General features: G+C 42.6%; 2 protein-coding genes across 2 annotated transcripts; one reads left to right on the top strand and one right to left on the bottom strand.

Moving 5' to 3' along the window:
* The first annotated feature begins 12,117 nt into the window (after positions 1 to 12,117).
* LOC109900502 (cholesterol 24-hydroxylase-like) lies at positions 12,118 to 34,680 on the top strand. Its single transcript, XM_031836840.1, has 15 exons — positions 12,118 to 12,359; positions 12,613 to 12,690; positions 12,804 to 12,885; positions 13,099 to 13,172; positions 13,394 to 13,480; positions 13,575 to 13,713; positions 13,992 to 14,105; positions 14,434 to 14,596; positions 25,450 to 25,515; positions 25,640 to 25,712; positions 26,343 to 26,427; positions 28,827 to 28,937; positions 33,100 to 33,188; positions 33,816 to 33,882; positions 34,060 to 34,680. The coding sequence occupies exons 1-15, from the start codon at positions 12,211 to 12,213 to the stop codon at positions 34,213 to 34,215; spliced, it is 1,533 nt and encodes a 510-aa protein (XP_031692700.1). The 5' UTR covers positions 12,118 to 12,210; the 3' UTR covers positions 34,216 to 34,680.
* A 14,575-nt stretch (positions 34,681 to 49,255) lies between these two features.
* Positions 49,256 to 57,808, bottom strand: LOC109901317 (cholesterol 24-hydroxylase-like). The gene is made up of 15 exons (XM_031836841.1): positions 57,645 to 57,808; positions 57,398 to 57,475; positions 57,222 to 57,303; positions 56,936 to 57,009; positions 56,628 to 56,714; positions 56,403 to 56,541; positions 56,030 to 56,143; positions 55,323 to 55,485; positions 55,021 to 55,086; positions 54,655 to 54,727; positions 54,475 to 54,559; positions 53,391 to 53,501; positions 51,612 to 51,700; positions 49,988 to 50,054; positions 49,256 to 49,811 (listed from the first exon to the last, which is right to left on the bottom strand). Exons 1-15 carry the CDS (start codon positions 57,791 to 57,793, stop codon positions 49,656 to 49,658), a joined length of 1,533 nt encoding a protein of 510 aa, XP_031692701.1. The 5' UTR covers positions 57,794 to 57,808; the 3' UTR covers positions 49,256 to 49,655.
* Between the last annotated feature and the right edge of the window lie 14,281 nt (positions 57,809 to 72,089).

Here is a 72,089-nt window from a genome sequence, read left to right as displayed (position 1 = left end):
ACATAAAGACTTAAAACTCAGGATTCTGTAAAGGCATACCCCAATCAGGATATGAGTTTACTTCCTGTGCCAACCGGAAGTGCCTTAAATGGCATCATAGTGGCTGTTTCAAAAGGTTAAAAAGTTCAGATCTTTTCAAAACTTCCTATGTGTGATTAGGCAACCCTCTTGAACTCTTGAACACACACACACACACACACAGCAAGGATGGAGTGACAAAGTGCGGTGCTTAAAGACACTCAGAGCCTGCAATGGCATTACCATAATCTCTAGGCTGTGCTGAGTTCAACGAGATGCCCCGCTTGACCATAGCTCGCTCTGTCTGAGCGCAGCGACCATGAGAAAAAGTAGGCCCATAATGAAGCCTGGCCCAAAATTGTATTTGCTTTTGGGTGACAGTGTGAGAACCTTTAGGGTGAGAAGCACAATTTGACCTCAGGAACGTTCCTGAGGTCCTCCCGATCTGTGCAAAGCTTGACCATGTGGCATTAACCCTTAACAGTTAAAAGAAGGTGTTTACATCAAACAGTTTTCAATGACTCCTCTCCCCATAGGAATTCATTGCCTGCACCCCTAAATTCAACCTGAAGCCTATGTGGGTTACAAATGTCTTATGAACCTGTCTTTGATGATAATCTATCAGGCCACTATGAGGTCTACCTGTGTTGATTCTAAGCTTCCTGGAGCAACTGGAAGTGGTTACAATCACCCTAAAAGTGTTTTTCCATACCCAACCAGCAGTTTGTGATAAATAGTGCATTCAACCCTGTGTAAACCGGTCAGTTCTAAACGTAAACACTTAAAACTCAGGATTCTGTAAAGGCATACCCCAATCAGGATATGAGTTTATATAGCTTCCTGTGCCAACCGGAAGTGCCTTAAACTTACCCAATACATCATTTGGTTTCAAGTTGTGTGTCTCTGTATTAGCATATGCTAACAGCTTCAGCTGAAATGCACCCAAAATGACTTCTGGTCCCGCACTCTTGCGCATTCAAAACTTCAAAATTACATATTATATGTCGACTAAACTGGTCAAACTAAGTGCAGAATCGAGCTTCAGGATGTTTTAATCATGTAAAACAAAGATCAGCACGAACAGACAAACCGACATCAATTGGTGTTTCATGGAAAAAGAGGGAGCGCCAATTCAGAGCGCGCAATAGAGTGCATGTATTTTCGCGTGACCCGAACGTTTTAGCCCGCAAAAGGACGAGGGCGCGCGAGATTCTCACAATGAACGCATCATTTGAAAGCAGACATCACGCTGAACACATAGAAACTGTTCCTGGATCCGTAGCTGGTTGGGAAGGGTGGGGGCGATGACGTCAAAGTTGTCCCAACTTTTCTGTTGCCAAGAGGGTGTTTGGGAGAAAGGCTGCCCTGAGAGTTCTGCTTTACATACAGACATAATTTAAACGGTTTTAGAAACTTTAGAGTGTTTTCTATTCAATAATTATTATTATATGCATATATTAGAAATTTTTGACAAAAAAAAAATATGTTTACTATGGGCACGCACTTCCTCCAAAGGGGGCAGTATTCAGCCCGATCTCCAAAAGGTTAAATGGCGTCATAGTGGCTGTTTCGAAGGGTTAAAAAGTGCAGATGTTTTCAAAACGTCATATGTGTGATTAGGCAACCCCCATGAACTGTAAATCAGTCATTTCTCCCATAAAATTTCCAAGAAAAAAATCACACACACACACACACACAGCTAGGACAGAGGGACACAGTGTGGTGCGTAGAGACAGACAGTACATTTGCAATAACTTTAATTCATTTTTGCATCACGAAAATGCCGACATTAAGAAATGTCCCAAAGTCGCAAGACTAGGTGCATTGCGACCGCCTCGGCCCATATAGACGGACTCCAATGTTTCTGTCCGATAGCTCATTCAAGGACCCCGTAGCAAGTCATGGAAAAAAGTGGATTTTCAGCACCAATTAAGGTCTTGCTCGGGCAACAAATGACCTATCGAGACGAAACTTGGGATTCGGGGTCGCCTCAGGTAGTCCTACACATAATGTCAGCACTGGACCCGCATCTAGAACGTAACTACGTGTTTTACATTTTTATTATGGTTTGAACAGAAGATGTTGTGCCAGCTCTGAAGTATGTGATAGTTGGCTTGTAAAACGAGTTGGAAAAAGTGGGTGTGGTGTCAGTTTGTATCAGTTTGGTGTCAGAATGATATCTAATTGACTGATGGATGGTGACTTGCTGGTGACTTTTGTCCATTTGCAATATGTTTAAACAGTGAGGTACCATCACCAAAGTGACATTCTGAAATCAACCACAACGAGCGATGGAGAGGAACCAGAATCACTGCCCAGCCATCCCGAGTTTGTCCTCTGACAAATCAACTGTAAATTTCGGTGTTCCTCAAGGTTCCGTTTTAGGACCACTATTGTTTTCACTATATATTTTACCTCTTGGGGATGTTATTCGAAAACATAATGTAAACTTTCACTGCTATGCGGATGACACACAGCTGTACATTTCAATGAAACATGGTGAAGCCCCAAAATTGCCCTCGCTAGAAGCATGTGTTTCAGACATAAGGAAGTGGATGGCTGCAAACTTTCTACTATTAAACTCGGACAAAACAGAGATGCTTGTTCTAGGTCCCAAGAAACAAAGAGATCTTCTGTTGAATCTGACAATTAATCTTAATGGTTGTACAGTCGTCTCAAATAAAACTGTGAAGGACCTCGGCGTTACTCTGGACCCTGATCTCTCTTTTGAAGAACATATCAAGACCATTTCGAGGACAGCTTTTTTCCATCTACGTAACATTGCAAAAATCAGAAACTTTCTGTCCAAAAATGATGCAGAAAAATTAATCCATGCTTTTGTCACTTCTAGGTTAGACTACTGCAATGCTCTATTTTCCGGCTACCCGGATAAAGCACTAAATAAACTTCAGTTAGTGCTAAATACGGCTGCTAGAATCCTGACTAGAACCAAAAAAATTGATCATATTACTCCAGTGCTAGCCTCTCTACACTGGCTTCCTGTCAAAGCAAGGGCTGATTTCAAGGTTTTACTGCTAACCTACAAAGCATTACATGGGCTTGCTCCTACCTATCTCTCTGATTTGGTCCTGCCGTACATACCTACACGTACGCTACGGTCACAAGACGCAGGCCTCCTAATTGTCCCTAGAATTTCTAAGCAAACAGCTGGAGGCAGGGCTTTCTCCTATAGAGCTCCATTTTTATGGAACGGTCTGCCTACCCATGTCAGAGACGTAAACTCGGTCTCAACCTTTAAGTCTTTACTGAAGACTCATCTCTTCAGTGGGTCATATGATTGAGTGTAGTCTGGCCCAGGAGTGGGAAGGTGAACGGAAAGGCTCTGGAGCAACGAACTGCCCTTGCTGTCTCTGCCTGGCCGGTTCCCCTCTTTCCACTGGGATTCTCTGCCTCTAACCCTATTACAGGGGCTGAGTCACTGGCTTGCTGGGGCTCTCTCATGCCGTCCCTGGAGGGGGTGCGTCACCTGAGTGGGTTGATTCACTGTTGTGGTCATCCTGTCTGGGTTGGCGCCCCCCCCCCTTGGGTTGTGCCGTGGCGGAGATCTTTGTGGGCTATACTCAGCCTTGTCTCAGGATGGTAAGTTGGTGGTTGAAGATATCCCTCTAGTGGTGTGGGGGCTGTGCTTTGGCAAAGTGGGTGGGGTTATATCCTTCCTGTTTGGCCCTGTCCGGGGGTGTCCTCGGATGGGGCCACAGTGTCTCCTGACCCCTCCTGTCTCAGCCTCCAGTATTTATGCTGCAGTAGTTTATGTGTCAGGGGCTGGGGTCAGTTTGTTATATCTGGAGTACTTCTCCTGTCCTATTCGGTGTCCTGTGTGAATCTAAGTGTGCGTTCTCTAATTCTCTCCTTCTCTCTTTCTTTCTCTCTCTCGGAGGACCTGAGCCCTAGGACCATGCCCCAGGACTACCTGACATGATGACTCCTTGCTGTCCCCAGTCCACCTGGCCATGCTGTTGTTCCAGTTTCAACTGACCTGAGCCCTAGGACCATGCCCCAGGACTACCTGACATGATGAACTCCTTGCTGTCCCCAGTCCACCTGGCCATGCTGCTGCTCCAGTTTCAACTTCCACCTGACTGTGCTGCTGCTCCAGTTTCAACTGTTCTGCCTTATTATTATTCGACCATGCTGGTCATTTATGAACATTTGAACATCTTGGCCATGTTCTGTTATAATCTCCACCCGGCACAGCCAGAAGAGGACTGGCCACCCCACATAGCCTGGTTCCTCTCTAGGTTTCTTCCTAGGTATTGGCCTTTCTAGGGAGTTTTTCCTAGCCACCGTGCTTCTACACCTGCATTGCTCGCTGTTTGGGGTTTTAGGCTGGGTTTCTGTACAGCACTTTGAGATATCAGCTGATGTACGAAGGGCTATATAAATACATTTGATTTGATTTGATTTGATCGGGCCAGTCAATTTTGCATTTCTGCAGGATTTTTGAGCATGTCAAATTCGTGATGGTACATGGCAAATTGACATAAAATCCTCATTTGGCATTTTCAAATCTTTCAAATTGCATTTGGACATTTCTTATGGCATTTGGCCCAGAAAAAGTGACTTTTGACTTCCTATGAAATCATATTGCAAATGGACAAAACATATGCCTTATGCACAAGTTTTAAAAAAAACATACAAAATAATTATAATAAAATTGGACAAAAGTATACTCATACAGTTCTTACAGGTGTAATTGACAACAACAAAAAACTAAAGAATTTCGAAAAACGGTCCAGAAAGCACTTTTTTAAGGGGGTGACAAGTTTTTGAAAAAATTTTCAGTTTTTCAAAATGTTACTTTTGGATGTTGACTTGTGTTACATTTGCAAAATGAAAAACCACAGTGGAGCGCACTCGCCATCTGTTGGATTTGTGTGTGACAAGTGTGACACTTGGCATTTGCCATATGGCATTTGCAATCAACTTTGAATGAAACGATGCCGAATTGAGTGGTATTGAACACGTGTATATGGTTTGTCTTGTGCCAATGACTTCCCATTCATTTTTGTACATTTCAGGGGGGTGTTCCCTTACAGGTATTAACTTCCCCTACATATTTCCCATAAGTACTGTACCGGGCCAAACAGTAATAGTCTCCTCCTGCCACTGTAAAGGGAGGAAGCCTCGATTTAAGGGGAGCCTGTGGATATAAATTGTGTAGATCAATGCAACTGTCATTATCTGGCATTCCTGCTTTCATGAACAGCTTTACCATACAGGCCATTCCCCTAGGTGAATTATCTCCATTAAGTGGAAAAGGGATGGTTGTCAACTGAGGTTTAGCTGTGGCACAGGCATAACATTCTTCTTTAGCTACTGATCTGGCCAACCCTTACTATACTCCATCTGTTCCTAAATTGGGTGTATGGGTTTACATAGCCATCACTTTCTGTGTGAGCTATGACCTGATTCCATGAATTACACGGTGATTTACACAAATACCTTCCATAGGGACCCATGGTTCTAGACTGCCAAGGAGTGAATGACCCCAGTTGGTCTACATAAAACTCCACTGAGACATCCTTCCCAATCTCACTCTCCCTTCCTTACTATTCAGTTCCAGTGACCTGCTAAGATGATATGGTAATATCAAATTCCCCTCGTCTAGCACATGAGTCAAGTTACCCTCTTTGGCCTTCTCGGGATTCATGGTGTATCAGGAATATGGCTCCCACGATCAGACAGCTCAGGACGGCCAGCACACATGTAAAGCCCCGCCCTTTCCCGGAAAACACATCAACAGCCAGAGGCCAGACACACTTCCACTTCTATGAACAAACACAGGGATGAAATGACGGGGTTAGGGAGTTTTCATTAGAGAGATGACCCCAGATCCTGTTGATTTCAGTTCTCCTCTCTAACACTGTGATTGTTCGACAGTGTCAGTGTGCCCTACCCCTTTGCAGTGCGACATGAGTCCAGGTAGCTCTTTCAGCTATTCTCATCGCGAAGGCAGTCACCAGGAGTCCTTGGTTTGGCCCCTTCCAATGGGCTGCTTCCCGTCTATTCTCCTCAGGGACTGGATTGAGTGAATCACCTTCTCCTGTAATTCACCTGTAATGCATAAAATCTTGGACATACAGGTTTGGTTAACAAACAGTTTCTCATTTGTTTTATCTGATTATATCTTTAACTTCTATGCCTATTTGTTAGATAGAATATTTTTATATTTTATATTAGTTTATTATCCAATAGGCCCCACCCTGGGCTCTGCCCAGGTAACAACGTTGTCTACTCTAAAACAATGACTTAGGTAAGATTAGTAAATTATCCTTATGTTCTGACATTTAAACAGTAACCCTAGTCAATGCTACTCTTTCGGTGTACTCCTATCTTGCTCATTTCCTGACCCCCTTCTCCTCTCTGCTCTCAAACCTTCAAGGTCTCAGCAGTGCGGGAGGGCTCCTCTGTCTGCCTTTCCCCTATCTGTCTGTAGCTCTTTTTCTCATAACAATCAGGTAACAACTATGTGTTTTTTCCAAATTTAACTAAGCGTCTCACTGTTTGGCTTTATCTAAATCATGGATTTTAGAAAAAACATGTCTATGGTGGCAATCTCTAAAGTCCTTACATAACCTTAATCAACCTATTCCGATCCTATCAATAATCCTAATCACCACAGATGTCATATATCCCTGTCAACTTTAATACTATTTAAATAAAAATCTTCTAATGGTTAAATAAAGCCAAAACGAATGCTAACCATATCATATCTCTTTTCTGTGCTAATGAAATCTCTCCTTCGGGAATCCACTGTATTTTATCAAACAATAACATGGGTTAAAAACCAGTCACATCAATAATTTAATATATGTTGCATAGTTTGGGATACCTTATCTACGGTAATTTACCATCCCTAAGAACTGCAACTTATTTATTTTCATAAATAATTTTAATGCTTATAAAATAACTTTTCCTATCATGTATTTTCCTGCCCTATGTCCTGTCCAAACCTCAAAGGACCATATCCTCCCCCATTTATTATCGATGGTAAATATGACTTCTGTTCCTGTTGTAATACTAAATCAATAGTAGCCAATTTGAAACCTTCACAGCCAATGTTTAAAACAGAATCCTGAACCTCTTCCTCACTAGAGTTTATTCCCCCGATCCCCATAATTTGTCCTTCCTCAATTCCACTTTCTCCTCTGTGGTTCAAACGATAATTATGTCCAAGAGCTATAAACTCCATTATAATTAATTTACCTTAAAAACCAGTATCACCCATGACCACAAATTCATTACCAAATGGCACCCCCTGTGGCTGATCAGACCACAAGGGAAAGCCATGAAAACAGGTCAAAAGGTTATACCACCCTTTTACATTCGTGTTCCTGTCACGCCCTGGCCTTAGTTATCTTTGATTTGTTTATTATTTTGGTTTATTTTTTTATTTTTTTTATTTCACCTTTATAACCAGGTAGGCTAGTTGAGAACAAGTTCTCATTTGCAACTGCGACCTGGCCAAGATAAAGCATAGCAGTGTGAACAGACAACACAGAGTTACACATGGAGTAAACAATTAACAAGTCAATAACACAGTAGAAAAAAAGGGGAGTCTATATACATTGTGTGCAAAAGGCATGAGGAGGTAGGCGAATAATTACAATTTTGCAGATTAATAACACTGGAGTGATAAATGATCAGATGGTCATGTACAGGTAGAGATATTGGTGTGCAAAAGAGCAGAAAAGTAAATAAATAAAAACAGTATGGGGATGAGGTAGGTAAAAATGGGTGGGCTGTTTACCGATAGACTATGTACAGCTGCAGCGATCGGTTAACTGCTCAGACAGCAGATGTTTGAAGTTGGTGAGGGAGATAAAAGTCTCCAACTTCAGCGATTTTTGCAATTCGTTCCAGTCACAGGCAGCAGAGAACTGGAACGAAAGGCGGCCAAATGAGGTGTTGGCTTTAGGGATGATCAGTGAGATACACCTGCTCGAGCGCGTGCTAGGGATGGGTGTTGCCATCGTGACCAGTGAACTGAGATAAGGCGGAGCTTTACCTAGCATGGACTTGTAGATGACCTGGAGCATGTGGGTCTGGCGACGAATATGTAGCGAGGGCCAGCCGACTAGGGCATACAAGTCGCAGTGGTGGGTGGTATAAGGTGCTTTAGTGACAAAACGGATGGCACGTCAGGGTGTGACATGGGGGATTTATGTGTTTGTCTGGTCTAGGGGTTTTGTATGTTTATGGGGTGTTCCCTAGTCTAGGTGATTATGTAAGTCTATGGTTGCCTAGATTGGTTCTCAATTAGAGGCAGGTGTTTATCGTTGTCTCTGATTGGGAACCATATTTAGGCAGCCATGTTCTCAGGGTATTTTGTGGGTGGTTGTCTTCTGTCTTTGTGTTTATGCACCAGATAGTTTCAGTTTTTTCACATTTGTTGTTTTGTATTTTGTAGTGTTGACGTTTATTGTCCTTAATAAGGGGGTGGTAAGTTTTTGAAAAAAAGTTAACATTTTCGACTTTGGACGTCTATGAAATCATATTGCAAATGGACAAGTAAAAAAAATTATAGTAAAATATGAATAAAGTATGTTGATACAGTTCTTATACATGTGTAATTGACACAAAATTCGAAAGAATTTCGAAAAATGTTCCAGAAAGCACTTTTTTAACGGTGTGATAAGTTCTCAACATTTTTGCTATTTTTGACTTTTGACTTCCTATGAAATCATATTGCAAATGGAGAAAACATATGCCTTATGCACAAGTAAAAAAAAAATAATGATAATAAAATATGACTAAAGTATGTTAATACAGTTCTTATACAAATGTAATTGACATAAAATTCGAAAGAATTTCGAAAAACGTTCCAGAAAGCACTTTTTTAAGGGTGTGATAAGATTTTTCCAAATTTTTGCTATTTTTGACTTTTGTCCTCCTATGAAATCATATTGCAAATGGACAAAACATATGCCTTATGCACAAGTAAAAAAATATATATAAATAATAATGATAATAAAATTGGACAAAAGTCTATTAATACAGTTCTTACACAAAAAAATCGAAAGAATTTTGAAAAACGGTCCAGAAAGCACTTTTTTACAGTTTTTGAAAAAATGTTCAGTTTTTCCAAATTTTACTTTTGGATGTTGACTTGTGTTACATTTGCAATATGAAAAACCACAGTGGAGCGCATTCGCCATCTGTTGGATTTTTAAAGTTTTACACTTGGCATTTGCCATATGGCCTTTGCAATCAACTTTGAATGAAACGACGCCGAATTGAGTGGTATTGGACACCGTTTTTATGATTTGTCCAGTGCCAATGACTTCCCATTCATTTTTGTACATTTCAGGGGGGTGTTCCCTTACAGGTACTAACTTCCCCTATATATTTCCCATAAGTACTGTACCGGGCCAAACAGTAATAGTCTCCTCCTGCCACTGTAAAGGGAGGAAGCCTCAATTTAATGCAACCGCTGTGTCAGATTTTTAAAAACTTTATGGAAAAAGAAATGCATGCAATAATCTGAAACGGAGCTCAATTTAAAAACACCACAGCTGCAAAGAGAGCGTCAACATAAACAAGAAATTACATGATTACATAATAAATATAGCACTCCCGGAATCCCAGGTCCACAATAAATGTTTGTTTTGTTTGAAAATGTCCTTCTTTTGTTAGAGCGTTTGGTATACATATCTAATTCTCGTCAGGGTTATATCGGACAAAACCTTAAAGTGATATTACCAGTCGAACAAACATTCCAAACTAAGTACAGAATCAATCATTAGGATGTTTTTAACATATAGCGTCAATAAAGTTCCGACCGGAGTATTCTTTCTTCTCTTCGTGAGCAATGGAACGCAAGTGACTACCATGAGGAAAAAGTGGGATCACAAAATGGCTGCTTGATGGACAGCTGATATATTCTGCTCTCATTCACTCCCACAACATCATAGAAGCCGCATTATAATTTCTATTGATGGTTGACATCTAGTGGAACCTCTAGGCAGTGCAACATCATTCATATCTCAAGGGGATTTCATTGGGGTCTCTGGTGAATACATACAAGCTCAGATTTCAGACTTCCTGTTTTGATTTCAACTCAGGATTTTGCCTGCCAATATGAGTTCTGTTATACTCACAGACATCATTCAAACAGTTTTAGAAACTTCAGAGTGTTTTCTATCCAATACTAATAATAATATGCAAATGTTAGCAACTATGACTGAGGAGCAGGCCGTTTGATATGGGCACCTTTTCATCCAAGCTACTCAATACTGCCCCTGCAGCCATAAAAAGTTAAATACTAAAAATGACGTCATAGGTTTTATTCTGTCCTTCCTCCACTCTGATACAATGACAGTATAGTTCACAAGCCTTCCCACATTGTCCACCACCTGTTAAATAATCTACTACTAGTAGAAGGTCTCTCCTCTCCCTGTGTAGAGACAGGATGTCCTGTAAGGAACACATTATTCCAGCCAGTCTGACGATAGCTCCATTAGTTTCTAACAAGGAACAGACAGTCCTTCTAATTCTGTATGAAAACTACACACATTACATTCAGTATTGTGATTACAATACGATTCATACATCCATACAGTAACATAGTAGTATTCTGTTTAGTCATAGTTCTGATTGAAATGTATACATAATTTAGTCATTATTCATAACAATCCCTTCACAAGAACACTTTGTACAAACCCTAAAGCAAGGACTCTGTGCCGCAAAATGAGACGAAGGGACTTTGCAAACAAAACTGGCCAAGTTCCTGGCCTCCTACCGAAACACCCCACATGCCACGACAAATGAAAGCCCAGACATACTGATTTTCGGGAGGCCTTGCCGCACACAGCTGGATATCATGAAACCAAACAGGCGTAATGAAATGCTGAACAATCAAGCCAAGACGCTCTCCGGTGGCCGGGAGCGCCATCTCCAAACAGGACATGGAGTGATGGTGTGAGACTCCAGAAGAGGAGGGAAATGGACAAGAGGGACCGTACATACACAAACGGGACCCAGAACTTACCAGGTTCAAGTGAGCCCAGACATAATGTGGCGGCATCACATTAAACAAATGCATTTCACGGAAAACAGCACAACAATCAAGAGAGAACAGGCACAGAGAGGTCCTGAGAGTGACACACAGGGAACTGTAGAGGATGGTGAGGCAGTAAAGAGAACCCAGGCTAAAAGAAGGGAACGTGTTGATGAAGGTGCTGCTATAGCAGAAGCTATAATGGAACAAGCACACACTGAGGATGTTCAGGAGCCTCCAGACAATCCTAGGTGCTACCCAGAACGAAGGCACCGTTCACCAGACACACACTGAGGATGTTCAGGAGCCTCCAGACAATCCTAGGTGCTACCCAGAACGAAGGCACCGTCCACCAGACAGACTGGACTTATAAACAAACAAACAAAAACAAACTGTTCAAGTTCATATTAAAAGATGCAAAATAACTACAACAAGTTCTGGGAAATGTTTCAGTTGTGGTTTGGTAAAAGTTACTCTGATTGTATAAGAGAAGGAATGTTATGTTCTGTTACTTACTGATGTCCCCTTTAAGAATGGAGCACCCTTGGTCATGTGCAGTGTTGTTCTATGTTATTCTGGTAATAACTCATTTACTAAATGTGAAACTCCAGTTCAATTTCTTGTATTTAGAGTCTTTCGTATTATATAAATAAGTAATAAGAGCTAAGACACTACATTTACGTTCAAACGGCTCTCCTGTTAAGTAGTGACCTGCGACATATGCCTAGTTTCCTGAAACGGGTCACAAATGTGTAAAAAGGGAAGGGGTCTGAATACTTTCCTGAATGATCTGTATTTAAAAGATCTATAATCGAGTGAAGGGAGTTGTAAAGTAATAATTGAACGTGTAAATGTTCATTCATAGTCGGAACATAGGGTTTGTACGTTTACAGATCTATTTTAAAGTTTACATTTCATGGTTCACGGATGGCTTTTCTTACAATCCTAACAATTTACATACAAGTGGGGTTCCAGAAAATTCAGAACCGCAGCCAAAAATAATTAATAATTAACGATCTGCTTGACGTGGACATATTTTATGCAGAGTAAACCCTCTCGCTTCACATATGCCTCTCTACTACTAGTACGACTGGTGACCAAATTCCGTCCCAAAAACAACGACCACATAACTGGTTTGCAGGGTCACCACAAGCTATCTAGCCTTCGGAAATATGGCCCTTTTCTCCTTCTTTGCAGGTTGGATCAGTTATTTGCTTATTTGCCTGCTTGGATTGATTTTCATCACATTTCTCTGTTTTTGTCTTTACATAAAATATATTCATCTGAAATATGATCACATACCGGGACCACCAAGGGATAGGTGAGTCAGTATGATGTAACTTGAATATTTATTTTAAAATGCTTTAGCTAAATGTTAGATTCAACTATATTGAGCGGCGACATAACGCATCGGATTAGTTGATAAGGAATTACAGTAGGTGAAAGTTAACCTCAACAGCCGTCAGGGTCTCTGTTTGACCTGCCTTTTTCATTTTCACTTGGTGATGGTATCACTCATGTCATAAGTTTCTTATTTTACATTTTTGGATGAATTCGTCTTGTGTTCTCCCCAGTTTTGTATTTGGACATTTAACAACCATTCAGAGGGAGATGAGCAATGATCGAATTGTCCACGACAAATTCCTGGAATGGTGAGTTGAATGCTATTGAGCAGCAGTAGACATACACACACGCACGCACACACATACACATTATCCGTTGTTGTTTTTCCTGGGACAATAAAGATCTATTCCATCTTTGACAGGGCTGAGACTTATGGACCGGTCTACCGTATCAACTGTATGCATGTTGTGATGTTGTTTGTGACCTGTCCTGATACCACCAAGGTAAACCTGTGAAATTACTGTAATTATAATCTCTGATGAACTGACAACGTAAACACCTGACCAAATTAAGCAAGATTTTAGTTCTGGGTTAACCAAGATTAGTGTAATCATACATTTTACCATGTTCATTTCTGAAATGAAAGTGCTGTAAAAAAAAAACATTACCCCATTTCCCCCTTCAAACCAAACGGACACTTTTCTTTGTCTCCACAGGAAGTCCTGATGTCACCGAAGTACCCCAAAGCCCCACTGGTCTACAAGCGTCTCTTCAACCTGTTTGGACAGAGGTGAGTCCTCTGTATAATTCATGTTATCTAAATATACTTCCTACTACTATTTATTGTGTCAATGTTTTGGTTGGTACAAACTCTTTCAACACAATCCCTCCTAATGCTGGTTATTGCATGCGTAGCCTACAGAGCATATAGATATTCAAACAGGACAATTTGGCCACTGGTCAGTTTATTCAGTCTTAGGGTAAATACTATGTTGTCCATATTCTTCATAGGTTTTTGGGAAGTGGCCTGGTCACAGCACAGAATCATGATGAGTGGTACAAACAGCGAAGAATAATGGACCCTGCCTTCAGCAGTCTGTAAGTCACTATAATTGATCAATCGACTCATTGATCACTCCATTGATCAATCCATCCACCTGTTCATCCATCCATCATTGCTGTGTATTGTTAGGTATCTGCGGGGTCAGATGGGTGCGTTCAACGAGAGGGCAGAGAAGCTGATGGATAAACTGGCGGACATGGCTGACACCAACACAGCTGCCAACATGCAACACATGTTCGACTGTGTGACACTGGATGTCATCACTAAGGTAACGGTCACTTCCTGTTACCCTCAGATCCCCACACTGCACTTACACTTTATTCTTCATTTTATAAAGCTACATTTGTTTGAATATCTGACAGTAAAATTGTCATAACAGGCAGTTTTTTGCTTATGACAACTGATAACACACTCATTACCTAAGCAATATACAATTTAATCTCACCAAGCCAATGTGCTAGCTATAATTAGCATAAATAGAACCAGGAGTTTTACCTTATCATGTTGTAAGATGTTGTCAATCCTCTGTTTTTATCTCATCTGAAGGTGGCGTTTGGAGTGGAGCTGGATCTGCTGAAGGAGAGTGACTCTCCGTTCCCCAACGCTATAGTGATGTGTCTGAAGGGAGTGATCCACTATCTCAGAGACTTCACCTTCCAGGTAAATAATTCACATTCCCTAGATGGGATTTAAATAAATGGTCGGATGTCATATCTCTAAAGATGTAGCTGTTTATTTTGAGCCTGTTTGCTACAGCAGGAAAATAATCCTGCAGCAACAGAAATGTGAATTATTATGTCGATTATAATTAATAGACATTTTTTGTAGGGTTTGATACATTTTACATCAAGTCTGACATTTTTAAGTGGAAATTACAAACTTTACAAGCCTCTTTAAACATTCAATACACACATTTGCATTTCCTATATTCATATTCATATTCATATAATTGAAAAAGAGTAATCAAATTAAGATCCTACACATGTAGCTCTACCCAAAGAACAAGAAGTTCATCAACGAGGTGAAGAAGTCTTGTCAGCTGCTGCGTTCGACAGGCAGACAGTGGATCAACGAGAGGAAAATGGCCGTCCAAAACGGAGAGGACGTTCCAAAAGACATCCTCACACAGATCCTCAAGACGGCTGGCAAAGGCATGTTGTAGTATTCTGATCCTAGATCTGTTCGTGCCGTCTTGCCAACTCCTGCAACTGTTCAAGAGAAGACGGCACAAACTGATCTGGGAACAGACTAACATTGGAGACCTTTTACCTGTCACTCTGCATGTGACTTGCTAAAACAGTGATGTTATTGATGAGGTTCAGTAGCACCAGGGCCAGGTTAATGCAGGGACTTACTGGGGCTTAAGCACCTGGGCTCAGGCCCATGGGGGGCCCAAGAGGCAGCATAATGTTTTTTATAAATTATATTTTCAACAAAACAAGGGAAATATATACAGTATATATTATTCAGACCTCTTGACTTTTTCCACATTTTGTTACATTACAGCCTTATTCTAAAATTGATTAAATCGTTTTCCCCCCTCATCATTCTACACATAATACCCCATAATGACATCACAATACCCCATAATGATGAAGCAAAAACAGATTTTTAGAAATGTTTGCTAATTAAAAAACTTGAAATATCACATTTACATAATTATTAAGACCCCTTACTCAGTACTTTGTTGAAGCACCTTTGGCAGGAATTACAGCATCAAGTCTTCTTGGGTATGACGCTACAAGCTTGGCACACCTGTATTTGGGGAGTTTCTCCCATTCTTCTCATCATATCCTCTCAATCTCTGTCAGTTTGGATGGGGAGCGTCGGTGCACAGCTATTTTCAGGTCTCTCCAGAGATGTTTGATCGGGTACACGTCTGGACTCTGGCTGGGCAACTTACGGACATTCAGAGACTTGTCCCGAAGCCACTCCTGCGTTGTCTTGGCTGCGTGCTTAGGGTCGTTGTCCTGTTGGCAGGTGAACTTTCACCCCAGTCTGATGTACTGAGCGCTCTGTATCAGGTTTTCATCAAGGATCTCTCTGTACTTTGCTCCGTTCATCTTTGCCTCGATCCTGACTAGTCTCCCAGTCCCTGCCGCTTAAAAACATGCTGCCACCACCATGCTTCACCATAGGGATGGTGCCAGGTTTCCTCCAAACGTGATGCTTGGCATTTATGCCAAATAGTCCAGTCTTGGTTTCATCAGACCAGGAAATCTTGTTTCTCATGGTCTGAGAGTCTTTAGGTGGCTTTTGGAAAACTCCAAGTGGGCTGTCATGTGCCTTTTACTGAGGAGTGGCTTCTGTCTGGCCACTCTGCCTTAAAGGCCTTATTAGTGGAGTGCTGCAGATATGACTGTCCTTCAGGAAGGTTCTCCCATCTCCACAGATTAAAAAATAAATAAATCTATATTTCACCTTTATTTAACCAGGTAGGCCAGTTGAGAACAAGTTCTTATTTACAACTGCGACCTGGCCAAGATAAAGCAAAGCAGTGCGACAAAAAAACAACATAGAGTTACATATGGGATAAACAAACACACAGTCAATAACAAGAGAACAATCTATATACAGTGTGTGCAAATGGAGTAAGGAGGTAAGGCAATACATATGCCACAGTAGCAAAGTAATTACAATTGAGCAAATTAATAATGGAGTGATAGATGTGCAGATGATGATGTGCAAGTAGAAATACTGGTGCGCAAAAGAGAAAAAAAAAGTAAATCAAAACAATATGGGGATGAGGTAAGTAGATGGATGGGCTATTTACAGATGGGCTGTTTACAGCTGCAGCGATCGGTGAGCTGCTCAGATAGTTGTTGCTTAAAATTAGCGAGGGAGAGATAAGTCTCCAACTTCAGTGATTTTTGCAAATCGCTCCAGTCATTGGCAGCAGAGAACTGGAAGGAAAGGCGGCCGAAGGGGGTGTTGGCTTTGGGGTTGACCAGTGAAATATACCTGCTGGAGCGAGTGCTACGGGTGGGTGTTGTTATGGTGACCAGTGAGCTGAGATAAGGCGGAGCTTTAACTAGCAAAGACTTCTAGATGACCTGGAGCCAGTCGGTCGGGCGACAAATATGTAGCGAGGGCCAGCCAACGAGAGCATACAGGTCGTAGTGGTGGGTGGAACATGGGGCTTTGGTGACAAAATGGATGGGACTGTGATAGACTGCATCCAATTTGCTGAGTAGAGTGTTGAAGGCTATTTTGTAAATGACATCGCCAAAGTCGAGGATCGGTAGGATAGTCAGTTTTACGAGGGTATGTTTGGCAACATGAGTGAAGGCGTCTTTGTTGCAAAATAGGAAACCGATTCTAGATTTAATTTTGGATTGGAGATGGTTAATATGAGACTGGAAGGAGAGTTTATAGTCTAGCCAGACACCTCGGTATTTGTCGTTGTCCACATATTCTAAGTCAGAACCGTCCAGAGTAGTGATGCTAGTCGGGCAGGAGGGTGCGGGCAGCGATCGGTTGAAGAGCATGCATCTAGTTTTACTAGTATTTAAGAGCAGTTGGAGGCCATGGAAGGAGTGTTGTATGTCATTGAAGCTTGTTTGGAGGTTTGTTAACACAGTGTCCAAAAGAAGGGCCAGATGGATGCAGAATGGCGTCGTCTGCGTAGAGGTGGATCAAAGAATCAGAGAAGAGGTTAAACAGACTAGTAATAGGGGTTGCAACAATGGAGGCAGGTCATTTTAGAAAGAGAGGGACCAGATTATCTAGCCCATCTGATTTTTACAGGTCCAGGTTTTGCAGCTCTTTCAGATCATCTGCAATCTGGATTTGGGTGGAGGAGAAGCTGGGGAGGCTTGGGCAAGTAGCTGCGGGGGGTGCTGGGCTGTTGGCCGGGGTTGGGGTAGCCAGGAGGAAAGTATGTCCAGCCGTAGAGAAATGCTTATTGAAATTCTCAATTATTGTGGATTTTCGGTGGTGACAGTGTTCCCTACCTTCAGTGCACTGGGCAGCTGGGAGGAGGTGCTCTTATTCTCCATGGACTTTACAGTGTCCCAGAACTTTTGGGAGTTAGAGCTGCAGGATGCAAATTTCTGTTTGAAAAAGCTAGCCTTTTGCTTTCCTAACTGACTGTGTGTATTGGTTCCTGACTTCCCTGAAATGTTGCATATCACTGGGACTATTCGATGGTAATGAAGTACGCCACAGGATGTTTTTGTGCTGGTCGAGGGCAGTCAGGTCTGGAGTGAACCAAGGGCTATATCTGTTCTTAGTTCTACAATTTTTGAAAGGGGCATGCTTATTTAAGATGGTGAGAAAATGTATTTTAAAGAACAACCAGGCATCCTCTACCAACGCGATGAGGTCATTATCCTTCCAGGATACCCGGGTCAGGTCGATTAGAAAGGCTTGTTTGCAGAAGTGTTTTAGGGAGCGTTTGACAGTGATGAGGGGTGGTCATTTGACCGCAGACCCATAATGGATGCAGGCAATGAGGCAGGGAGGTGTATTTGGAGGGCAAGTTGGTCAGGATAATATCTATGAGGGTGTCCATGTTTACGGATTTAGGTTTGTACCTGGTGGGTTCCTTGATAATTTGTGTGAGATTGAGGGCATCTAGCTTAGATTGTAGGACGTCCGGGGTGTTAAGCATATCCCAATTTAGGTCACCTAGCAGAACGAACTCTGAAGATACATGGGAGGCAATCAATTCACATATGGTGTCCAGGGCACAGCTGGGAGCTGAGGGGGGTCTATAACAGGCGGCAGTGTGAGACTTATTTCTGGAGAGATACATTTTTAAAATTAGACGCTCGAACTGTTTGGGCATAGACCTGGAAAGTATGACAGAACTTTGCAGGCTATCTCTGCAGTAGATTGCAACCCCCCCCCCCCCCTTAGAACTGCCAATCTCAATGGAAAATGTCTGTAGTCGACAAATGAGAGGGCCCGGGGACACACAGGGCCTGGGTTAACCTCTACATCACCCGAGGAACAGAGGAGGAGTAGGATGAGGGTACGGCTAAAGGCTTTCAAAACTGGTCGTCTAGTGCGTTGGTGACAGAGAGTAAAAGGAGCAGATTGATGGGCGTGGTAGAATACATTCAGGGCATAATGTACAGACATGGGTATGGTGCGAGTACAGTGGAGGTAAACCCAGGCATTGAGTGACGATGAGAGAAGATGCATCTCTGGAGGCACTAGTTATGCTAGGTGACATCACCGCATGTGTGGGAGGTGGGGCAAAGGAGGAATCTGAGGCATGTAGAGTGGGACTAGGGGCGCCGCAGTAAACCAAAAACAATGATAACTACCCTAAACAACACTATACAAGGCATATTGACATTTGAGAGAGACCTAAAGTGAGGCATAAAGCAATCACAGGTGTTGATTGGGAGAGCTAGCTAAGACAACAACGGGTAAGACAACAAAAGCTAATCAGTTAAGACAACAACAACAGGTGAAATGGTGATGAATTGGCATAGAGGGTCAGTTAACTACACACAGGGCCTGAATTCGAGGCTGGGGCCGACAGATAAACAAAATAAACAAAACGGAGTGCCATGATTAATAAACAGCCCAATGTACATCAGCTATGTAGCCAGGTGTTCATAGGGTCCAGTGGACAGCAATAGATGAAACAGGGAAGCCGTTAGGTAGTCGTTACTGCGCTAGCAAGCGGGAGACGAGGCGAACATACAGATATCAAATCTCAAGTTTATTTGTCACGTGCGCCGAATACAACAGTTGTAGACCTTACAGTGAAATGCTTACTTACAGGCTCTAACCAATAGTGCAAAAAAGGTATAAGGTGAACAATAGGTAAGTAAAGAAATAAAACAACAGTAAGAAGACAGGCTATATACAGTAGCGAGGCTTTAAAAGTAGTGAGGCTACATACAGACACCGGATAGTCAGGCTGATTGAGGTAGTATGTACATGGAGATATGGTTTTAAGTGACTATGCATATATGCATATATTCACGATGCATAACAGAGAGTAGCAGTAGCGTAAAAGATGGGTTGGAGGGTGGTGGATGGGACACAATGCAGATAGCCCGGTAAGCCAATGTGCGGGAGGTTGGTAGGCTCAATTGAGGTAGTATGTACATGAATGTATAGTTAAAGTGACTATGCAGATATGATAAACAGAGAGTAGCAGCAGCGTAAAAAGAGGGGTTGGGGGGGAGGAGCACAATGCAAATAGTCCGGGTAGCCATTTGATTACCTGTTCAGGAGTCTTATGGCTTGGGGGTAAAATTGTTGAGAAGCCTTTTTGTCCTAGACTTGGTACTCTGGTACCGCTTGCCATGCGGTTGTAGAGAGACTGGTCTATGACTGGGGTGGCTGGGGTCGATGACAATTTTCCTGGGTGGGTCCTGGGTGGCAGGCAGCTTAGCCCCAGTGATGTACTGGGCCGTACGCACTACCCTCTGTAGTGACTTGCAGTCAGAGGCTGAGCAATTTCCGTACCAGGCAGTGATGCACCGGATGCAGGCCGGTGCTAGCAGAAGCGTCTTCAACGACGTCCGGCAGAGGCCGGTTGAAGGCACAATGTATGGGATTACGTCGGCAGACCAGTCGTGATTTATCGTCTGGGCTCCGTGTCAACAAAGGCCAGCTCTAAAAACAATCTTGGTGGTTCTAAACTTCTTCCATTTAAAAATGATGGAGGCCACTGTGTTTTTGGGGACCTTCAATGCTGCTGAAATGTTTTGGAACCCTTCCCCAGATCTGTGCCACAACACAATCCTGTCTCAGAGCTCTATGGGCAATTCCTTTGACCTCATGGCTTGTTTTTTACTCTGACATGCACTGTCAACTGTGGGACCTTTATATAGACAGTTGTGTGCCTTTCCAAATTATGTCCAATCAATTGAATTTAACACAAGCGAACTCCAATGAAGTTATAGAAACATATCAAGGATGATCAATGGAAACAGGATGCATCTGAGCTCAATTCCCGAGTCTAATAGCAAAGGGTCTGAATACTTATGTAAATAAGCTATTTCTGTTTTTTATTTTTAATACATTTACAAAATATTCAAAAAATCTGATTTTGCTCTTTTCTTCTTTTTTTAAAACAATTTTCTACATTGTAGAATAATAGTGAAGACATCAGAACTATGTAATCATGTGTCACCACCCTTTGCCTTGATGACAGCTTTGCAAGCTCTTGGCATTCTCTCAACCAGCTTCATTAAGTAGTGTCGTGGTGCTACGTAACACCAGAAGATTGTGGAAAAGGATAGATGCCCACGAAGAACATTGGGAAACAGTTGTTGTGTCTGGACTATCAAGAAATGGTAATACTGTATATTATAAAATCAGTTCTCTAGCTTTAATTATTATGTGATTAAACTAATCATGTAAACATTAATTAACTAGGAAGTCGGGGCACCACAGAAAACTGTTGAGATATACAGAGTTTTCCGAATATAACTCTTCATATATATATTTTCTTTGTTGTATATATATATATATATATATAAAACAAATTTTTTCACCTTTATTTAACCAGGTAGGCTAGTTGAGAACAAGTTCTCATTTGCAACTGTGACCTGGCCAAGATAAAGCGAAGCAATTCGACACATACAACAACACAGTTACACATGGAATAAACAAAACATAGTCAATAATACAGTAGATCAAAAGAAAACAAAATGTCTACATACAGTGAGTGCAAATGAGGTAAGTTAAGGAAATAAATAGGCCATGGTGGTGAAGTATTTACAATATAGCAATTAAACACTGGAATGGTAGATCGACAGAAGATGAATGTGCAGGTAGAGATACTGGGGTGCAAAGGAGCAAAATAAATAAATAAATACCAGTATGGGGATGAGGTAGGTAGATAGATGGGCTGTTTACAGATAGGCTAAGTACAGGTGCAGTGATCTGTAAACTGCTCTGACAGCTGGTGCTTACAGCTAGTGAGGGAGATGTGAGTCTCCAGCTTCAGAGATTTTTAAAATTCGTTCCAGTCATGGGCAGCAGAGAACTGGAAGGAAAGACGACCAAAGGAGGAATTGGCTTTGGGGGTGACCAGTGAGATATACCTGCTGGAGCGTGTGCTAGGAGTGGGTGCTGCTATGGTGACCAGTGAGCTGAGATAAGGCGGGGCTTTACCTAGCAGAGACTTGTAGATAACCTGTAGCCAGTGGGTTTGTCGATGAGTATGAAGCGAGGGCCAGCCAACGAGAGCGTACAGGTCGCAATGGTAGTGTATGGGGCTTTGGTGACAAAACGGATGGCACTGTGATAGACTGCATCCAGTTTGTTGAGTAGAGTGTTGGAGGCTATTTTATAGATGACATCACCGAAGTTCAGGATCGGTAGGATGGTCAGATTTACGAGGGTATGTTTGGCAGCATGAGTGAAGGATGCTTTGTTGTGATATAGGAAGCCGATTCTAGATTGAATTTTGGATTGGAGATGCTTAATGTGAGTCTGGAAGGAGAGTTTACAGTCTAACCAGACACCCAGGTATTTGTGGTTGTCCACATATTCTAAGTCAGAGCCGTCCAGAGTAGTGATGCTGGATGGGCGAGTAGGTGCAGGCAGCGATCGATTGAAAAGCATGCATTTAGTTTTACTTGCGTTTAAGAGCAGTTGGAGGCCACGGAAGGAGAGTTGTATGGTATTGAAGCTCGTCTGGAGGTTAGTTAACACAGTGTCCAAGGAGGGGCCAGAAGTATATAGAATGGTGTCGTCTGCGTAGAGGTGGATCAGAGAATCACCAGCAGCAAGAGCAACATCATTGATGTATACAGAAAAGAGAGTCGGCCCGAGAATTGAACCCTGTGGCACACCTATAGAGACTTTCAGAGGTCCAGACAACAGGCCCTCTGATTTGACACACTGAACTCTATCAGAGAAGTAGTTGGTAAACCAGGCGAGGCAATCATTTGAGAAACCAGGCTATCGAGTCTGCCAATAAGAATGTGGTGATTGACAGAGTCGAAAGCCTTGGCCAGGTCGATGAATACGGCTGCAACAGTAATGTCTCTTATCGATGGCGGCTTTGATGTCGTTTAGAACCTTAAGCGTGGCTGAGGTGCACCCATGACCAGCTCTGAAACCAGATTGCATAGCGGAGAAGGTATGGTGGGATTCGAAATGGTCAGTAATCTGTTTGTTAACTTGGCTTTCGAAGACCTTAGAAAGACAGGGTAGGATAGATATAGGTCTAGTGTGTCACCCCCTTTGAAGAGGGGGATGACCGCGGCAGCTTTCCAATCTTTGGGAATCTCAGACGATACGAAAGAGAGGTTGAACAGGCTAGTAATAGTAATATTTGATTGATTATTCATTCTCATTCTTATATTATTATTACCTCATCAGTTCTCATTACTGAACATCGAAAACCCTTGGATATTTGCACAAACCCTAGCCTAAATAACCGATATACAAATTGGCTTAATTATCTACTAACTAATTAAGTAACTACATAATCACATAGAATGAAATAAACAAAGAGTAGATATTGGTTACTAACTAACGAAGTGTGCTGAGAGTCGGGAAGCAAGTTCAGGGAGTGAGTGTTTAAATAAATAAACACAACATCATACAAAATAAGAAACACGAACAACGCACACACATGACACAGGAACAGAAACAATGAGGCCTGGGGAAGGAACCAAAGGGAGTGACATATATAGGGCAGGTAATCAAGGAGGTGATGGAGTCCAGGTGAGTGTCATAATGCGCTGATGCGCGTGACGAGGGTGACATGTGTGTGCCATAATGTGCAGCCTAGCGGCCGGAGAGAGAGCACAAGTGACACTAACAATTATAGAAAAGTCCCTAGTGGACTAAGCCGATATGACGGCTTGGTATGCAGAGGAAAGAGGTGGGTCAGATAAAGAGCGGGAAAGACAAGATGGATTACACACACAGTTGATAATTATAATAATTGAAATGCTAATCCTTTGCACATGAACAGCCGCTCATTTGAGAATAATTGCAATGTACATATTTACGTTCGTAAATCATTGTTGTCTTTGTTGGAATCCGGTCCCTCTGCTGGAGAGTCAATCGACAGAAAGTCTCTGCTTGTGTTCATAATGGATACGTCAGGCATACCCATGGTTGTCGCATAGAATAGATGTTTTGGCGGTTGTCGGTATTCTCATTTAACCATTTCCAGCCGTGTAGCCAAACTACAGGTGTGGTTCTAATGGTCTATAGAATTGTAGCCATTCCAACGTGGGGACTCTGTCCCGGCGTTCTTTGACTTAATGTATATTTTGTAGGAAGTGGGTTTTATACTCTGTGGAAAAAGAGGTGGTTCTATGACACGTGATGTAATGTCTGGGCTCACGGGGGTGTGGCCACTGGCTCTCTTTCAGAAGGCCAACTTGACATTACATCTTCTGACAAATAGTTTCATATTCAATCATATATTTGACACAACATTCAGGTAGAAAATGAATAACTGAGAAATGTACACTTCCAAAGCTACCGTTATTCTGTGCCACCATCCTTCCTAATGTTACAAAATTAAACAACTTTGACAGGATTGTTCTTTAAATACCCACGGACCATTCCCACATTCTCAAAAATATAAATATTGTTTAATCCTCCAATTTTGGGGAATAGGAGTTGAACAAAGAGATGCTCTTTGTTCCTTAGGTTTATTTCCCATTTCTTTCTGCATGACCAGGAATTTATGACCTGTTGTAAAGTCATAAAGCTTGTGGTGTGAGAGAGGGGAGAGCCTCGATATACACCCCAAAGGGCCATGTCGTGACAGTAGTCACCTGGAATGCATTTCTATGAACAGGTTTGATTTGTTAATTTGTGTTGTGACAAGGTAGGGATGGTATACAGAAGATATCCATGTTTGGTAAAAGACCAGGTCCATATTATGGCAAGAACAGCGGTAATAAGCATAGAGAAATGACAGTTCATCATTACTTTAAGACATGAAGGTCAGTGGACTGGTGGAAATATGGTGGAAATATGTCCTTTGGTCTCATGAGTCCAAATTTGAGATTTTTTGGTTCCAACTGCCATGACTTGTGAAATTCAGATTAAGAAAACAGATCATCTTTGCATGTGTGGTTCCCATCGTGAAGCATGGAGGAGGAGGTGTGATGGTGTGGGGGGGCTTTGCTGATGACACTGTCTGTGATTTATTTAGAATTCAAGGCACACTTAACCAGCATGGCAACCACAGAATTCTGCAGCGATACCCCATCCCATCTGTTTTGCGCTTAGTGGTACTATCATTTGTTTTTCAATAGGACAATGACCCAAAACACACTTCCTGGCTCTGTAAGGGCTAGTTGACCAAGAAGGAGAGTAATGGAGTAATGGTGCTGCATCAGATGATCTGGCCTACAACATCCCCCAACCTCAATCCTGAGATAGATTGGGATGAGTTGGACCGCAGAGTGAAGGAAAAGCAGCCAACAAGTGCTCAGCATATGTGGGAACTCCTTCAAGACTGTTGGATGAGCATTCCTCATGAAGCTGGTTGAGAGAATGCCAAGAGTGTGCAAAGCTTCATAAAGGCAAAGGGAGGCTATTTTGAAGAACCTAAAATATTAAATATATTTTGATATGTTTAACACATTTTTGGTTACTACATGATTCCATATGTGTTATTTCATACTTTCGATGTCTTCACTATTATTACACATTGTAGAAAATAGTAAAAATAAAGAAAAACCCTTGAATGAGTAGTTGTGTCCAATCGTTTGCCTTAAACCCATACATAAGGCAAATAAAAAAACAAAAAAAAGAACGTTGTTTTTTAAATATATTTTAAATAAATGTTTTGATCCAACCACAGGACGCCGCTTTCATTGTTCAAAATGCACCAGAGAGCATAATTTAGATGGAGAGGATCAATATTTTAAACACAATTGATTTGTGTTAAATTTGTATCACAAGCACATACAAGAAATTGCCAAAATAAAGGAAACACCAAAGTAGTGTCTTAAAAGTGTGTTTGGCACGGGGCCTATGAGTTCTTAATCGGGCCCTGAGTAGCACTATTGTTTCAATGCTGTAAACTGATATATTTCCATAATTTCAGAGGAAAACATAGCAAACGATGATGAGGAGCTTATGCTGGACAACTTTGTGACGTTCTTCATTGCGGGTACGTCTCCCTGAAACAAGCGCTAGTCTTTCTTTTATTCCATCTTAGTAATATAGTTTCTCCCACACAATTGAAGTTTGAAGAAACAAAAGTGACAGTGCTTTTGCTGTTTTAATCTTGACAGGGCAAGAGTCAACAGCCAATCAACTAGCTTTTGCCGTCATGGAACTGGGAAGGCTGCCAGACATACTGACGAAGTAGGTGTCACGCCCTGATCTATTTCACCTGTCCTTGTGATCGTCTCCACCCCCTCCAGGTGTCGCTTATTTTCCCCAGTGTATTTATCCCTGTGTTAGTTTGTACTATCAAGGCACAAGGTGAGACCAAAATGCAGACACAGGAGGCAGATGGTTGCAGTCTTACAATGTTAATTAATCCAAAGGGGTAGGCAGAGAGAATGGTTGTGGACAGGCAAAAAGGTCAAAACCAGATCAGAGTCCTGGAGGTACAGAGTGGCAGACAGGCTCGTGGTCAAGGCAGGCAGAATGGTCAGGCAGGCGGGTACAAAGTCCAAAACCAGGCAAGGGTCAAAACCGGGATGACTAGAAAAAGGAGAAATGCAAAAAGCAGGAGAAAGGAAAAAACGCTGGTTGACTTGGAAACATAGAAGAAGAACTGGCACAGATAGACAGGTAACACAGGGATAAATACACTGGGGAAAATAAGCAACACCTGGAGGGGGTGGAGACAATCACAATCACAAGGACAGGTGAAACAGATCAGGGTTTGACAGTAGGACTTGTTTTCATAATTTATATTTTGGTTATTGATCATTTCTGTAATAAAAACAGGTTGGTTGAGTTTGTGAGTGTCTCTGACCTCTCCAGGGTGAGGCAGGAAGTGGATGACGTCATCGGGATGAAACAGGAAATCAGCTTTGACGACCTGGGGAAAATGACCTACCTGTCTCAGGTAAATGATCTACCTGTATCGTGTCCATTTTGTGTTGTCTTGTCATTACTAATTACTAGCACTATTTTATACTATACAAAAACAATACTTGAAAGTTGCTTAGTAGCTAGAAGTAGAGCTGCCATTTCTGTCGGTGCCATCTCAACTATACTTGTACTATATTAACTGCAGTTAACTGTGTGACCAACTGGATGTAAACCCGGTTCGTCTGAATGCTACAAGACTGTTTTAGCCGGCTGAGCTAAAGCCTATTACATCCCACTGGGCAACAACTGGTTCAGCCGACATTGTTTCCACGTCATTTCAACTAAAAAACATCTATGCGGGCCTCCCGGGGGGCACAGTGGTCTAAGGATGTGCCACCAGAGACTCTGGGTTCGAGCCCAGGCTCTGTCGCAGCCGGCTGTGACCGGGAGGTCCATTGGGTGACGTACAATTGGTCTAGCGTCGTCCGGGTTAGGGAGGGTTTGGCCGGTAGGGATATCCTTGTCTCATCGCGCACCAGCGACTCCTGTGGCGGGCCGTGCGCATTGACCAGGTTGCTAGGTGTACGGTGTTTCCTCCAACACATTGGTAAGGCTGGCTTCCGGGTTGGATGTGCACTGTGTTAAAGCTAGGCAGAATAGTGCCCCCTTTGGAGGAATTGCGTGCCCATAGTAAACAGAAAAAAAATCTGTCCAAAATTGCTAATATATGCATATAATAGAAAACACTCTAAAGCTTCTAAAACCGTTCAAATTATGTCTATGTAAAGCAGAACTCACAGGGCAGCCATTCTTCCGAACTCTCTCTGTCAGCAGTAAAGTTGGGCCAACTTTGACGTCATCGCCCCCACCCTTCCCAACCAGCTACGGATCTGGGAACAGTTTCTATCTCTTCAGCGCGATGTCTCCTTTCAATGGGGCGTTTCATTGTGAAAATCACGCGCTCCCTCACCATTTGGCGGGCTAAAACCTCCGGGTCGCGCGAAAATACACGTACTCTCATGCGCGCGTCGCGTCTGGAGCTCTCTTTGTTCCAAGATTCACCAAACGATGTCGGTTTGTCTGTTCGAGCTGAGAATTGTTTTGCACGTTTAGAATATCCTAAAGCTTGATTCTGCACTTAGTGTGACCAGTTTAGTCGACATATAATATGTAATTTTGAAGTTTTGATGCGCAACCCCTAGAATTTTGGCTGCATTTCAGCCGGAATTTGTCGCGTTTGATAACCCAAAGACACAGACTTGAAAGCCAAATGCAGTTTTCGGTAAGTATGACTTCTTCCACGACTTCTGATCGAAGAACATCAAAGGTAAGGGAATATTTATGTGGTAATTTTGTTTCTGTGGACTCCAACATAGCGGAGACATATTGCTAATCTATGAGCGCCGTCTCATATTGCCTAGTGAACGAATTCTGTAACGTTAAAAATAAATGTAACACAGCGGTTGCATTAAGAAGCAGTGTATCTTTCTAACTATATGTAGAACATGTATATTTAGTCAAAGTTTATGATGTGTATTGCTTATCTGACGTTATCTGGTTTATGGAGATTTATGGATATAAATTGCATATTATTGAAAAAAACAAATGTACTGTGTAACATGTCCTATTACTGTCATCTGATGAAGATTTTCAAAAGGTTAGTGAATTATTTTTCTTTTAATCCTGCATTTGTTGATTGCATCTTTTGTTCAAAATGGCTATTCAAATGAGCTGTGTCTTTGGTGGTGGTTTGACATAAATATGTGCTATGTTTTCGCCGTAAATGTTTTTAGAAATCTGACTTGCTGGCTAGATGAACAAGGTGTTTATCTTTCATTTGAGCTATTGGACTTCTTAATGTGTGGAGGTTAAATATTTCTAAGAATATTTTTGCATTCTGTGCGCCACTGTTTCAGTTGAGGGGGGGGGGGGGGGTGTACCCCTGGGGGGACGTGTACCCGTAACACGTTAAGAAGCAGATGTACTGTGTAACATGTCCTATTACTGTCATCTGATGAAGATGACAGGGTTGGGTTGTGTTTCGGAGGACGCATGGCTCTAGACCTTCGTCTCTCCCGAGCCCGTTTGGGAGTTGTAGCAATGAGAAGACCTTAACTACTAACAATTGGATATCACGAAAAAGGGGGTAAAAAAACAAACACCGATTGGATTTGCAAAAAGACTGAAGGCCATTTCATCTTTTTGCACCCAACTTTTAACCTAAATCCAATGACATGGTGAAATGTTTTGTTAATTTCACGTTTAATTAATGTTGACAACTAAATCAAAATTAGACGTTGAATTGACGTCTGTGCCCAGTGGGATGTACCTCAGGGAGCTAACGCAAGTGTTCAAGTCTCGGGTCAGGTAACTATTCACATCGTCAATTAATCAGCATGGTGTGTTTGCTTCATATCATCTCCCCCCCGTCAGGTTTTGAAGGAGACTCTAAGGTTGTACCCTACAGCACCAGGCACTTCTCGTTTCATCCCCAACAACATCGTCATCAACGGCATCCCCATCCCAGCTGGAGTCTCATTCGTCGTGAGTAGTCACCTCAAAAACAATGTGGATGAGTGATGACTGTTGTATGATAATAACTCTAGGTTTAGTTGTGGTGTTAACATGTGATACGCTGTGGTACCTCAATGTGGTAAAGGAATGAAGTAGCCCTGTCTAAGCCAGTATGGCTCATACCTCAATGTAGTAAAGGAATGAAGTATCCTTGTCCAAGCCAGTATGGCTCATACTGGGGTGGCAGGGTAGCCTAGTGGTTAGAGCATTGGACTAGTAACTGTAAGGTTGCAAGTTCAAATCCCCGAGTTGAAAAGGTACAAATCTGTCATTCTGCCCCTAGGGTCCCCTAACCCACTGTTCCTAGGCCGTCATAGAAAATAAGAATTTGTTCTTAACTGACTTGTCTAGTGAAATCAATAGAAAATACAAATACACCGAGTGTTTTAAAACAGAATTGTAGGAACTCCAAAGTGGTTTTTCAACTTGAATATTGGTGTGAAACACTTTCTGAGGTTTCATGTGAAAGGCTCAAAACTCAAACGGTGCTTCTCATAAAATCAATGGTTTAGAAATACAAATGCTTTATCGCCTAAATATTGATTGATGATAAGGGCCTATGGAAAAAATATATATATTTGTGGAATTCAGTAACATGGCACATTTTGCGCTCCAGAGTGGAGTGCTTGAGGCGTCACTACAGACCCGGGTTTGATCCCGGGCTGTGTCACAGCAGGCCGTGACCGGGAGACCCATGAGGCGGCACATAATTGGCCCAGCATCGCCAGGGGAGGGTTTGGCCGGTTGGAATGTTCTTGTCCCATTGCGCTCTAGCGACTACTGTGGGTGGCCGGGCACATGCACGCTGACAAGGTCGCCAGTTGTATGGTGTCTCCTCCGACACATTGGTGCGGTTGGCTTCAGGGTTAAGCAAGCATTGTGTCAAGATGCAGTGCGGCTTGGCAGAGTCATGTTTCGGAGGACTGATGGGTCTCGACCTAAGCCTCTCCCGAGTCCGTACAGGAGTTGCAGCGATGGGACTGTAACTACCTACTGGGGAGAAAACGGGGTAAAAAGTTCATCATAAATAAAAATACGTGATACATTTAGTTGATATTTGACCCACTCACCAACACTGTAAAAATAATTCTGGGCTGAATTGAAATTGAATCTAAAAAACTACCAACATATATTTAATAAAAATTAATGCAAGTTGTGCAGAGCCTGTGGTCTAGAGGAAACACACCTGGTTTAGACAGGTCACCCCTTGCCCACTGTAGACCGGGGTACAATTCCCCAACCCTTCAATCTGTTTCTCCCACCTGTCTGTATCCCCTCTGTCATTTCAGAAATGTCTCAATAGAGGAAAAATACCCCAAACTTGCATACATTTTATTTCAATGATTTGTTCATTTCATTTTACCAAAGTAACGTAAATCTAATTTAATGAACAATTAATCCACCTGGACTATTTACATTGATCCCCCCCTTTGTTTTTACGTGGCTCCTTGCTGTTTACTATCTGTGCATAGTCACTTAGAAATGACCTTAACTAACCTGTACCCCTGCACATTGACTCAGTAGCCCTACCTTACCCCCTGCATATAGCCTCCACATTGACTCAGTAGCCCTACCTTACCCCCTGCATATAGCCTCCACATTGACTCAGTAGCCCTACCTTACCCCCTGCATATAGCCTCCACATTGACTCAGTAGCCCTACCTTACCCCCTGCATATAGCCTCCACCTTGACTCAGTAGCCCTACCTTACCCCCTGCATATAGCCTCCACCTTGACTCAGTAGCCCTACCTTACCCCCTGCATATAGCCTCCACATTGACTCTGTAGCCCTACCTTACCCCCTGCATATAGCCTCCACATTGACTCTGTAGCCCTACCTTACCCCCTGCATATAGCCTCCACATTGACTCAGTAGCCCTACCTTACCCCCTGCATATAGCCTCCACATTGACTCAGTAGCCCTACCTTACCCCCTGCATATAGCCTCCACATTGACTCTGTAGCCCTACCTAACCCCCTGCATATAGCCTCCACATTGACTCAGTAGCCCTACCTTACCCCCTGCATATAGCCTCCACATTGACTCAGTAGCCCTACCTTACCCCCTGCATATAGCCTCCACATTGACTCTGTAGCCTTACCTTACCCCCTGCATATAGCCTCCACATTGACTCTGTAGCCCTACCTAACCCCCTGCATATAGCCTCCACATTGACTCAGTAGCCCTACCTTACCCCCTGCATATAGCCTCCACATTGACTCTGTAGCCCTACCTTACCCCCTGCATATAGCCTCCACATTGACTCAGTAGCCCTACCTTACCCCCTGCATATAGCCTCCACATTGACTCAGTAGCCCTACCTTACCCCCTGCATATAGCCTCCACATTGACTCTGTAGCCCTACCTAACCCCCTGCATATAGCCTCCACATTGACTCAGTAGCCCTACCTTACCCCCTGCATATAGCCTCCACATTGACTCAGTAGCCCTACCTTACCCCCTGCATATAGCCTCCACATTGACTCTGTAGCCTTACCTTACCCCCTGCATATAGCCTCCACATTGACTCTGTAGCCCTACCTAACCCCCTGCATATAGCCTCCACATTGACTCAGTAGCCCTACCTTACCCCCTGCATATAGCCTCCACATTGACTCAGTAGCCCTACCTTACCCCCTGCATATAGCCTCCACATTGACTCTGTAGCCTTACCTTACCCCCTGCATATAGCCTCCACATTGACTCTGTAGCCCTACCTTACCCCCTGCATATAGCCACCACCTTGACTCAGTAGCCCTACCTTACCCCCTGCATATAGCCACCACCTTGACTCTGTAGCCCTACCTTACCCCCTGCATATAGCCTCCACCTTGACTCTGTAGCCCTACCTTACCCCCTGCATATAGCCTCCACATTGACTCAGTAGCCCTACCTTACCCCCTGCATATAGCCTCCACATTGACTCTGTAGCCCTACCTTACCCCCTGCATATAGCCTCCACATTGACTCAGTAGCCCTACCTTACCCCCTGCATATAGCCTCCACATTGACTCTGTAGCCCTACCTTACCCCCTGCATATAGCCTCCACATTGACTCTGTAGCCCTACCTTACCCCCTGCATATAGCCTCCACATTGACTCTGTAGCCCTACCTTACCCCCTGCATATAGCCTCCACATTGACTCTGTATAGCCTCGTTATTGTTATGTATTATTTATTGTGTTAATGTTCGATTGCTTTGATTAATTTTACTTTAGTTTATTTAGTAAATAACACTTTCTTAAAACTGCATTGTTGGTTATTAAGGGCCTGTAAGTAAGCATTTCACGGTAAGGACTACACCTGTTATATTCGGCGCATGTGATACATTTGATTTGATTTAACATGTTACTCAAAATTGAATAATCTTTTATGAGGATAACCAACGTGAGAAACAATATATTGATTGAACCCATTGGAAGTCTTTGGTTTTAATCACCATTCATTTATCTTGAAGCGGGACTCTTTTTTTAGAGGATTGTGGGTAATTCAACATTTTTAGACTAATTCTTTCACACAATGTTGTGTACATGTTTGAAGAAGGAAGTCTGTATTTCTATATTGGTATTAAGCAGTTTGTTGTGTAATGGATCATGATGAACGGATATCAAAACTGTCAGGCATTTTGACGTTCAATGAGGACAGCACCCATTCCCACATTCATGAGTTTCAGTGGAAGAGGCAACTGCAGAGTCCTCAGTTCTTGCAGTTCAACCTCCAGTTACTGCTGGTGGTTTGAACACTGCGCTTGACAATGCCTGTGAAAATGGTATACAGTATCATGGTAAATGATCAAATACATAACACAATGTTAAACATTAAGACACCAGATAAAGGGATCTGATTCTGCACTAGACAGAACTCGAAACACCACAATAGTGTTAGTGCTCCCAGTCCCTGGCAAGGTGTTGCACAATATTTGATTTAGTGCTGTTACAACACACCATGAAATGTTTCAAAACATCTCAGAATTATGTGTTTTGTCTCCTTCAAGTTGGTGGCAGCTCAGTTGCCACTAGTTTAGGTGTTACAATTCCCTTCATTTTAACAGTGTAGTCAACACCTCTGCACTCATTTTATTTCCTAAAGTGTCTTAAATCTTTTGGTTGCCCCTATCTTGTCTGTCTACAGTTCAATTCGTATGTCTGTGGAAGGTTGGATAAGTTCTTTGAGGACCCGCTGAAGTTTGACCCAGAGAGGTTCCATCCAGACGCTGCCAAGTAAGTCACACAATACGTTTTATTGTTTATTGTTTCTTTACAACATTTGAATTGATTAAAGCAGAACTGAACTCGAGAATCAACTTCTCTCGTTGAAAACGGCATATGCTACATTGGTATTAGCCAGAAACATTTCTTCCTGTGCCAAAATGGACTAAAAAGTGCAAGTAGGTTAATTTTACTAATAAAGTCTGTATCATCCAAAAAGGAGTTTTGTGAGTTGTGTACAAGAGTTCATCATTACTTACATGGTTGGGTTTTGATTTCGCCCACTAACACGGGATAAACAGCTGCTGTGATTGTGATCTATCCGATGGTACGGCACAACACAGACAGTGAGACAGACCTGGCCTGCAGCACAGGGGATCAGACTTTGTTTACATGAGACAACAAGTTATGCATTTTATACTGCACCAAACAACTTAGCTATATGTAAAATTGCCCGCCCAAAACCTTGTCGACAAAAATGCCCTAATTAATAACAGCTTTCTTGAGTTATCTTAGATTCATTCAGACTATTTTGAGGACACACCCACCTAATTTCTCTTAATGAGCAACAGAAAAATCTGTGCGTTCAGTCACTCTTTAAGAGCTAACAGACATGTTGTGTTCGTTTCTGTCCTGAAGACCCTATTACTGCTACTACCCCTTCTCCCTGGGACCACGCTCATGTCTGGGACAGAGCTTCGCACAGGTGAGCAGACTGTCCGTATGAAATACATTGAAACAACTTTATTTGGGATTGTTCTCTGCTGATCCTATTATCCATCCTAGTTAGATTACTCCTGGACTTCTGCCTCCAATATATACTTTTTTTTAATAGTTGAGCACACCAGATTTGTCATCCTTTAAAGAGATCTGTTGTTCACAGATGGAGGCCAAGGTAGTGATGGCCAAGCTGCTCCAGAGGTTTGACTTCAGCCTGCTGCCTGGCCAGTCCTTTGACATCCTGGACACTGGGTCTTTGAGACCAAAGAGTGGAGTGGTGTGTAACATCAGACACAGAGGACAGACACCCGCAGACTGACCTGACTGGGACCTGAACATGACTAGCACTTCTCTATAACATACTTGTCTTATTTCTTATACTTCCTAGTGGAGCAAATTATCTCTTTCTTTCAATGAAGCACCTTATTCAAATATCTAGCTATTTTTTATGAAAATGGATTTTGAACAATTGTTTATTCTTTGTATCAATGGTGAAATAATATCTTAAATATGACGGTTCTATGTGATGAAGAGTTACTAGGACAGACTTGACATAGGAGTGTTTGTATTTGTGCTGATTCCATGTTGTTAATTTACCCTTATCATGTTACTATGCAGTATACCATTTATCACATAATATAAAGGTTACTATGCAGTATACCATTTATCACATAATATAAAGATATTTATAAAGTATATATTAACTTCTTTGATGAACTTCTTAACCAACATTACCACAATGCCTCTGGAGTGAATTGACTATATTTTAATAAATAATTGACCAAACATCACTGAGCTCCAGAAGATTAGAATACTTTTATCCACAAGGTGTCGCTGTGAATCTGCAGACAAACCAAGAACATTCATTATCATGTTTTGTATCTTGTTTACACCCCATAAGACCTTGCTTTTTTAAATTTTGACTAACGACATGCCACTGACTTTGAGTAAAGCCAGTGTGTCTATGTATGCGGATGACTCAACACTATACACATCAGCTACTACAGCGACTGAAATTACTGCAACACTCAACAAAGAGCTGCAGTTGGTTTCAGAGTGGGTGGCAAGGAATAAGTTAGCCCTAAATATTTCTAAAACTAAAAGCATTGTATTTGGAACAAAACACTCACTAAACCTGAACTAAATTATGTGGAAATTGAGCAAGTTGAGATGACTAAACTGCTGGGAGTAACACTAGATTTTAAACTGTCTTGGTAAAAACATATTGATGCACTAGTTGCTACGATGGGGAGAAGTCTGTCTATAATAAAGCGAAGCTCTGCCTTAACAGCATTATCGACAAGGAAGGTCCTACAGGACCTAGTTTTGTTGCACCTTGACTACCTGTTCAGTCGTGTGGTCAGGTGCCACAAAGGACTTAGGAAAATTACAATTGGCTACGAACAGAGCAGCTCGGCTGGCCCTTGGATGTACACAGAGAGCTAATATTATTGATATGCATGTCAATCTCTCCTGGCTGAAAGTGGAGGAGAGATTGGCTTCATCACTACTTTTATGAGGGGGTTTGAAATGTTTAATGCATTGAGCTGTCTGTCTAAACTACTGGAACACAGCTCGGACACCCATGCATACCACACAAGACATGCTACAACAGGTCTCTTCACATTCCCCAAGTCCAGAACAGACTATGGGAGGCACACAGTCGTGTCTTGACTACATGGAACTCTATTCCACATCAAGTAACTGACGAAAGCAGTAAAATTTTAGATTTTAAAAACAGATTTAAAAAACACCTGGAACAGCGGGGAGTGTGAAGCATCGCAAACATTGGGACAGACACACACACTCTCACACACACTCACACACGCATATGATAACATACGTACTGTAGATATGTGGTAGTGGTGGAGTAGGGACCTGAGTCCACACAGTGTGTTGTGCAATCTGTGAATGTATTGTAATGTTTAAAAATGGGATAAATTACCTCTAGATGAGTCATTTTAGGCAATGAGAATGACAGATCTATAACTCACATTTCTATGTGAATTTGGTCGAGTCGCCCAAAAAGTGAAATATTGCAGCTTTATAAATGGACAAGTAGACTAGTAGCACAGATCCTGGATATAGTGATGAGATGCCTGCATCTCCACTCTAACAATGGGATTCGTTATCCACAGGGCGGAATGGTGGGCTGTGAAGCTCCCTCCTATCTTTGGATTGGTGGATACATCTCGTTATTTTAATACATTTTTATATATCCGATGTGAGGTATTGACGTCACCACCAGTATTCGGTAGAGAGTGAGATGCAATGCTACTAGCCTCATGTACATGTATAGACCGTCTCAAATTACAACAGAGAAGGTGCTATGCTAGCCTCATCAAATAAAATAATTTTATTGGTCACATACACATGGTTAGTAGAGTGTAGCGAAATGCTTGTGCTTCTAGTTCTGACTATGCAGTAAAATCTAACAAGTAACCTAACAAATTCACAACAACTACCTTATACACACAAATGTAAAGGGATGAATAAGAATATGTACATATACAGTTGAAGTCAGAAGTTGACATACACCTTAGCCAACTACATTTAAACTCAGTTTTTCACAATTTCTGACATTTAATCCCAGTAAATATTCCCTGTTTTAGGTCTGTTAGGATCACCAAATGTTTAGCAGATGCTAAACTACAGGACTGTTTTGCTATCAAAGACTGGAACATGTTCCAGGATTTTTCCCATGGCATTGAGGAGTACACCACATCAGTCACTGGCTTTATCAATAAGTGCATCGAGGGCGTCATCCCCACAGTGACTGTACGTACATACCCCAACCAGAAGCCATGGATTACAGGCAACATTCGTACTGATCTATTAAGGCAATTTATGTTCAGAAAATCCACAGGAAAGAGCGGTCACGACAACGCAGACGGAAATTCCAAATAGTCTCCATAATGTCCACAGAAACATGTCAAACTTTTTTTATAATCATTCCTCAGGTTGTTTTTAAAATATATATTCGATAATATATCAACCGAGTGTGTAGGTTTTTCAATAACACCGGGTGGAACAATGGCCGCTTTACTCTGTAGCGCAAAACTCACTCTGAGAGCCCCCAACGATACACTTGTGCAATGTGATCTTTCTCGCTCATTTTTCAAAATAAAAGCCTGAAACTATGTCTAATAACTGTTGACACCTTAGGGAAGCCATTGAAAAAGGAATCTGGTTGATATCCCTTTAAATGGAGGTTAAATGGAGTTGCTGGATTGACCATGCATAGGAACAGAAGGGTTTCAAAATAAGAGGCACTTCCTGATTGGATTTTCCTCAGGTTTACACCTGCAATATCACTTTATAGTGTTTTCTATCCTAATCTGACAATTATATGCATATTCTAGTTTCTGGGGCTGAGAAATAGGCAGTTTCAAATGGGTACGTTTTTTTGCCAAAAACGAAAATAGTTACATGCAACTAGCTACATTCGGTTCTTGTCCTTTGCAGATGCTACATTACTGGCAATAGTATGTACATACAGTTTTAATATATATTTTTTAATTTAACCTTAATTTAACTAGTCAGTTAAGAACAAATTCTGATTTACAATGACGGCCTACCCCGGCCAAACTCGGACGACGCTGGGCCAATTGTGCGCTGCCCTATGGGATTCCAGATCACGGCCGGATGTGATGCAGCCTGGACAGTGCATTCGGAAACTATTCAAATCAAATCAAATTGTATTTGTCACATACACATTCAAACCCCTTGCCTCTTTTTGTTTGTTACGTTACAGCTTTATTCCAACATTTTCTAAATAATAATGACGAAGCAAAAACAGGAAAGTAAAAGAAAAAGTTTGCTCATTTATAAAAAATAGAAACTGACATTACATTTACATAAGTATTCAGACCCTTTACTCAGTACATTTTCACAGAACAGTGTGAAAATGCATTTCTTGAGGCAATTCGGCTCATCACATCTGAACAGGTCCTGATGCATTACGACCCTGAACTGCCAGTGAAGTTGGCTTGTGATGCGTCCCCTTATGGCTTAGGGGCTGTCCTTTCACACACACTGAAAGATGGGTCAGAGAGGCCAGTTGCATATGCGTCACAAACATTGAATGATGCAGAGAAAAACTACTCACAAATCGACAAAGAAGCACTGGCGCTAGTGTGGGGTGTCAAGAAATTCCACGCATGCCAATATGGCAAGCTTTTCACACTGGTTAAGGATCACCAGCCGTTGCTTTCCATTTTCAGTCCAAAGAAAGGCATTTAGGCAATGACAGCAGCCAGGTTACAGCGATACGCCCTGTTCCTTGCCAGTCATATGTATGACATTTAGTTTAAGCCGTCGTCCCTCCACACAAATGCAGATGGATTATCCAGACTGCCGTGTACAAGAGAAAGACAAAGGAGTGTGGATGCAGTGGACATTTTCCATACCGCTCAGCTCGAGGCACTACCGGTCACAAGCACAGTAATCAAACAGGAGACAAGGAAAGATGTGACCTTGTCAAAAGTGTACACCTACACCATGTCAGGATGGCCAGCTACTGGCAGAAAGGAGCTGACTCCGTATTTACAGCAGAGAAACGAAATTACAACGTACCAAGTATGTGGGGAATGAGAGTCATGATACCCCAGAAATGCCAACATCAGGTTTTGCAGCAACTACATGAAGGTCATGTTGGAATTGTCAAAATGAAGCTGCTCGCAGGGAGCCACTTCTGGTGGCTAGGTCTGGATCAACAGATAGAAAATATGGCGAAGAACTGTAGCGGATGTTTGGAAACCCTTCACATGCACACTGACTGTTTTAGGCCTACATCAGAATCGTAACTCTTCTTATTAAAATTTTCGTTACAATCTTCATCAAAGAAACAGTCTAATATCAAAACAAGATAGAACCTAAAATCTCTAAACATCAAAAATGGTATCATCAAAAATAGGTTCCTTGCATGTGAAGGATCCGGAGTCGTCTACTTGGTCTGAGGCATGTATTCATCATTCCACTGGCCAGAACATGAAATCGGTCCGTACCTCACCATCTGTTGTCTCATTGATTTCTCCAGAGTCCTATAAATAAGAACCTTTCACACCGGAATCATCCGCACAAAACTAACAAAGTCACACAGGTGAAGGAAGCCCACAATACAGTGATCATGACATTTTTCAATTTTCCAAACATACTGTCAGTCCAATTAGTCAGAGAAGTATCCACTCCAGAGTTTTCTGCCAGCTCGTGAGCTAGGGTGGTTAAACCACCAGGGCCTTGGTCAATGATTCATCCGGAGCTGTGTCATCAGGGATGAAATTACAACATTCTGCTCAGAACCTCATACAACCCCCCAACCTTTTATGCCAGCAACATATCTAATGCAATTCTATTCTGCCAAGCCATCAGGCTGGTCGCTTCAGTCTGCTCTGCCAATCCTTTTATAGCATCTCTGGTATAATTAATAAAGCGCTGTTGATTATAATAAATATAATTGATCGAGTCCACATTCTTATTGAGAGTGGACCACCAGAAAATTGACTTGACTCTAATCCTGCTAGGATCTGATTTCTTGCTTTGAACTCGTCTGGTACCCTCCGTGAAAAGACCCAGATGGAGTACTTCTTTTCTCTCGTTTGGCCAACTTCATGTCATGGTGTTGAATGAGTGTGAATGGAATTCCCAAATGCACGAGAGCGCATAGGCCTGTCCAATGTGTAGGTAAATTTGGCCATAACATCATTCCCCCACACAACCACCAGATATCAGCCCTTGGCCACTTTATCTCATTGAAATCCCCAGAGCTCAACCAGCCTGTCAGATCACTCATAGTCTCATCAGTAGTAACATTCTCTGTCCTATTACATACCATAGGAACATTTTGACGCTTGCCATATGGTTAGTGAGAAAGTCCAAATTGCAAATGTACGGTCCCTTACTGGAAGTCCGAAAACGTTTGTAAAATTCGCGGACGGCATCGGGCCGTGCGGCGGGGCCGAATCTACCAGGAAGTCATCAAACAAACTCTCTCTGACATTCGGTTTCCGTTTTATAAAATATTTTTTTTAAATCATTTTTCCGCTGTCCCGGTAAATCCCACAAGAGGGCGAATGGAATCATATTGCAAATGTACAAAACATCACGACGTGGCCTTATCTCCTAAACAGAAAAGACTTCGAAAACGAAACTTGGTGATCATAGGTTTGGCATAATGGACAGTTGGCCCCGAACAAGATGGCGTCTAGGCCTCAACGGTTTTTGAGTTATGGCCATTTTTCTGGGATTAAAGGTCCAAAATGAAAATAGAGCAATAATTTTTCCGCTTCACGTCAAAGTAAAGGAACCTACGGTGTCAATAAAAAAAGAACCAGCCATTTATCTATCGTCATTTAAGAGAAATCGTACAACGTCAAATTGGTGATGTTCAAAAACATATATATATATTTTTTAAACAGTTACAGATCCAGTTGCAGCGTGTTCATACGAATCTTTTAAAGTGTGCTTCAGAGCTCTGTGAGATTTCCGTGATTTTCTGTGATTTTCTGAAATAACACACACTTACTAAACCCTCCGTAAATAAGTCAGTTCTTAACATAAAGACTTAAAACTCAGGATTCTGTAAAGGCATACCCCAATCAGGATATGAGTTTACTTATAGCTTCCTGTGCCAACCGGAAGTGCCTTAAATGGCATCATAGTGGCTGTTTCAAAAGGTTAAAAAGTTCAGATCTTTTCAAAACTTCCTATGTGTGATTAGGCAACCCTCTTGAACTGTAAGTCAGTAATTTCTCCCAACAGGTGTCAAAGAAAAGCTCTCTCACACACACACACACACACACACACACAGCAAGGATGGAGTGACAAAGTGCGGTGCTTAAAGACACTCAGAGCCTGCAATGGCATTACCATAATCTCTAGGCTGTGCCGAGTTCAACGAGATGCCCCGCTTGACCATAGCTCGCTCGGTCTGAGCGCAGCGACCATGAGAAAAAGTAGGCCCATAATGAAGCCTGGCCCAAAATGTAATTTGCTTTTGGGTGACAGTGTGAGAACCTTTAGGATGAGAAGCACAATTTTATGTGGCATGTGGCATTAACCCTTAACCCTTAACAGTTAAAAGAAGGGGTTTACATCAAACAGTTTTCAAGGACTCCTCTCCCCATAGGAATACATTGCCTGCACCCCTAAATTCAACCTGAAGCCGATGTGGGTTACGAATGTCTTATGAACCTGTCTTTGATGATAATCTATCAGGCCACTATGAGGTCTACCTGTGTTGATTCTAAGCTTCCTGGAGCAACTGGAAGTGGTTAAAATCACCCTAAAAGTGTTTTTCCATACCCAACCAGCAGTTTGTGATAAATAGTGCATTCAACCCTGTGTAAACCGGTCAGTTCTTAACGTAAACACTTAAAACTCAGGATTCTGTAAAGGCATACCCCAATCAGGATATGAGTTTATATAGCTTCCTGTGCCACCCGGAAGTATCTTAAATGGCGTCATAGTGGCTGTTTCGAAGGGTTAAAAAGTGCAGATCTTTTGAAAACGTCATGTGTGTGATTAGGCAACCCCCATGAACTGTAAATCAGTAATTTCTCCCATAGAATGTCCAAGAAGAAAATCACACACACACACACAGCTGGGACAGAGGGACACCGTGTGGTGCGTAGAGACAGACAGTACATTTGCAATAACTTTAATTCATTTTTGCATCACGAAAATGCCGCCATTTAGAAATGTCTCAGAGTCGCAAGACTAGGTGCATTGCGACCGCCTCGGCCCATATAGATGGACCCCAACGTTTCTGACCGATAGCTCATTCAAGGACCCTGTAGCAAGTAATGGAAAAAAGTGGATTTTCAGCACCAATTAAGGCTTTGTTTGTGTACCAAATGACCTATCGAGCCAAAACTTGGGATTCTAGGTCGCCTCAGGTAGGCCTACACATAATGTCAGAACTGGACCGCAGCTAGAACGCAACTACATGTTTTACGTTTTTATTATGGTTTGAACAGAAGGTGTTGTGAATTTTGGGCCTGCTCTGAAGTATGTGATAGTTGGCTTCTAAATGAGTTGGAAAAAGTGGGTGTGGTGTCAGTTTGTATCAGTTTGGTGTCAGAATGATATCTAATTGACTAATGGACGGTGACTTGCTGGTGACTTTTGTCCATTTGCATTATGTTTAAACAGTGAGGTACCATCACCAAAGTGACAGTCTGAAATCAACCCCAATGAGCGATGGAGAGGATCTAGAATCACTGCCCAGCCATCCCGAGTTCATCAGGCTAGTCAATTTTGCCTTTCTGCAGTATTTCTGAGCATGTCAAATTCGTGATGGTACATGGCAAATGGACATAACATCCTGATTTGGCATTTTCAAATCTTTCATATTGCATTTGGACATTTATGGCATTTGGCCAAAAAAAGTGACTTTTGACTTCCTATGATATCATATTGCAAACGGACAAAACATATGATTATGATTATGATTAAGTTAAAATAAAAATTTAAAATAATTATGATAATAAAATTTGACAAAAGTATATTCATACATTTCTTACACATGATTAATTGACAAAAAATCCAAAGAATTTCGAAAAACGGTCCAGAAAGCACTTTAAGGGGGTGACAAGTTTTTGAAAAAAAGTTCACATTTTCGACTTTTAACCTCTTTGAAATCATATTGCAAATGGACAAAACATATGCCTTATGCACAAGTTTTAAAAAAATGAAGATAATAAAATATGACAAAAGTATGTTGATACAGTTCTTATACATGTATATTTGACACAAAATTTGAAAGAATTTCGAAAAACGTTCCAGAAAGCACTTTAAGGGTGTGATAAGTTTTTGCTATTTTTGACTTCCTATGAAATCATATTGCAAAAGGACAAAACATATGCCTTTATGCACAAGTAAAAAAAATAATAATAATAATATTGAAAATTGGACAAAAGTATATTCATACAGGTCTTACACATGTGTAATTGACCCAAAAAATCTAAAGAATTTAGAAAAACGGTCCAGAAAGCACTTTTTTAATAAGGGGGTGATACGTTTTTGAAAAAAATGTAAGTTTCTCAAAATGTTACTTTTGAATGTTGACTTGTGTTACATTTGCAATATGAAAAACCACGGTGGAGCGCACTCGCCATCTGTTGGATTTTTAAAGTGTTACACTTGGCTTTTGCCATATGGCATTTGCAATCAACTTTGAATGAAACGACAACGAATTGAGTGGTATTGGACACCGTAGATATGGTTTGTCCAGTGCCAATGACTTCCCATTCATTTTTGTACATTTCAGGGGGGTGTTCCCTTACAATTATTAGGGCCTTCCTCTGACACCGCCTGGTGTAGAGGTCCTGGATGGCAGGCAGCATAGCCCCAGTGATGTACTGGGCCATACGCAGCAATTGCCGTACTAGGCAGTGATGCAACCAGGACCAGATGCTCTCGATGTTGCAGCTCTAGAACCTTTTGAGGATCTCAGCACCCATGCCAAATCTTTTTAGATTCCTGAGGCGGAATAGGCTTTGTCGTGCCCTCTTCACAACTGTCTTGGTGTGTTTGGAACATTTTAGTTTGTTGTTAATGTGGACACCAAGGAACTTGAAGCGCTCAACCTGCTCCATTACAGCCCCGTCGATGAGAATGGGGGCGTGCTCGGTCCTCCTTTTCCTGTAGTCCACAATCATCTCCTTAGTCTTGGTTAAGTTGAGGGATAGGTTGTTATTCTGGCACCACCCGGCCAGGTCTCTGACCTCCTCCTTATAGGCTGTCTCGTCGTTGTCGGTGATCAGGCCTACCACTGTTGTGTAGTCTGCAAACTTAATGATGGTTTTTGCAGTCGTGACTGCATGGTCGTGGGTGAACAGGGAGTACAGGAGGGGACTGAGCACGCACCCCTGGGGAGCTCCACTGTTGAGGATCAGCGGGGCAGGTGTGTTGCTACCTACCCTCACCACCTGGGGGAAGCCCGTCAGGAAGTCCAGGATCGAGTTGCAGAGGAAGGAATTTAGTCCCAGGTTCCTTAGCTGAGTGATGAGCTTTGAGGGTACTATGGTGTTGAACGCTGAGCTGTGGTCAATGAATAGCATTCTCACATAAGTGTTCCTTTTGTTCAGGTGGGAAAGGGCAGTGTGGAGTGCAGTAGAGATTGCATCATCTGTGGATCTGTTTGGGCGGTATGCAAATTGGAGTGGGTCTAGGGTTTCTGGGATAATGGTGTTGATGTGAGCCATTACCAACCTTTCAAAGCACTTCATGGCTATGGACGTGAGTGCTATGGGTCTGTAGTCATTGAAGCAGGTTGCCTTTGTGTTCTTGGGCACGGGGACTATGGTGGTCTGCTTGAAACATGTTGGTATTACAGACTCGATGTTGAAAATGTCAGTGAACACACCTGCCAGTTGGTCAGCACATGCCTGGAGCACATGTCCTGGAAATCCATCTGGCCCTGCAGCCTTGTGTATGTTGACCTGTTTAAAGGTCTTACTCACATCAGCTACGGAGAGCGTGATCACACAGTCGTCCGGAACAGCTGATGCTCTCATGCATGCCTCAGGGTTGCTTGCCTCGAAGCAAGCATAGAAGTGATTTAGCTCGTCTGGTAGGCTTGTGTCACTGGGCAGCTCGCTGCTGTGCTTCCCTCTGTAGTCTGTAATAGTTTGCAAGTCCTGCCACATAAGACGAGCATCGGAGCCGGTGTAGTATGATTCAATCTTAGCCCTGTATTGACGCTTTGCCTGTTTGATGGTTCGTCGCAGGTCATAGCGGGATTTCTTGTAGGCTTCTGGCTTAGAGTCCTGCACCTTGAAAGCGGCAGCTCTACCCTTTAGCTCAGTACAAATGTTGCCTGTAATCCATGGCTTCTGTTTGGGGTATGTACGTACAGTCACTGTGGGGATGACGCCCTCGATGCACTTATTGATAAAGCCAGTGACTGATGTGGTGTACTCCTCAATGCCATGGGAAAAATACTGGAACATGTTCCAGTCTGTGATAGCAAAACAGTCCTGTAGTTTAGCATCTGCTAAACATTTGGTGATCCTAACGGACCTAAAACAGGGAATATTTACTGGGATTAAATGTCAGAAATTGTGAAAAACTGAGTTTAAATGTAGTTGGCTAAGGTGTATGTCAACTTCTGACTTCAACTGTATATGTACATATTCTTATTCATCCCTTTACATTTGTGTGTATAAGATAGTTGTTGTGAATTTGTTTCGGTTACTTGTTAGATTTTACTGCATAGTCGGAACTAGAAGCACAAGCATTTCGCTACACTCTACGAACCATGTGTATGTGTGTTACGAATCCCTTTTGGCCCGACAGTCTAGGGGGGATGGTAATGAGACCCGTAACATAACTCATGCAAATTATTGTGACAAAGTAAAAGTGTGAACGAAATAACCACGACAAAAGAAATCTACCGTCAAACTCCAGGTTTATTTATAAACACACGGTAATGGGGGGGAAGCAGGAAAAGGGGCTGAGCTGGACCCAAGGAAAGAAACAATAAATATACAAAAACACCCCTAAGCTAGACTAGCCTACTTTAACAACAGCTAACTAACTAACCAAAAATACAGTGGGTGGTCCGCCCAGTTCTAACTAGTGTATTTAACAAAGTTCACCTACGGGTAGTGTATGCCCATGGGCGACTTGCCTTGGTTTCCCCCTTTTCCCACCAGCAACAAACAAACACCATAACCAAAACAATACTCACAGGTGATGACAAAGTGATTTGGAGGTGCTCAAACAGAAGAGAGGTTAAGACACAAAGCGAGAGTGAAACACAGAGACCTACAGACATGGCATTTACAGAGAGATATTGAGCTAGCTCTAGAGCAAACAAATGATGGGGTTTTTAAACCATGGGGAAGGAACTGTGATAGGGTAGGAAATAGGAGGAGGTGTGTCTTCTGATTGATGATTGATTGTTGACTGATTGGGGAGTGATGATTTTCACCTGTGAGGGGAGAAGGAGAGAAAAGAAACACACACACAGGATACACACACACACACAGGATAATTGTATCTGTAACAATGTGACCAATAAAATTGTATTTTATTTGATGAGAATAGCATAGCACCTTCTCTGTTGTAATTTGAGACGGTCTATACATGTACATGAGGCTAGTAGCATAGCATCTCACTCTCTACCGAATACTGGTGGTGACGTCAATACCTCACATCGGATATTTAAAAATGTATTAAAATATCGAGATGTATCCACCAATCCAAAGATAGGAATAGGAGGGAGCTTCACAGCCCACCATTCCGCCCTGTGGACAACGAATCCCATTGTTAGAGCGGAGATGCAAGCATCTCATCACTATATATATTCATTGATCTGGCCAAGGCTTTCGACTCTGTCAATCACCACATCCTCATCGGCAGACTCGACAGCCTTGGTTTCTCAAATGATTGCCTCGCCTGGTTCACCAACTACTTCTCTGATAGAGTTCAGTGTGTCAAATCGGAGGGTCTGCTGTCCGGACCTCTGGCAGTCTCTATGGGGGTGCCACAGGGTTCAATTCTTGGACCGACTCTCTTCTCTGTATACATCAATGAGGTCGCTCTTGCTGCTGGTGAGTCCCTGATCCACCTCTACGCAGACGACACCATTCTGTATACTTCTGGCCCTTCTTTGGACACTGTGTTAACAACCCTCCAGGTGAGCTTCAATGCCATACAACTCTCCTTCCGTGGCCTCCAATTGCTCTTATATACAAATAAAACTAAATGCATGCTCTTCAACCGATCGCTACCTGCACCTACTCGCCTGTCCAACATCACTACTCTGGACGGCTCTGACTTAGAATACGTGGACAACTACAAATACTTAGGTGTCTGGTTAGACTGTAAACTCTCCTTCCAGACCCATATTAAACATCTCCAATCCAAAGTTAAATCTAGAATTGGCTTCCTACTTCGCAACAAAGCATCCTTCACTCATGCTGCCAAACATACCCTTGTAAAACTGACCATCCTACCAATCCTCGACTTTGGCGATGTCATTTACAAAATAGCCTCCAATACCCTACTCAACAAATTGGATGCAGTCTATCACAGTGCAATCCGTTTTATCAGCAAAGCCCCATATACTACCCACCATTGCGACCTGTACGCTCTCGTTGGCTGGCCCTCGCTTCATACTCGTCGCCAAACCCACTGGCTCCATGTCATCTACAAGACCCTGCTAGGTAAAGTCCCCCCTTATCTCAGCTCGCTGGTCACCATAGCATCTCCCACCTGTAGCACACGCTCCAGCAGGTATATCTCTCTAGTCACCCCCAAAACCAATTATTTCTTTGGCCGCCTCTCCTTCCAGTTCTCTGCTGCCAATGACTGGAACGAACTACAAAAATCTCTGAAACTGGAAACACTTATCTCCCTCACTAGCTTTAAGCACCAACTGTCAGAGCAGCTCACAGATTACTGCACCTGTACATAGCCCACCTATAATTTAGCCCAAACAACTACCTCTTTCCCAACTGTATTTAATTTTTATTTATTTGTTTATTTTGCTCCTTTGCACCCCATTATTTTTATTTCTACTTTGCACATTCTTCCATTGCAAAACTACCATTCCAGTGTTTTACTTGCTATATTGTATTTACTTTGCCACCATGGCCTTTTTTGCCTTTACCTCCCTTCTCACCTCATTTGCTCACATTGTATATAGACTTGTTTATACTGTATTATTGACTGTATGTTTGTTTTACTCCATGTGTAACTCTGTGTCGTTGTATCTGTCGAACTGCTTTGCTTTATCTTGGCCAGGTCGCAATTGTAAATGAGAACAAGTTCTCAACTTGCCTACCTGGTTAAATAAAGATAAAAAAATTAAATAATTTAAACAAATATCCAGTATCTGTGCTACTAGTCTACTTGTCCACTTTTAAAGCTGCAATATGTCACTTTTTGGGTGACTCGACCAAATTCACATAGAAATGTGAGTTATAGATCTGTCATTCTCATTGTCTAAAATGACTCATCTAGAGGTATTTTGTATTTGTGTTTATTATGGATCCCCATTAGTTGCTGCCAAAGCAGCAGCTACTCTTCCTGGGGTCCAGCAAAATTAAGGCAATTTATACAATTTTTACAATACATTCACAGATTGCACAAAACACTGTGTGGCCTCAGGCCCCTACTCCACCACTTCCACATATCTACAGTACTAAATCCATGTGTATGTATAGTGCGTATGTTATCGTATGTGTGTGTGTGTGTGTGTGTGTGTGTGTGTGTGTGTGTGTGTGTGTGTGTGTGTGTGTGTGTGTGTGTGCATGTGTCTGTGCCAATGTTTGCATTGCTTCACAGTCCCCGTTGTTCCATAAATTGTTTTTTATCTGTTTATAAAATCAAATTTTACTGCTTTCGTCGGTTACTTGATGTGGAATAGAGTTCCATATAGTCATGGCTCTATTTAATACTGTGTGGGGACTGTGAAGAGACCTCTTGTGGCATGTCTTGTGTGGTATGTATGGGTGTCCGAGCTGTGTGCCAGTAGTTCAGACAGACAGCTCGGTGCATTCAACATTTCAAAACCCCTTATAAATAAAAGTGGTGATGAAGTCAATCTCTCCTCCACTTTCAGCCAGGAGAGATTGACATGCGTATTATTAATATTAGCTCTCTGTGTACATCCAAGGGCCAGCCGTGCTGCTCTGTTCGTAGCCAATTGTAATTTTCCTAAGTCTATTTTTGTGGCACCTGACCACACGACTGAACAGGTAGTCAAGGTGTGACAATACTAGGGCCTGTAGGACCTGCCTCGTTGATAGTGCTGTTAAGAAGGCAGAGCATCACTTTATTAAAGACAGACTTCTCCCCATCGTAGCAACTAGTGCATCAATATGTTTTTACCAAGACAGTTTACAATCTAGTGTTACTCCAAGCAGTTTAGTCACCTCAACTTGCTCAATTTCCACATAATTTAGCACAGGATTTAGTTCAGGTTTAGGGTTTAGTGAGTGTTTTGTTCCAAATACAATGCTTTTAGTTTTAGAAATATTTAGGGCTAACTTATTCCTTGCCACCCAATCTGAAACAAACTGTAGCTCTTTGTTGAGTGTTGCAGTCATTTCAGTCACTGTAGTAACTGACGTGTATACATGTGTCCAAATGTGTTGTTTCAGATTGGGTGGCAAGGAATAAGTTAGCCCTAAATATTTCTAAAACTAAAAGTCATCCGCATACATAGACACACTGGCTTTACTCAAAGTCAGTGGCATGTCGTTAGTCAAAATTGAAAAAAGCAAGGTCTTATGGGTGTAAACAAGAGACAAAACATGATAATGAATGTTCTTGGTTTGTCTGCAGGTTCACAGCGACTCCTTGTGGATAAAAGTAGTCTAATCTTCTGGAGCTCAGTGATGTTTGGTAAATTATTTTATTAAAATATAGTCAATTCACTCCAACAGAGGCATTGTGGTAATGTTGGTTAAGAAGTTCATCAAAGAAGTTAATATATACTTTATAAATCTCTTTATATTATGTGATAAATGGTATACTGCATAGTAACCTTTATATTATGTGATAAATGGTATACTGCATAGTAACCTTTATATTATGTGATAAATGGTATACTGCATAGTAACTACATGATAAGGGTAAATTAACAACATGGAATCAGCACAAATACAAACGCTCCGATGAAAAAAAATAGCTAGATATTTGAATAAGGTGCTTCATTGAAAGAAAGAGATAATTTGCTCCACTAGGAAGTATAAGAAATAAGACAAGTTATAGAGAAGTGCTAGTCATGTTCAGGTCCCAGTCAGGTCAGGCTGCAGGTGTCTGTCCTCTGTGTCTGATGTTACACACCACTCCACTCTTTGGTCTCAAAGTCCCAGTGTCCAGGATGTCAAAGGACTGGCCAGGCAGCAGGCTGAAGTCAAACCTCTGGAGCAGCTTGGCCATCACTACCTTGGCCTCCATCTGTGAACAACAGATCTCTTTAAAGGATGACAAATCTGGTGTGCTCAACTATAAAAAAAAGTCTATAATGGAGGCAGAAGTCCAGGAGTAATCTAACTAGGATGGATAATAGGATCAGCAGAGAACAATCCCAAATAAAGTTGTTTCAATGTATTTCATACGGACAGTCTGCTCACCTGTGCGAAGCTCTGTCCCAGACATGAGCGTGGTCCCAGGGCGAAGGGGTAGTAGCAGTAATAGGGTCTTCAGGACAGAAACAAACACAACATGTCTGTTAGCTCTTAAAGAGTGACTGAACGCACAGAGTCCAAATGTGTTTTTCTGTTGCTCATTAAGATAAACTAGATTTCAGTTTTGGGGGTGTTGTTCGATATAACAGTTGCTGATGTTTGTCCCCCATGAGACCAGGTGGTGTAAAATACTAAGTTCATCCCTTCTGCCTCTGATTGGGTAGACTCACTAAACACAAATGCTTCGATTGTAAATTATGTCGGAGTGTTGAACTGTGACCCTGGCTATCCGTAGATTAAGAAAACAAGAATATTGTGTCATCTGGTTTGCTTAATATAAGACATTTTAAATGATTTATACTTTTACTTTTGATACTTAAGGACACTTAAAACCAAATACTTTTAGACTTTAACTCAAGTAGTATTTTACTGGGTGACTTTTACTTTTACTTGAGTCTAGATATATTTACTTTTACTCCAGTGTTAAAATTGGGTACTTTTCCCACCACTGCATGAGACACCAAAAGAACAAAGCCAGTATCACTTCCTCAAAATAGTCCAAGTTAACTCAAGAAATCTGTAATTAATTGTGTTTTTTGTCGACAAGGTTTTAGTCACGCAATTTTACATCTAGTTAAGGTGTTTAGTGCAGTATTTCTCAAGTAAAAAATGCGCTACATGTTGTCTTTTGTAAACAAATTCCGATCCACTGTTCTGCCATCGGATAGAGCGTAATCACCACAGCTGTTTATCCCGTGTTAGTGGGCGAAATCATAACCCAACCACCATGTAAGTCATGACGAACTTTGACTTCATGACCAAAAGTAGCCCTTTCCTGCAATCACTGATCAAAAGTGCCATCTTTGGCCTCATGGGTGGAATATAGTGGCTGGAGCTCTGTCAGAGTGACCATTGAGTTCTTGGTCACCTCGCTGACCAGGCCCCTTCTCCCCCGATTGTTCAGTTTGGCCGGGTGGTCAGCTCTAGGGAGAGTCTTGGTGGTTCAAAACTTCTTCCATTTAAGAATGATGGAGGCCACTGTGTTCTTGGGGGCCTTCAATGCTGCAGACATTTCTGTGGTACCCTACCCTAGATCTGTGCATTGACACAATCCTGTCTCGGAGCTCTATGGACAATTGCGTCAACCACATGGCTTGGTTTTTGCTCTGACATGCACTGTCAACAGTGGGACCTTATATATACAGGTGTGCTTCTTCCTAAATCATGTCCATTCAATTTAATTTACCACAGGTGGACTCCAATCAAGTTGTAGAAACACCTGAAGGATGATCAACGGAAACAGGATTCACCTGAGCTCAATTTTGCAAAAATGTCTAAAAACCTTTTTTTCCTTCGTCATTATGGGGTATTGTGTGGAGATTAATGAGGAAAATAGTTTTTTAAATACATTTTAGAATAAGTCTGTAACGTAACAAAATGTGGAAAAAGTTAAGTGGTCTGAATATTTTCTGGATGCAATGTATGCCAGTTTCAACGAGAGAAGTTCTGCTTTAATCAATTCAAATGTTGTAAAGAAACAATAAACAATAAAACGTATTGTGTGACTTACTTGGCAGCGTCTGGATGGAACCTCTCTGGGTCAAACTTCAGCGGGTCCTCAAAGAACTTATCCAACCTTCCACAGACATACGAATTGAACTGTAGACAGACAAGATAGGGGCAAACAAAAGATTTAAGACACTTTAGGAAATAAAATAAGTACACCCACACCCAAAATAGTTAATGAGGTGTTGACTACACTGTTAAGATGAAGTTCATTGTAACACCAAAACTGTTTCAATATGTTTTGTGTTGTAGTCACGACAGACAAAGATATATAGTTAACCAAACTTTACTAGGCATGTTGTCAACCAGCACATTAATAAAGTAAGTACAAACTGGTTTCCATTTCCTGTGTAACATCAATATGAGTAACATCAATATTGCTACATTAACTAGTGGCAACTGAGCTGCCACCAACTTGAAGGAGACGAAACCATATCTTTGCTGGAGTAATGACACGGTGTGTTGTAACACCACTAAATCAAATATTGTGCAACACCTTGCCAGGGACTGGGAGCACTAACGGAACAGGTCGAACACACTACTTTGGTGTTTTGAGTTCTGTTTAGAGCAGAATTAGATCCCTTCTCTTTTGTTGTCATTTCCTTTGTCTATGTGGGAATGGGTGCTGTCCTCATTGAACGTCAAAATGCCTGACAGTTTTGATATCCGTTCATCATGATCCATTACACAACAAACTGCTTAATACCAATATAGAAATGCAGACTTCCTTCTTCAAACATGTAAACAACATTGTGTGAAAGAATCATAGTCTAAAAACATTACCCACAATCCTCTAAAAACAGAGTCATGCATCAAGATAAGAAATGCAACGTGATTAAAACAGACTTCCAATGAGTTCAATCAATCTTTTGTCTCTTAACTTTGGTTATCCTCATAAAAGATAATTACATTTTGAGTAACATATGCAGTTGGATTTACATTACTTTGGTCAAATTAAATTAACAAATAATTGAAATGACTTGCATTTGTAAACCATTGATTGTATGAGAAACATAATTTTTGAGTGTTGATGCTTTTACATTCACTGAACCCCCAAAATGGGTTTTCACAACGCTCTCTTAAAAACACCCATATTCAGGTTGAAGAACCACTTTGGGTGTTTCAGAGTTCCTACACTTCTGTTTTAAAACACATTCTGTGTATTAACATTTTACATTCAAACACCCAGATCTCAGCTTAGGTGCACTACCTTTCATGGTTTCATTACACAATCATGGTGTTTTGAGACATTATATGTTTACATTCTATGTTAACATAAGAAAAGTCAATGATACAATGATGCTACATTGAGGTATGAGCAGCACTGGCTTAGACAAGGCTACTTCATTCCTTTATCACATTGAGGTATGAGCCACACTGGCTTGGACAAGGATACTTCATTCCTTTACCACATTGAGGTATGAGCCACACTGGCTTGGACAAGGATACTTCATTCCTATACTATATTGAGGTATGAGCCACACTGGCTTAGACAAGGATACTTCATTCCTTTACCACATTGAGGTATGAGCCATACTGGCTTAGACAAGGATACTTCATTCCTTTACTACATTGAGGTATGAGCCATACTGGCTTAGACAAGGATACTTCATTACTTTACTACATTGAGGTATGAGCCATACTGGCTTAGACAAGGATACTTCATTCCTTTACTACATTGAGGTACCACAGCGTATCACATGTTAACACCACAACTAAACTTAGAGATATTATCATACAACAGTCATCACTCCTCCACATTGTTTTTGAGGTGACTACTCACGAAGCATGAGACTCCTGCTGGGATGGGGATGCCGTTGATGACGATGTCGTTAGGGATGAAACGAGAAGTGCCTGGTGCTGTAGGGTACAACCTTAGAGTCTCCTTCAAAACCTGACGGGGGGGGGGGATGATATGAATCAAACACAACATGCTGATTAATTGACGATGTGAAGAGTTACCTTTTCTTTTCGTCCTAAACTTGGTGCTCCGGTACCGTTTGCCATGTGGTAGCAGAGAGAACAGTCTCTGACTTGGGGGACTGGAGGTTTTGACAATTTTTTGGCCTTCCTGACACCGCCTAGTATATAGGTCCTGGATGTCAGGAAGCTTGGTCCCAGTGATGTACTGGGCCGTACACACTACCCTCTGTAGCGCCTTCCGGTCAGATGCCGAGTAATTGCCATACGAAGTGGTAATGCAACCGTTCAGGATGCTCTCGATGGTGCAGCTGTGGAACTTTTTGAGGATCTGGGGACCCATGCCAAATATTTTCAGTCTCTTGATGGGGAAAAGGTGTCGTCGTGCCCTCTTCACAACTGTCTTGGTGTGTTTGGACCATGATAGTTTGTTGGTAATTTGGTGATGTGGACACCAAGGTATTTGAAACTCTCGACCCGCTCCAATTCAGTCTAGTCAATGTTTATGTGGCCTGTAAGGCCCTCCTTTTCCTATAGTCCACGATCAGCTCCTTTGTCTTGCTCACATTGAGAGAGAGGTTGTTGTCCTGGCACCACACTGCCAGGTCTCTGACCTTGTCTCTATAGTCTGTCTCATCGTTGTCAGTTATCAGACCTACCACTGTTGTGTCATCAGCAAACATAATAATGGTGTTGGAGTGGTGGGTGAACAAGGAGTACAGGAGGGGACTAAGCACACACAAAATAGCACATTTCGCTGGGCAGCCATCTCCTCCAGCGCCATTCTATCAGCCATCGTACAACATTGTATAACGTACAATATGGTTTCTGTGTACAGATGCCAGTTCCAATTCTGAGTCCTTGATCTGGTTTGTAGCTCCATTGCTGTCACTGTCAGGTCAATGACAAGACAGCACACACGAACCTGGGACAGGTAGATCATTTACCTGAGACAGGTAGGTCATTTTCCCCAGGTCGTCAAAGCTGATTTCCTGTTTCATCCCGATGACGTCATCCACTTCCTGCTTCACCCTGGAAATGGCAGAGACAGTCACAAACTCAACCAACCTGTTTTTATTACAGAAATGATCAATACCGAAAATAGAAATGATGAAAACGAGTCCTACTTTGTCAGTATCTCTGGCAGCCTTCCCAGTTCCATGACGGTAAAAGATAGTTGATTGGCTGTTGTCTCTTGCCCTGTCAAGATTAAAACAGCAAAAGTACTGTGACTGTTGTTTCTTCAAAAAAAATTGCCCAATTTTTCAGTTTTTGATTTGTTAAAAAAGTTTGAAATATCCAATAAATGTTGTTCCACTTCGTGATTGTGTCCCACTTGTTGTTGATTCTTCACAAAAAAATACAGTTTTATATCTTTATGTTTGAAGCCTGAAATGTGGCAAAAGGTTGCAAAGTTCAAGGGGGCCGAATAAAAAGGCACTGTATATATATATATGTAAATAAAGTATAGCACTTGTTTCAGGGAGACGTACCCGCAATGAAGAACGTCACAAAGTTGTCCAGCATAAGCTCCTCATCATCGTTTGCTATGTTTTCCTCTGAAATTAAGGATATATATCCGTTTACAGCATTGAGACAATCGTGCTACTTAACCTCATCAATTACATGACTGTTTTAGCAAACACTTGTCCCACAATGTCACATGCAGAGCCACAGGTAAAAGGTTTCCAATGTTAGCCTGGTCCCAGATCTCTTTGTGCCGTCTTGTCTTGAACAGTGGCAGGAGTTGGCAAGACGGCACGAACAGATCTAGGATCAGGCTACTACAACATGCCTTTGCCAGCCGTCTTGAGGATCTGTGTGAGGATGTCTTTTGGAACGTCCTCTCCGTTTTGGACGGCCCTTTTCCTCTCGTTGATCCACTGTCTGCCTGTCGAACGCAGCAGCTGACAAGACTTCTTCACCTCGTTGATGAACTTCTTGTTCTTTGGGTAGAGCTACATATGTAGGATCTTAATTTGATGACTCTTTTTCAATTATGTGAATTTTCCTGCACTGCAGGAAATGCAAATGTGTGTATTGAATGTTTAAAGAGGCTTGTAAAGTTTGTAATTTCCACTTAAAAATATCAGACTTGATGTAAAATGTATCAACCCCTACAAAAAATGTCCATTAATTATAATCGACATAATAATTCACATTTTTGTTGCTGCAGGATTATTTTCCAGCTGTAGCAAACAGGCTCAAAATAAACTCCATCTTTAGAGATATGTCATCCGACCATTTATTTAAATCCCATCGAGGGAATGTGACGCTGTAAAACGTATTATGGTGAATTTAGCCACATCTTACAGGCTTCCTACTTGGAAGGATGGAAACAAGAGACTAGAACAAACTGTTCATGAGTGTCCATTTTTTAATTGTATTAGTTTCTTATAACACAGGATTTTATCTGATGAAACTGTAGGATTTCAAATAGATCAATTCAATAAGCCATCGTTCTCGAGAAGCATCACTAACATACTTGATGTCATTATTTACCTGGAAAGTGAAGTCTCTGAGATAGTGGACCACTCCCTTAAGACACGTCTCTATAGCGTTGGGGAACGGAGAGTCACTCTCCTTCAGCAGATCCAGCTCCACTCCAAACGCCACCTACAGATGAGATAAAAACAGAGGATTGACAACATCTTACAACATGATAAGGTAAAACTCCTGGTTCTAGTTATGCTAATTATAGCTAGCACATTGGCTTGGTGAGATTAAATTGTATATTGCTTAGGTAATGAGTGTGTTATAACTGCCTGTTATGACAATTTTACTGTCAGATATACCAACAAATGTAGCTTTCAACAGAAAGAATAAAGTGTAAGGGCTGTGTGGGGATCTGAGGGTAACAGGAAGTGACCGTTACCTTAGTGATGACATCCAGTGTCACACAGTTGAACATGTGTTGCATGTTGGCAGCTGTGTTGGTGTCAGCCATGTCCGCCAGTTTATCCATCAGCTTCTCTGCCCTCTCGTTGAACGCACCCATCTGACCCCGCAGATACCTAACAATACACAGCAATGATGGATGGCTGGATGGATTGATCAATGGAGTGATCAATGAGTCGATTGATCAATTATAGTGACTTACAGACTGCTGAAGGCAGGGTCCATTATTCTTCGCTGTTTGTACCACTCATCATGATTCTGTGCTGTGACCAGGCCACTTCCCAAAAACCTATGAAGAAGATGGACAACATAGTATTTACCCTAAGACTGAATAAACTGACCAGTGACCAAGTTGTCCCATTTGAATGTCTATATGCTCTGTAGGCTACGCATGCGATAACCAGCATTAGGAGGGATTGTGTTGAAAGAGTTTGTACAAACTTAAACATTGACACAATAAATAGTAGTAGGAAGTATATTTAGATAACATGAATTATACAGAGGACTGACCTCTGTCCAAACAGGTTGAAGAGACGCTTGTAGAACATTGGGGCTTTGGGGTACTTAGGTGACATCAGGACTTCCTGTGGAGACAAATAAAAGTGTCAGTTTGGTTTGAAGGGGGAATTGGGGTAATGTGTTATTTTACAGCACTTTCATTTCAGAAATGAACATGGTAAAATGTATGATTACACTAATCTTGGTTAACCCAGAACTAAAATCTTGCTTAATTTGGTCAGGTGTTTACGTAGTCAGTCAATCAGAGATTATAATTACAGTAATTTCACAGGTTTACCTTGGTGGTATCAGGACAGGTCACACACAACATCACAATATGCAAACCGTTGATACGGTACACCGGTCCATAAATCTCAGCCCTGTCAAAGATAAAATATATCTTTATTTATTGTCCCAGAATAAACAACACCTGATTCAATCTATGTGTGTAGCATTCAATATCATTCAACAAACCATTCCAGAAATTTGTCGTGGAGAACTCGACCATTGCTCATCTCCCTCAGCATGGTTGGGGAATGACCAAATATAAAACTGGGGGAGAACAAGAGACGGGTTAATAACTGAAAAATAAGAACGTTATGACATTTCACCTATTGTAGTTCCTTATCAACAAATCCGATGCGCCACTCAATATAGTTGAAACTAACATTTAGCAAAAGTATTTTAAAATAAATATTCAAGTTACATCATACTGACTCACCTATCCCTTGGTGGTCCCGGTATGTGATCATATTTCAGATGAATATATTTTATGTAAAGACAAAAACAGAGAAATGCGATGAAAATCAATCCAAGCAGGCAAATAAGCAAATAACCGATCCAACCTGCAAAGAAAGAGAAAAGGGCCATATTTTCGAAGACTAGATAGCTCGTGGTGACCCTGCAAACCAGTTATGTGGTCGTTGTTTTTGGGACGGAATTTGGTCACCAGTCGTACTAGTAGTAGAGAGGCATATGTGAAGCGAGAGGATTTACTCTGCATAAAATATGTCCACATCAAGCAGATTGTTAATTATTAATTGTTTTTGGCTACAGTTCTGCATTTTCTGGAACCCCACTTGTATGTAAATTGTTAGGATTGTAAGAAAAGCATTCCGTGAACCATGAAATGTAAACTTTAAAATAGGCAGTCTATGTTTGTTTTTCTATGATTTGGGTATTTCTATGTTTCGGCCTAGTATGGTTCTCAATCAGAGGCAGGTGTCATTAGTTGTCTCTGATTGAGAATCATACTTAGGTAGCCTGAGTTTCACTGTGTGTTTGTGGGTGTTTATTCCTGTCTCTGTGTTTGCACCAGATAGGACAGTTTTGGGTTTCACGGTTCTTGATTTTGTTAGTTTGTTCATGTGAAGTGCTTTATTAAACATGAATCAAAGCTGCGCTTTGGTCCGCCTCTCCTTCAAGTCAAGAAAACCGTTACAACTACTTAACAGGAGAGCCGTTTGAACTTAAATGTAGTGTCTTAGCTCTTATTACTTATTTATATAATACGAAAGACTCTAAATACAAGAAATTGAACTGGAGCTTCACATTTAGTAAAACGAGTTAGTGCCAGAATAACATAGAACAACACTGCACATGACCAAGGGTGCTCCATTCTTAAAGGGGACATCAGTAATTAACAGAACATAACATTCCTTCTCTTATACAATCGGAGTTACTTTTACCAAACCACAACTGAAACATTTCCCAGAACTTGTAGTTATTTTGTATCTTTTAATATGAACTTGAACAGTTTGTTTTTGTTTGTTTGTTTATAAGTCCAGTCTGTCTGGTGGACGGTGCCTTCGTTCTGGGTAGCACCTAGGATTGTCTGGAGGCTCCTGAACATGCTCAGTGTGTGTCTGGTGGACGGTGCCTTCGTTCTGGGTAGCACCTTGGATTGTCTTTAGGCTCCTGAACATCCTCAGTGTGTGCTTTTTCCATTATAGTTTCTGCTATAGCAGCACCTTAATCAACACGTTCCCTTCTTTCAGCCTGGGGTCTCTTTACTGCCCCACCGTCCTCTACAGTTCCCTGTGTGTCACTCTCAGGAGCTCTCTGTGCCTGTTCTCTCTTGATTGTTGTGCTGTTTTCCGTGAAATGCATTTGTTTAATGTGATGCCGCCACATTATGTCTGGGCTCACTTGAACCTGGTAAGTTCTGGGTCCCGTTTGTGTATGTACGGTCCCTCTTGTCCATTTCCCTCCTCTTCTGGAGTCTCACACCATCACTTCCTGTCCTGTTTGGAGATGGCGCTCCCGGCCACCGGAGAGCATCTTGGCTTGTTTGTTCAGCATTTCATTACACCTGTTTGGCTTCATGATATCCAGCTGTGTGCGGCAAGGCCTCCCGAAAAACAGTGCTGCTGGGCTTTCATATGTCGTGACATTTGGGGTGTTTCGCTAGGAGGCCAGGAACTTGGCCAGTTTTGTTTGCAAAGTCCCTTCGTCTCATTTAGGTCATTTTGAGTCCATGCTTTAGGGTTTGCACAAAGTGTTCTTGTTAAGGGATTTTTATGAATAATGACTAAATTATGTATACATTTCAATCAGAACTATGACTAAACAGAATACTACTATGTTACTGTATGGATGTACGAATCTTATTGTAATCACAATACTGAATGTAATGTGTGTAGTTTTCATACAGAATTAGAAGGACTGTCTGTTCCTTGTTAGAAACTAATGGAGCTATCGTCAGACTGGCTGGAATGCTGTGTTCCTTACAGGACATCCTGTCTCTACAAAGGGAGAGGAGAGACCTTGGACTAGTAGTAGATTATTTAACAGGTGGTGGACAATGTGGGAAGGCTTGTGAACTATACTGCCATTGTATCAGAGTGGAGGAAGGACAGAATAAAACCTATGACGTCATTTTTTGTATTTAACTTTTTATGGCTGCAGGGGCAGTATTGAGTAGCTTGGATGAAAAGGTGCCCATATCAAACGGCCTGCTCCCCAGTCATAGTTGCTAATATTTGCATATTATTATTAGTATTGGATAGAAACACTCTGAAGTTTCTAAAACTGTTTGAATGATGTCTGTGAGTATAACTGAACTCATATTGGCAGGCAAAATCCTGAGTTGAAATCAAAGACCAGAGACCCCAATGAAATGCCCTTGAGATATGAATGATGTTGCACTGCCTAGAGGTTCCACTAGATGTCAACCATCAATAGAAATTATAATGAGGCTTCTATGTTGTTGTGGGAGTGAATGAGAGCAGAATATATCAGCTGTCCATCAAGCAGCCATTTTGTGATCCCACTTTTTCCTCATGGTAGTCACTTGCGTTCCATTGCTCACAGAGAGAAGAAAGAATACTCCGGTCTGAACTTTATTGAAGCTATATGTTAAAAACATCCTAATGATTGATTCTGTACTTAGTTTGAAATGTTTCTTCGACCGGTAATATCACTTTTTGAAGGTTTTGTCTGATATAACGCTGACCAGAATTAGATATGTATACCAAACGCTCTAACAAAAGAAGGAATTTGGACATAAATAACAGACATTTTCAAACAAAACAAACATTTATTGTGGACCTGGGATTCCGGGAGTGCTTTCTGATGTAGATCATCAAAGGTAAGGGAATATTTATCATGTAATTTCTTGTTTATGTTGACGCCATCTTTGCAGCTGTGGTGTTTTTAAATTGAGCTCCGTTTCAGATTATTGCATGCATTTCTTTTTCCGTAAAGTTTTAAAAAATCTGACACAGCGGTTGCATTAAATCGAGGCTTCCTCCCTTTACAGTGGCAGGAGGAGACTATTACTGTTTGGCCCGGTACAGTACTTATGGGAAATATGTAGGGGAAGTTAATACCTGTAAGGGAACACCCCCCTGAAATGTACAAAAATGAATGGGAAGTCATTGGCACAGGACAAACCATATACACGGTGTCCAATACCACTCAATTCGGCGTCGTTTCATTCAAAGTTGATTGCAAATGCCATATAGCAAATGCCAAGTGTAACACTTTAAAAATGCAACAGCTGGCGAGTGCGCTCCACCGTGGTTTTTCATATTGCAAATGTAACACAAGTCAACATCCAAAAGTTAAATTTAGAAAAACTGAAACATTTTTCACCCCCTTAAAAAAGTGCTTTCTGGACCGTTTTTCGAAATTCTTTAGTTTCTTTTTGTCAATTACACGTGTAAGAACTGTATGAATATACTTTAGTCCAATTTTATTATCATTATTTTTATATATTTTTTAAACTTGTGCATAAGGCATATTTGCCTCATGTTTTGTCCATTTGCAATATGATTTCATATGAACTCAAAAGTCAAAGTCAAAGTCACTTTTTTGGGGCCAAATGCCATAAGAAATGTCCAAATGCAATATGAAAGATTTGAAAATGCCAAATCAGGATGTTATGTCAATTTGCCATGTACCATCACGAATTTGACATGCTAAAAAATACTGCAGAAATACAAAATTGACTGGCCTGATTAACTCAGTATGGCCGGGCAGTTATAGTGGTTCCTCTCCATCGCTCGTTGTGTTGATTTCATCATGTCCATTTGGTGATGTTTTTTCACTGTTGAATCATATTACAAATGCACGTGTATTTGCAATATGTTTCAATGGGCATTCACCATCACGAATTTGTCATGCTCAAAAATACTGCAGAAATGCAAAATTGACTGGCCTGATGAACACAGGATGGCCGGGCAGTGATTCTGGTTCCTCTCCATCGCTCGTTGGGGTTGATTTCATCGTGTCCATTTGGTGATGGTACCTCACTGTTTAAACATATTGCAAATGGACAAAAGTCACCATCCATCAGTCAATTAGATATCATTCTGACACCAAACTGATACAAACTGACACCACACCCACTTTTTCCAACTCGTTTAGAAGCCAACTATCACATACTTCAGAGCTGGCCCAAAATTCACAACACCTTCTGTTCAAACCATAATAAAAATGTAAAACACGTAGTTACGTTCTAGATGCGGGTCCAGTTCTGACATTATGTGTAGGCCTACCTGAGGCGACCCCGAATCCCAAGTTTCGTCTCGATAGGTCATTTGGTGCCCGAGCAAGACCGTAATAGGTGCTAAAAATCCTATTTTTTTCCATGACTTGCTATGGGGTCCTTGAATGAGCTATCGGACAGAAACGTTGGGGTCCGTCTATATGGGCCGAGGCGGTCGCAATGCACCTAGTCTTAGTCGGCATTTTCGTGATGAAAAAATGAATTGAAGTTATTGCAAATGTACGAGGCTGTTTCTCGGTCCGAGAACCTTCTAGAGCCACATAACTCACCACACACTATCGACCAGAGCTCTAGAACAGGTTTGTAAAGTTTCAGAACTCTAGATCTGACGGTTCTTTAATAGTTTGAACAAAGTTAACTATTGCAGGCACTGTCTGTCTCTACGCACCCCAATGTGTCCCTCCTTCCAAGCTGTGTGTGTGTGGGATTTAATTTTTTGGGAAATTTAATGGGAGACATGACTGATTTACAGTTCATGAGGGTTTCCTAATCGCACATGTGAAGTTTTGGAAAGATCTGACTATTTTAACCCTTCGAAACAGCCCCTGTGACACCAATTATGGCACTTCCGGTTGGCACAGGAAGCTATAAGTAAACACATATCCTGATTAGGGTATGCCTTTACAGAATCCAGAGTTTTAAGTGTTTACGTTAAAAACTGACCGATTTACACAGGGTTGAATGCACTATTTATCACAAACTGCTGGTTGGGTATGGAAAAACACTTTTAGGGTGATTTTTAACCACTTCCGGTTGCTTCAGGAAGTTTAGAATCGACACGGGTAGACCTCATAGTGTCCTGATGGACTGTCATCAAAGACAGGTTCATAAGGCATTCATAACCCACATAGGCTTCAGGTTGACTTTAGAGGAGCAGGAAATGTATTCATATGGGGAGAGATGTCATTGTAATCTGTGAGATCAAAAAACCCTGATTAACTGTTAAGGGTTAATGCCACACGGTCAACGTACCTGAGCTCGAATTGTGCTTCTCACCCTAACGGTTCTCTCACTGTCACCCAAAAGCAAATGACATTTAGGTTCAGGCTTCATTTTGGGCCTACTTTTTTCACGGTCGCTGCATTCAGAGTGCACTACGGTCAAGCAGGGCATCTCGTTGAACTCGGCACGGCCTTGAGAATATGGAAATGCCATTGCAGGCTCTGTGTGTCTTTAAGCACCGCACTTTGTCACTCCATTCTTGCTGTGTGTGTGTGTGTGTGAGAGAGAGCTTTTCTTTGACATCTGTTGGGAGAAATGACTGACTTGCAGTTCATGAGGGTTGCCTAATCGTACATATGAAGTTTCGAAACAGCACCTATGACACCATTTTAAGGCACTTCTGGTTTACACAGGAAGCTGAAAGTGAACACATATCCTCCTTGGGGTAGGCAATTACAGAATTTTGAGTTTTAAGTCTTTACGTTAAGAACTGACTTATTTACGGAGGGTTTAGTGAGTGTGTGTTATTTCAGAAAATCACAGAAATCTCACAGAGCTCTGAAGCACAATTTAAAATATTCGTATGAACACGCTGCAACTGGATCTGTAACTGTTTAAAAATATATATATATTTTTGAACATCACCAATTTGACGTTGTACGATTTCTCTTAAATGACGATAGATAAATGGCTGGTTCTTTTTTTATTGACACCGTAGGTTCCTTTTACTTTGACGTGAAGCGGACCAAAATTGGAATATTTTATGAAACTGAAACCGAATGTCCGAGAGAGTTCGTTTGACTTCCTGGTAGTTCCGGCCCCGCCGTCCGCGTATTTTCGGGCGTCTGGTAAGGAGCCGTACATTCGCAATATGGACTTTCTCACTAACCACATGGCAAGCGACAAAATGTTCCCTTAGGTATGTCAAAGACTCCAGCCACCCCAGTCATAGACCGTTCTATCTACTACCACATGGTAAGTGGTACCGGAGTGCCAAGTCTAGGACAAACAGGCTTCTCAACAGTTTTTACCCGAAGCAATAAGACTCCTGAACAGGTAATCAAATGGCTACCCCCCAATCCCTCTTTTTACGCTGCTGCTACTCTGTTTATCATATATGCATAGTTACTTCAACTATACATCCATGTACATACTACCTCAATTGGACCGACCAACCAGTGCTCCCGCACATTGGCTAACCGGGCTATCTGCATTGTGTCCCACCCACCTCCCGCCAACCCCTCTTTTACACCACTGCTACTCTCTGTTCATCATATATGCATAGTCACTTTCACCATATCTACATGTACATACTACCTCAATCAGACTACAAAGGGAAGCACAGCCGCAAGCTGCCCAGTGACACGAGCCTACCAGACGAGCTAGGCAGGGTAGCCTAGTGGTTAGAGCGTTGGACTTGCAAGTTCAAATCCCCGAGCTGACAAGGTACAAATCTGTCATTCTGCCCCTGAACAGGCAGTTAACCCACTGTTCCTAGGCCGTCATTGAAAATAAGAGTTTGTTCTTAACTGACTTGCCTAGTTAAATTTAAATCAGCCTGACTAACTGGTGTCTGTATGTAGCCTCGCTACTTTTTTAGGCTCGCTACTTTTATATAGCCTGTTTCTTTACTGTTTTATTTCTTTACCTACCCATTGTTCACCTCATACCTTTTTTCACTTATGGTTAGAGCCTGTAAGTAAGCATTTCACTGTAAGGTCCACACCTGTTGTATTCGGCACACGTGACAAATACACTTTGTCAGAATACTAGTAGAGTGATTTATTTCAGCTTTTTTTTCTTTCATCACATTCCCAGTGGGTCAGAAGTTTACATACACTCAATTAGTATTTGGGAGCATTGCCTTTCAATTGTTTAACTTGGGTCAAGCGTTTCAGGTAGCCTTCCACAAGCTTCCCACAATAAGTTGGGTGAATTGTGGCCCATTTTTGCCCTCCGTGCTCACACGCTTTTTCAGTTCTGCCCACAAATGTTCTATGGGATTGAGGTCAGGGCTTTGTGATGGCCACTCAAAAACGTTGACTTTGTTGTCCTTAAGCCATTTTGCCACAACTTTGGAAGTATGCTTGGGGTCATTGTCAATTTGGAAGGCCCATTTGCGACCAAGCTTTGAGATGTTGCTTCAATATATTGTGGTATCCCAGGGGATGGTAATAGAGAGGAGGTATGTGAGGCGATGTTGGCTCCCTCTGCTGGGAATACGAGAGCTGGGCACCCCGACTTGGACAGCTCTAAGTGGAGGTAATTTGAGGAAAGTGCCAACCAGCCGTGGAGGCCAAATAAAAGGAGCACGGTGGCACACTGTGAGAGTGAATGGGGAGAGAACGGGGAGAGACCAACACCAAGCAAAATTAGAGAAGAAGGACTGAGCCAAACCTAAGTTATTTTCTTTGTTATGCTTATTTTCTGTCTTAGAAAGTTGTTTTTGCGGACTAAAGTCTCCCTGTCTCTGTGTCAATCTCTGCGCGCTTAACGCAACACTCCACAGTTTACCACATATGTTGGAGAATGCTTGCATCTCAGTAGCTTTGGGTGCTGTGGGCTCGAGCGTACGGAGATCACCATGGTGGAGCTGATGGCTCAGTTCATCCTCAGCCAGCAGAAGCAACAGGCTCTCCAGGAGCAAGCACTGGAGGAGCAGCACCAACAAAACTGCAGACTGGTAGTGGAGGTAGCCCAGTTGAAGGTTGGGAGGGCTCAGGAGTGTGGCCCGAATCAGTTCCTGGTTCAGTTAAGGGTGGAAGATGATGTGGAGTCGTATTTGTGCAGCTTCGAGAGGACGGCACAGAGGGAAGGATGGCCCAAGCCCAAGTGGTTCAGCTTGTTGGCACCCTACCTCTCTGAGAAGGCCTACTTTGATTTGAACACTGACCAGGCCGCGAATTATGAGGGACTCAAAGGGGAGATACTGAGCCATTATGTGTTCAATCTCAAACGCCGTGCACAACTGGTCTACGACTGGGCCTTTGACCCCACCCTTTCCCCCGTGCTCAGATGAGCGACCTGGTGCGCCTAACCAAGGGCCGGGTTACTGACGGTAGTACCGTCCCTCCCGATGCTCGACAAGCTCGTCCTGGATAAATACCTTGGGGCCCTGCCATACGAGACAAAGAAGACGGTAGGCATGCAGAACCCCCAGAGCCTGGAGGAATTGCCGACCGCTGTGGAAATTCACCAGAATACCCAGGACCTGCTGAGAGGGGCCCGAGAGGAGATGGGTCGAACAACACAGAGAGGCAAGGGTCTGAGGGGGCCCGGACGGAACCAGCCGAGGCTGTGAAGCTGGAGGGTGACCCAAACCAACGACGTCGGCGGCTGCTGGACACAGATCAGAGATGCTGCTATAAGTGCTGTGAGCCGGGGCACCTCTTATGGAGCTGTCCCGGCCGGGAGGTGGCCATGCCCTCCACATCCCCCAGCTCTGGAGTAACCCAGATGGCGAGTTATGTAACGTCCTGTTGGGTGCACACCGAGACGGCCCCTCCGATGGTTCCTGTACAAATCGATGGCATCGATACCAGCACTCTGCTGGACTCCAGCAGCATGGTGACCCTGGCCCACCCGCAGTGGCTCACACGAGAGGGGAAGGAGGAACCGGGGGACAAGGATGTGACAGTGTCCTGTATACACAGGGACATGAAGAGGTACCCAACGGTGCCAGTGAGGATAACCACCCCAACGGGGGAGTGCCAGTTGCACATGGGAGCTGTTCCTAACCTACCTGTGTCCATTCTCCTCGTTCGAGACTGCCCTCTCTTCTAGGCACTGTGGAGCAGGGAACTGGAGAGGCGACCACGGTAGGTAGGAAGAAAAGGAAAAAGGACGGTGGCCTGTGCAACCCAATCCCCGCAACGAGAGGTGTCCACTGAGCCCGAGTCGCACCCGGAGAAGGGAGGCGACCCAGCTCCGGCAAGTGAGCCACCTTGAGAGGACGACCTTAGGCTCCCCTTTATGGAGGTGGAGGCCTTAGATGGACCTCCCGACACAGGAACCCTCACAGGTCAGTTCGGGACGGCCCAGTTAGAAGACCCAATCTCCAGAACGCTAGGGGCCAGGCAATTGTGGTGGATGGCGTACTGTCACCTGGAGTAAGTGATTGGCGCTACCCCCACTTTTAAATCAAGCATCATTTATTGTATCAGGTAGTAAAGCATAGTGGGGAGACAAAAGACTTGTTATTCATACCCAGCCAGGATGTTAGGACTGTGTTGCAGCTTGCTCACACCCACCTGCTTGGGGCACACCCGGGGATGGAGAAAACCAGGGAGTGGATCGGGAACCCTCTTCCATTTATTTAGCCGGGTGGGTATTCCGAGGGAAATCCTGATGGACCAGGTCACCGTGTTCATGTCTCATGTGATGAAAGATGTCTCCAGTCTGTTACAAATAAAACAGGTGAGGACCAGTGTGTACCATCCACAAATGGACAGGCTGGTGGAATGCTTCAATAAGACCCTAAAACAGATGCTGAAGAAGGTCATCGAGAGAGATGGAAGGAACTGGGACAGCTACTGCCCCAGCTGATGTTTCCAGTGTGCGAGGTACCCCAGTCATCCACGGGGTTCTCCCCATTTGAGCTCCTGTATGTCCGTCGGCCCCGTGGGCTGTTGGACCTAACCAAGGAGGTCTGGGAAGAGCAGCCGACCCCCGTTCGCAGCGTAGTAGAACAGCAGGAAGTGACAACAATGGTAGTAATGGGGGGTACTGGAGGAGTCACAAAGTGAGTGGTCTATTCCCATAGGGTCCTTTGCTGTTGTTCTGGGATTGATTTGCACTTTTCGCACCAAAGTACGTTCATCTCTAGGAGACAGAACGCGTCTCCTTCCTGAGCGGTATGATGGCTGCTTGGTCCCATGGTGTTTATACTTGCGTACAGATGAAAAAAACAATTCTGGGGTCTTGGCTGATTTCTTTTGATTTTCCCATGATGTCAACCTTAAAGGCACTGAGTTTGAAGGTAGGCCTTGAAATACATCCACAGGTACACCTCCAATTGACTCAAATGATGTCAATTAGCCCATCAGAAGCTTCTAAAGCCATGACATAATTTTCTGGAATTTTCCAAGCTGTTTAAAGGCACAGTCAACTTAGTGTATGTACACTTCTGACCCACTGGAATAGTGATACAGTGAATTATAAGTGAACTAATCTGTCTGTAAACAATTGTTGTAAAAATGATTTGTGTCATGCACAAAGTAGATGTCCTAACCGACTTGCCAAAACTATAGTTTAAGACATTTGTGGAGTGGTTGAAAAACGAGTTTTAATGACTCCAACCTAAGTGTATGTAAACTTCCGACCTCAACTGTAAATATATGGATGAGCGATGTCGTGCAGCATCAGCAAGATGCAGTAGATGGTGTAGAATACAGCATATACATATCCTAGATTACTATTCTCATATGTAAACATTATTCAAGTGACGTTATTTAAAGTGACAACTTTATTTAGTCTGTTTATTTAAGTGGCCAGAGATTTGAGTCTGTTTGTTGGCAGCAGACTCTCTATGTTAGTGATGGCTGTTTAACAGTCTGATGGCCTTGGGATGATTTTCAGTTTCTTGGTCCCAGCTTTGATGCGCCTTTACTGACCTCGCCTTCTGGATGATAGTGGTGTGAACAGGCAGTGGCTCGGGTGGTTGTGGTACTTGATGATCCTTTTGGCTTTCCTGTGACATTGGCTGCTGTAGGTGTGCTGGAGGGCAGGTAGTTTGCCCCCGGTGATGCGTTGTGCAGAACCCACTACCCTCTGGAGAGCCTTGCAGAAATTCTTAGTTTGTGCAAACCCACAGTTGCATCAGCAGTCTGGGTGGCTGGTCTCAGACGATCCTGCAGGTGAAGAAGCTGGATGTGGAGATCCTGGACTGGCGTTGTTATACGTGGTCTGCAGTTATGAGGCCGGTTGGACGTATTCTCTAAAATGATGTTGGAGGCGGCTTATGGTAGAGAAATTAACATTAAATTCTCTGGCAACAGCTCTGGTGGAAATTCCTGCAGTCAGTATGGCAATTGCTACTCCCTCTAAACTTGAAACATCTGTGGCATTGTGTTGTATGACAAAATAACACATTTCAGTAGCCTCTTATTGTCCCGAGCACAAGGTGCACCTTCGTAATGCTCATGCTGTTTTATCAGCTTCTTGATATACCACACCTGTTAGGTGGATGGAATATCTTGGCAAAGGAGAAATGCTCACTAACAGGGATGTAAAGAAATTTGTGGACAAAATTTCTGCCAAATAAGCTTTTTTTTTTTTACAAAGGAAACTTTCTGTGGGATCTTTTTATTTCAGCTCATGAAACATGGGAACAACACTTTACATGTTGCATTTATATTTTTGTTCAGTATAGATTCAAATAAACATCACCTATCAAATTGCAATACTTTTTAATATTGACTAAATTCGACACTCTCATTGTCACCCATACAAAAACACATGACTTGCTTAATAATTTGGCCATGGCTACAAAGACTGAGTTTTCACCCCCATCCTGACCCCTCCCGCCCCTAGAGGAAACCTCTTTTCTCAAAGCTAAGAATCCAGATCTTGGGAAAATATGAGGTGAGAAAATATGTTTTGAACAAGTCATCCTACTCAGAATTCCAAGTCGGGAACTCGAGCCTCTTTCTTGAGCTCCGACCTGAAGATCAATGACGTCATGATTCAACAGTTCCCAGTTGTCTTGAAAGCACCATAAATCCAGAGAATGCCAGACTTTAATGACAAAATTTGCCCACGAAGGACCGTGGGTGTGTGCGTGTGTACGCATGTGTCTGTGCCCATGTTTGTGTTGCTTCACAGTCCCCGCTGTTCCATAAGGTGTTTTTATCTGTTTTTTAAAATCTAATTTTACTACTTGCGTCAGTTACTTGATGTGGAATAGAGTTCCATGTAGTCATGGCTCTGTGTAGTACTGTGTGCCTCCCATTGTAAGGGGTGTTAACTGGCGGCAGAAAAGTCAGATGCAGGAGAGAAATAACTGTGTTTCCAACGGCTCAGTTTATTAAGTAAGTAAGGTAAGGCTGACCGAGACCCCCAGACGTTCCATGAACGCCTTTCAGACCCTCGACGTGAACTGGGGACCCCGATCAGACACGCTATCCTCAGGCACCCCATATTGCCTGAAGATGTGTCTAATCAAGGCCTCCACAGTCTGTAAGGCCGGGCAAAGGGAGGAGACGACAGGACCAGTCAGACAGCGCACCGTCCGACCGATCCCCAGATGACCAGAGGAGGGTGACGTGTAGCCCAATTGATCAACTGGTCACCGACAGCAGACGGAACGTACAGACGCCCGATGGGACACTGGAGGGGAGCGGCCTATGTACGGAACGCCTGCTCAATGTCTGCATCCAGCTCCCACACGACCGGCGCTACCAGGCAGGAGGCCGGGAGTATGGGAGTCTGACCAATGGGCCGCTCCTCTGTGTCATACAGCCGGGACAGTGCGTCTGCCTTCATATTCTGGGAACCTGGTCTGTAGGACAGGGTAAACACAAAACGGGTAAAGTACATGTCCCACCTTGCGTGACAAGGATTCAGTCTCCTTGTTGCCCAGATGTACTCCAGGTTGCGGTGGTCAGTCCAGATGAGAAAAGGGTGTTAAGTCCCCTCAAGCCAATGTCTCCACGCCATCAAAGCTTAAACCACAGCCAACAGATCCCGGTCCCCCACATCCTAGTTCCGCTCTGCCGTGCTGAGCTTCTTCGAGAAGAAATCACAGGGGCGGAGCTTCGGTGGCATGCCGAGCGCTGAAAGAGCACGGCTCCTATCCCAGCCTTGTACACGTCCACCTCCACTCTGTACTCCAAAGAGGGATCCAGGTGGGCCAGCACAGGAGCCGAGGTAAACAGAGCTCTTAGGTGCCCAAAAGCCCTGTCCGCCTCAACCGACCACTGCAGACGTACAGGACCCCCCTTCAGCAGTGAGGTAATGGGAGCAGCCACCTGGCCAAAACCCCGGATAAATATCAGGTTGTAATTGGCAAACTCTAAAAACCGCTGCACCTCCTTTACCGTGGTGGGAGTTGGCCAATTGCGCACGGCTGAAATGCGGTCACTCTCTGTCTCCACCCCTGATGTGGAAATGCAATACACTAGGAAGGAGACGGCCTGCTGAAAGAACAGGCATTTCACAGCCTTGACGTACAGGCCATGCTCCAACAGTCGTCCAAGTACCCTGCGCACCAAGGACACATGCTCGGCGCGTGTAGGCGAGTATATCAGAATGTCATCAATATACACCACTGCACCCTGCCCGTGCAGGTCCATTAAAATCTCGTCTACAAAGGATTGGAAGACTGATGGAGCATTCATCAACCCGTACGGCATGACGAGATACTCATAATGCCCTGAGGTGGTACAAAACGCCGTCTTCCACCCGGATACGCACCAGGTTGTACTCGCTCCTGAGATCTAGTTTAGTGAAGAAGCGCGCCCCGTGCATTGACTCAATCGCCGTGGCAATGAGAGGTAGCGGGTAACTGTACCTCACCGTGATTTGATTGAGACCTTGATAGTCAATGCACGGGCGCAGACCTCCCTCCTCCTTCACAAAAAATCTGATTGAGGAGGCGGGTGAAGTGGAGGACCGAATGTACCCCTGACGCGGGGATTCAGAGACATATGTCTCCATAGTCGCCGTTTCCTCTTGCGACAGGGGATACACGTGACCCCTGGGAAGTGCAGCATCTACCAGGAGATTTATCGCACAATCTCCCCGTTGCTGGGGTGTAAATTGAGAGCCAAATCAGCATATTCGGGGGGATGCTTATGGTGGAGACCTGGTCTGGACTTTCCACCGTGGTAGCACCAACGGAAACCCCTACACACCTCCCCGAGCACTCTCGCGACCACCCCATGAGATCCCTCTGTTGCCATGAAATGGTGGGGTCATGATGAGCTAACCAGGGGAGGCCTAGTACCACGGGAAACGCAGGAGAGTCAATGAGGAAGAGACCAATTCTCTCCTCGTGAACCTACTGCGTCACCATGACCAGGGAGATGGTGGCTTCCCTGATTAGCCTGGACCCTAATGGTCAACTATCCAGAGCTTGTACCGGGAAAGGTCTAACCACAGGAATAATGGGGATCCCTAAACTAAGGGCGAACGCTCTGTCGATAAAATTCCCAGCTGTGCCTGAGATGACGAGCGCCTTATGCTGGGAATGCGGGGAAAACTCAGGAAAACACA

Source organism: Oncorhynchus kisutch, linkage group LG12, assembly GCF_002021735.2.
Source record: "Oncorhynchus kisutch isolate 150728-3 linkage group LG12, Okis_V2, whole genome shotgun sequence".
In the NCBI taxonomy this organism is placed as follows: Eukaryota; Metazoa; Chordata; class Actinopteri; order Salmoniformes; family Salmonidae; genus Oncorhynchus; species Oncorhynchus kisutch.
The sequence above is the reverse complement of the archived record's forward strand: the minus strand, read 5'-3'. Positions and strand labels throughout refer to the sequence as shown.

Bases quoted from the DNA above. Each gene is read 5' to 3' on its own strand.
- LOC109900502 (XM_031836840.1), top strand. From the start codon at position 12,211: ATGGCCCTTTTCTCCTTCTTTGCAGGTTGGATCAGTTATTTGCTTATT. The intron at 13,481-13,574 runs GTAAGTCACTAT...GTGTATTGTTAG, and splicing joins GACCCTGCCTTCAGCAGTCT to GTATCTGCGGGGTCAGATGG. The intron at 33,189-33,815 runs GTAAGTCACACA...TCTGTCCTGAAG, and splicing joins TTCCATCCAGACGCTGCCAA to ACCCTATTACTGCTACTACC.
- LOC109901317 (XM_031836841.1), bottom strand. From the start codon at position 57,793: ATGGCCCTTTTCTCTTTCTTTGCAGGTTGGATCGGTTATTTGCTTATT. The intron at 56,715-56,935 runs GTCAGTCCTCTG...TCTTCTTCATAG, and splicing joins TTCAACCTGTTTGGACAGAG to GTTTTTGGGAAGTGGCCTGG. The intron at 53,502-54,474 runs GTAAATGATCTA...CCCCCCCGTCAG, and splicing joins AAATGACCTACCTGTCTCAG to GTTTTGAAGGAGACTCTAAG.